The sequence below is a fragment of the Neospora caninum genome, chromosome V, assembly GCF_000208865.1.
Source record: "Neospora caninum Liverpool complete genome, chromosome V".
In the NCBI taxonomy this organism is placed as follows: Eukaryota; Apicomplexa; class Conoidasida; order Eucoccidiorida; family Sarcocystidae; genus Neospora; species Neospora caninum.
The window spans coordinates 1,041,508-1,110,322 of NC_018391.1; the positions used below are offsets into that span (position 1 = coordinate 1,041,508).

The 68,815-nt window shown below is 55.7% G+C and overlaps 7 protein-coding genes across 7 annotated transcripts in view; 5 read left to right on the forward strand and 2 right to left on the reverse strand.

Annotated features, from left to right (window-relative positions):
* NCLIV_013340 (conserved hypothetical protein) overlaps window positions 1-341 on the reverse strand; it is a gene marked incomplete at both ends in the record, with an annotated part of 9,393 nt that extends 9,052 nt beyond the window's left edge. The window contains one exon of the mRNA XM_003881525.1: window positions 1-341. This exon is cut by the window's left edge and continues 9,052 nt beyond it. Coding sequence (XP_003881574.1) covers window positions 1-341 — 341 coding nt within the window.
* Window positions 342-2,948: 2,607 nt separating this feature from the next.
* Window positions 2,949-7,587, forward strand: NCLIV_013350 (hypothetical protein; the record flags this gene model as incomplete). Its single annotated transcript, XM_003881526.1, has 2 exons — window positions 2,949-6,141; window positions 6,281-7,587. The coding sequence occupies 2 exons, from the start codon at window positions 2,949-2,951 to the stop codon at window positions 7,585-7,587; spliced, it is 4,500 nt and encodes a 1,499-aa protein (XP_003881575.1).
* Window positions 7,588-10,782: 3,195 nt separating this feature from the next.
* NCLIV_013360 (putative plectin) lies at window positions 10,783-23,322 on the forward strand (the record flags this gene model as incomplete). Its single annotated transcript, XM_003881527.1, has 12 exons — window positions 10,783-10,792; window positions 11,193-11,263; window positions 11,482-11,636; window positions 12,102-15,258; window positions 16,315-17,385; window positions 17,899-18,019; window positions 18,506-19,977; window positions 20,298-20,663; window positions 21,302-21,418; window positions 21,874-21,966; window positions 22,425-22,493; window positions 22,888-23,322. 12 exons carry the CDS (start codon window positions 10,783-10,785, stop codon window positions 23,320-23,322), a joined length of 7,137 nt encoding a protein of 2,378 aa, XP_003881576.1.
* Window positions 23,323-27,099: 3,777 nt separating this feature from the next.
* On the forward strand, window positions 27,100-30,641 carry NCLIV_013370 (hypothetical protein; the record flags this gene model as incomplete). The annotated part of the gene is made up of 5 exons (XM_003881528.1): window positions 27,100-27,973; window positions 28,499-28,726; window positions 29,327-29,446; window positions 29,842-29,916; window positions 30,457-30,641. The coding sequence occupies 5 exons, from the start codon at window positions 27,100-27,102 to the stop codon at window positions 30,639-30,641; spliced, it is 1,482 nt and encodes a 493-aa protein (XP_003881577.1).
* Window positions 30,642-34,768: 4,127 nt separating this feature from the next.
* Window positions 34,769-36,534, forward strand: NCLIV_013380 (hypothetical protein; the record flags this gene model as incomplete). Its single annotated transcript, XM_003881529.1, has 3 exons — window positions 34,769-34,777; window positions 35,912-35,999; window positions 36,368-36,534. 3 exons carry the CDS (start codon window positions 34,769-34,771, stop codon window positions 36,532-36,534), a joined length of 264 nt encoding a protein of 87 aa, XP_003881578.1.
* Window positions 36,535-38,584: 2,050 nt separating this feature from the next.
* On the reverse strand, window positions 38,585-46,689 carry NCLIV_013390 (conserved hypothetical protein; the record flags this gene model as incomplete). The annotated part of the gene is made up of 12 exons (XM_003881530.1): window positions 38,585-38,708; window positions 39,461-39,523; window positions 40,151-40,229; window positions 40,939-41,042; window positions 41,701-41,753; window positions 42,184-42,266; window positions 42,699-42,766; window positions 43,549-43,617; window positions 44,308-44,824; window positions 45,230-45,332; window positions 45,910-46,016; window positions 46,632-46,689. The coding sequence occupies 12 exons, from the start codon at window positions 46,687-46,689 to the stop codon at window positions 38,585-38,587; spliced, it is 1,428 nt and encodes a 475-aa protein (XP_003881579.1).
* A 7,576-nt stretch (window positions 46,690-54,265) lies between these two features.
* On the forward strand, window positions 54,266-60,634 carry NCLIV_013400 (conserved hypothetical protein; the record flags this gene model as incomplete). Its single annotated transcript, XM_003881531.1, has 9 exons — window positions 54,266-54,299; window positions 54,606-54,686; window positions 55,209-55,271; window positions 56,148-56,276; window positions 57,363-57,429; window positions 57,532-57,926; window positions 58,472-58,552; window positions 59,151-59,204; window positions 60,222-60,634. 9 exons carry the CDS (start codon window positions 54,266-54,268, stop codon window positions 60,632-60,634), a joined length of 1,317 nt encoding a protein of 438 aa, XP_003881580.1.
* Window positions 60,635-68,815: the final 8,181 nt, after the last annotated feature.

The window sequence follows — 68,815 nt, forward strand, 5'->3', positions numbered from 1 at the left end:
GTCTCCGTTTCTGCTCGCGCGGAGTCGTCATTGTCTCTGCGCGTAGTCCTGCGCTTCTCGGGCGTCTTCGCCCGCCGCAGCCCCTCCCCGCTGGCCTTCCACAGCCCCTTAGCTTGCCTCGCGCGCTCTTTGGCCGCGTTCCTGAGGCAGCGCTCCGCGCTCTCTGCCTCCTGGTCCTCGCCCCGGACGCGGGACAGCTCGAGGCGGCTGCTCTGGCTAGCCACTCGGCAGATGGGGGCAAGCGCTGGAGACGAGAGCTGGAGAGCGTCCGGAGACTGGAGACCCGAAGGAGAAAGAGACCGCGAAACGTTTTGCACTTCGGACAGAGTGCCTGGCATCATTCGCCGTCAGGCCCGAGAGCGGCCTCTCTCTTGGCGCGGAGCGCCGCAGCCGAGAAGCAGGCGCTTCACCTTTCCCCCTGGTCAACGGAGGCGAAGAGAGAGCAAAGACAGAGGCAGGGGAAGTCTCCAGCGACAACCGATGAGAGGAGACGACTAAAAAGGCGAGCGGCAACAAATCTCACCTTTGCAATTGCATGCTAGCGAAAGACAGAAACCCAGAGGGTTCGCGAGAAAGAGAGCCCCGGGAAGCGATGAGGAAGACGGGAGAGAGACAGGCGAGAAGAGAGGAGACAATCGAAGCAGAAGGCACGAGATATATACGAGAAGTGACCACCACGCTAGCTACTCCGAGCCGCCGGTGCCCAGGTCTGTGTCGCGCGAACAAGATAGCGCGCTGAAGCGAGCTAGTAGATCTTAGCCTTTTCCGTAGAATGTGTTTCAGCACCTCAGCACAGAGACGGGGGGGAGACAAGGGCCAAGGAAGAAGACCACGAGACAAAAGCCGGGCCGCGCTTTCATCCAGCGCCAAAGTGGAGAGTAACCCGGTCCCGGGTGCGAAACTCGGCGGCAGCTCACGTCTTCTCTCGAGGGAACAGAAAAGAGGAAAGCGGCGACAGGAAGGAAGCGAGAGAAAGCGTCCGCGATCTTTGCTTGTCGGCATGTACGATCCCTACCCGCCGTGAGAGACGCGGGATGGAGGCGTTAGGGAGCGAACTCTTCAAGGGGAATGGGTTGGGAACAGGTAAGAAGAGCGATGAAGAGGCAAAAAGAAAGGACAGACGAGAGAAACAAAGTGGGCTTGGAACAAAAGAGAGGAACAGCAAGGAAGACGGCGGGGACGCGTCACGCGTTTCCGGTCCCGGGAGAGGAGCGGACGGGCGAAAGCGCTCGCTAAATCCGCAGTGTCAACCCTGGGACAGAAGCAGCAGACAGAGAAAATGCCTTTTCGCTCGGAGTTTCCTTTCGGAGCGTGAAACCGAGACCCGAGAAGCGAAGAAACGGGGGCGAACCGCAAGACAAGGATTCAGTGCAAAGCTGCAACACAGCCGGAGCGTTCCTCGTTTAGCGGAGAATGCGTGATTCAGTGGAGTTTGGCGTTTGGAGGTCGAGACGGGCTTTCTTAACTGACAGAAAACGCAGAGAAGACAGAATGGAAAACGGCAAGACCGGACGCATCGAGCGGTAAGCCAGCAGCGAGGGACGCGGCCGGTCTCCCCGGTGTGTAGTCCTGAGGTACTTTGCTGGAAAAGAGGGAACAGGAATGCAAAACTGGGAAGGAAGTCGGAGAAGAGCGCGAAAAGACGAATCCATATTCCCGCGGCCGAGCTCCCCGGCCTCGCAAAAATATGCGATTTCCGGAGCAAACACCGCTTGCTCTATTCACTACTCAGACAAGGATCCCTGCAACTTTTCGACGTAGCTCTTGCCCGCTTGTGGTACCAAGCGCCTTCGACCGCTCTTGGTTTCTCCTGTGCTTGCCTCTGCTTTGTTTGGACTCTGATTTCCCGCTTTTTATCCCCCGAAAGCCGAAAAAGCTGGGCAGCGACTCCGTTCCTTTCCCGAGCGACAAACAGAGGCGGGATCGTCAGCGGCCTCGTAGCGCGAAAAAGCGAACGCGCTCCCGGTGTCTTCCCGAAACCGCTGGCAGAGAGAGGTAGCGAGAGAGGGGTGGGAAGCTTTGTACCCGCTCCGTACTCTTTCCCGTCATTTGAACACGCACTCAACACACAAGTACGATCGCGTTCGCGTTCGTTTCCGTGTCGTTTCCGCGTTGTTTTCATCCTCCAACTCCCCTTTTGCTCCAAAATAGCCGCCGCCTCGTCCGCTCTGTCTTCTTCCGGCGTTGTTAGGCGCTCCGAACCGGCCGGATGGCGACGTGCCGCTGACCTCCTCGGGACATCAGACGACAGAGAAAACATTCTTCGCCCAGACGCTTTCTCACGCACCGAAATGTCTTTCTGGCCTCTGTGATCCGTGTCCTCGAGTTGTCGCTGCGGTGTGTACCTGTGTAAACCGGCGGGAACCGGAGAGGGAGAGGACCTGATCCGTCGAGAAGTTCACGCGCCGCAAAGAAAATCAACCTGAACGGGCGAGAACAGAGGAAGAAACGACGAGGAATCTGGAGTGCCTTCCACGTGGCACGAGCGAGAAGGTGATGTAGGACTGAACAGGCACCCCCCCGGAGAAGCCGAGAGGAGATGGACAGTCTCGACAGAGGCTCGCGATCTCCCGTCTTTTTCTGTGTAACCGGACACCCGCCAGTGAGGTCGAACCGGTAGAACCCCGTCGGTTCCTCTCTCTTGCGTCTCCTCGCTCGCGGCCGACCACCGCACTGCACGAGTGCATGTGTGTGGGCGCCGGCAGTCTAGTTCTCCGGCCTCGCGCCACGGGTTCGTTCCCCTACTCCGTTCCGGGTTTCTCCCTCTTTTCCTGGTATCTCCGCCTCGACGTTCTCTCCTGCGCTGAGGACACGAACACGCGTTCGTCTCCGGCCTGCCGAACGGGCTGCTCTGCGAGGTTCCCGGAGAAAACCGCAGAAGTCTGTGCCGCCTCCCCAGGAATTTCTTCTTAGCTCTCTCGCGCTCGCCACCGCTCGCCACTCTTGCAATGCCTCGTCCCACACCTTGCCGCGCAGATTTTCTGCCGCAAGAACTTTCAGAGGGCGGCCTTTCTCCGCGGGAATGCGCCGCTACACACCCAGCTGAGGTGGATGTACACCCGGCGAGCTGCGCCATGGAGGCGGCGCCTCGGAGGACGAGCAGCCACGAAGAGGGCCCGTTGCGTGTCGGACCTCGCCCGCGGGCAGGCTCTGGAAGTTCCGGTTGCTCTTTTGCGAGTTCCTTCTCTTTGAGGATTCCCAGAGGAGCTGCGGGTGGATTGGAGGACCGGGAAGAACCGGCGGGAAGCGCGATGCAGAGAGGACAGCTTGAACACGGGACCGTCGTTCACCAGGAACAAACGGTGTTTCCGGAGGTGCGACGAGAACGAGAGGAAGTCGCCTTCCGGAGCGAGCAGACGTACGAGGACAGCGACACTATCAGTCCGTCTGTGTCGCCCCACACGGATCAGCAGATGTACAGAGAAACCGATGCAGGCGAAAGGCGAGGCCCTGTCGATGAGACGCCGTTCTGCCACGAGTGCTCTTGTGAGCCGAACGAGGCTGAAGAGCCGCTGCATGCAGACAGATGTGATCTGTGCGAGGGAACGCAGGATGAGTTGGAGGCGTCTTTGTGTCCCCCCCGAGGCGTTTGTCTCTCTCCGGACGATGCGTACGTCTCGCCCGATCTGTCTTCTGTGCGTGTCTCGCACGACCCTGACCGGGTCGTTTCTGCCCCTGTTCCACAAGAAGAGTTCCGATCTCCCCGTCCCGACTTAACATATGGAGCCGCCCCTTTGTACGCTTCGCCCTCTACGTACCAATCCGACGCTGTTCTCGACGCGCTTCGCCCGGTCGGTGCGAGCCTCGACGCACCCTCGGAAAATGGCGCGCGTTTCTTGGAGCGCGACGCGAGTGTCCCCGGCGAATTTGTACCCGAAGCCGATCTTTTTCCGTCTCCCGCCGACTTGCCTGTCTCACCACACATGCACGATCCCGACGGCCGGGGCTTCCCGCCTCAGCCCCGCTGGGGCCCGCTGTGTCCCGGGTCAGCTGTGTCGTCCACGCGCGTCTCGGGTGTCTCTTCCTCGTCGCTGGCCGCCCGCGCCGCCGCTCGCAGGCGCGAACAGCAGCTGCAACTTTGGCAGCGACTGCAAGAAGTAAGGCGCGAGAAGAAGGAAGTCTTTCATTTGCTTCGACAGCTGGACGGGAAAGCCGGCGGGGCGGGGCTCGCCGGCCTACGGCGGGGCGATCGGCGCGGGCGCTCGAGCCCTCAGGCGCCAGCAGGCGCTTCGGGCAGTTTGGGGGGTTTCCGAGGCCAGAGCCGAAGCGTTCCAGCTACCGAGGACCGATGGCGGGAGAAGCGGGAGGAGCAATCTGTTTGGAAGGACGCCTGCCTTCCTGTTCAGGAGCCTCACCCGTTTGTCAGGAGAGCGAGCGCGAGTTTCCTGGAGTCCCGAGGCAGCTGGGGCGCGACCCTGTCGGGGACGCCGCCTGCAGAGCGGCGCTGCGCTCGCTATGACTCGGTGAGAGGCGCTCGAGTGGAGACGCGTCGAGAAGGCGCGTCTGCCGTTTCCACGCCTTCCGCCGCAGCGGTGCGAGACTTGAAGGAACTCTTGTTCCCCCGCAAGACGAAAAAGAAGCCGTGGGACGACTCCATGAGTGACCTGTCGCGGTACCGTGCGACGCCCTCCGAACTGCTTTCGCGCCGACTGAGGAGCACCTCGCCGCACGCAGCCGTTGCGGCCGCGGAGTATCGAATGAAGCTCTACTTGATGGAGCGAGACGCTCGGCCGTTCATCGAAGACTTCAAGCAGGACTGCCCAGGGGCGCTGAAGGAGGAAGAAGCCCGCCGCATCCGACAAGAGAAACTCGAGCGGTTCCGGCAACAAAGGGCCTCCGTCGCGGCCTCGATCTGTTCGTCCCTCTGCCCCCGGACGGGAAAGGATCGAAGCGGACGCTATCGAGGCACTCCGGGGGGCCGGACTGTCCGGCGCGCGACCAGCTGTGCCGCTGTCGGGAACCTTCACGGGGCGGACCAGGGGCCTAAAACTCGGCCCCACACAGCCTGCAGTCTCTTGTGTCGAGGCGAGGGACACTGGGGCGAAAAACCCAGAGACCACTGCCCCCGAGGCGCGGGCGGCTGTCCCGGGTGCCAGGAGAGCCAGGAAGACGAGCTGCGGGACGCCGTCCCCGGCGTTCTGAGCGTTTTCCCGCCTGTTTCCCCAAGAAGTCTCCTGTACAGGGCGCCTAGGAACTCGCCGAAAAGGGACGCCCCACAGTCGCGAGTTGGGCGCCAGGGGCCCGAGGGGTCCGCGGCGTCGCCGAAACGGAGACAGGGGACTCGGGCGAGTGAGGAGACGCCGGCCGCCCTGCGAGGAGACCTCACTCAAGGCAACGTCGCAAACATCGACGTCGAGGTCAGGCGAACTCCACAAGGCCCGGTGTGCACCGCGGTGTGGACCAACCCTCCGCCCCGTTCTTCGGCACGGCCGTTTAGCGAGGAGTGTGGCAAATCGGCGAGGCATTCAGGGTTTCCGGTCTCTCCGCACCGTCCTCCGGGAACCCCCGGGGTCTGCGTGGGTGAGGGGAGAGAGTGCGAGGCAGGCCCGAAGGGAGAAGCGGGTCGAGCCAGTGGCGGGTTGGGTGTCCGGGCGGAAGCGCAGAGTTCCCCCCGAGACCGGGGAGGGCAAGGCGAGTTCCAAGATTTCTATTCGTGCTCGCGTGCCGTTCCAGAAAGCAACAGGCCGAGTGTGAGGACGCAGACGAGGCGACTCGGACCCCCTCCTTCAGGCACGCCCAGTCCCGTTGACGTCCAGGCAGAGCTCAAGCTCTTGGACGATATCGCGGCCCAACTCGACTGTCTTGATGCGACTTTCCCGTGGTCTCTCCCTGTCGACACTTCCAGCTTTCCTTCTCCGCAGTACACGCCTGTGCCGAGGACGAGGAGCCCTTCCCTCAGACAGTCTCCGAATGCTTTCCCGTCAGGAGCTTTTCGCTTTGCGGACGGGAGAGAGGCTGGCGAGGCCCCACGCAGTGGAGACTGTACAGTCCTTGCCCGTTCGCCGCCTTCTGATGGCGAAGCTGTCGCAAGCAGCCTCGCTTCCTCTGTGGAGGAGGCAGGGTGTCCTCCGCCTCAACCGGCTTTGCCTCCGGATGCTTCCCCGGCACGGACCTCGCGGGCGGTGGAGAACGAAGAGACAGGTGAGCGTCTCCTCCTGACTGTGGGGGGAGGAGCGCGTGAATGTTTCCTTACCCGTGTCCACCTTTCCGGAGCTCTTCGTGGTTCGTCAAAAAGTGCCCAATCTCTTCAGTTGCGACTGTATCTTTGGTTCGTTTGCAGGTCTGTCTTCACTGCTGCAGTTCCCCCACTTCCGCGGCGAAGGCGGTCGGGGAACGGCGGTGCTGTCATGGGCAGCAAGAGAGAACGGAGAAACGGGGACTCGAGTCCCCGCGAAAGGCCGGCAAAGACAGCTGGAACTGATCCAAGGTCAACTGCAAGAGATGCAGTGGGAACTGGACAACCACCGGCGGCTCTGCCAGCCTCCGGTCTTCTCCTCCAGCGCGTGTCCGTCATCCTGTCAGTCTGCCTCAGATCTTCCACAGCCGGCTTCGTCGGAGAGAGGGTCCGTGGTGCCTGGAGGACTGGGCGATGGGACTGCGCCGACCGTTCCGGGCTTTTCGGCGTCGCGCCCTGGTTCTGGAGACAGGCCGGACCGCGTCGGCCATACACTCTCTTCGTCTTCCAGTTTGAGTTCGCTCATCAGAGAGCAGTCGGAAGCCCTGTTGGGGGACTGCGCAGATGTCGTCGAGAAGCTGAGGCAGCAGCAAGCGCGCATGCAACAAGCATTGCGAGTGCAGTCTTCTGCCGCTTGGCGCCAGCCAGCAACGAGGGGTTCGCATGCTTTGTACGAGCGGAGCACTGAGTTCTCCCGGCCGGACAAGGAAAACGTGCATCCGCAAGGTCCAGAGTCCCCCGTTCCTGGGGAAGTGCCGGGCGGCAGAGTGGGAAGAGACCGCACCGCGGGGGCGGAAAAAGATCGAGACGAAGCAGGGAGACGCCGGACAGGGCCGCCGCGATCTTTGTTCAGGCGAGAAGACCGAGAGCGACTACCGGGCCTTTCGTACACCCGACCTCGATTTGCTGCCACTGCAGTGAGTGGCGAACCGAAGCGAAAATCAGGAAAGGAAACGCTGTCCCAAGGGCCCACGGAAAAGAGAGGAAACGTAGGCGTTCACTGCTTGCAAAGAGGCTCTCCGAGTCCCAAGAGCGCCAGTGGGAGGACCGCGCAGACCGCAGGGAAGAGAGGAGACGGAAACAAAACAAGGGGACGTGTTTCCCAGGAAGTCGCGGCGGCGACAGTTCCTCTGTTGGACACCGAACCTGGCCCAACTACGTTCACGAAAAAGGTGGGAGGCGTGCAAGTGTGCGTGACAGGCTGCGAGGCAAGGGAGACAGGAGAGAAGGGTCGGGTCGTCGCGATCGACGTTCAGGTTCGGAGGCCAGGGAAGAACGCAGACTGTGTGTTTGAAGACGCGCAGGAGGAGAACATAAATCCGCACAGATCGCTGCCGCTCGTGGTGCTGACGGCTCAGGGTGAAGATCGAAAGAGAGAAGGGATGAGGCGCCCCAGCGCGCGCCTCTCGTGAGGTAGTTGCCTCGTGTCGAGTAGAAACGAACGCGAAGCGACGATGCTCACGAGAGCGGTGGGAATGCCGCATCCGATGAGCCCTCTTTTCGGCAAAGAGACAGTGCAAGCTGTTCTCTCGAGCACTTCGGTACGTGCCGAACTCCGAGTAAAGGACTTGGTTGAACTAGAGACGAGTTCCCGCCTTCACTGCGCGCTTTTCTTTTTCCTGGTGCTCATTTCAAAGACGGCAGTTTGGTAGTGCTACGGTTGTTTTTGTACTGAAAGCATACGCGCAAGAGGGGAGGCGGATCGTAGTCGTCCAGGCGAGAGAATGTCGGGGCAGCACAGGGGAGAGGCAGATGAGTCGGGCGGTTTTAAAGTTGCAGCCTCCAGTCGTTCGCAGCGAGTCTGTGTGCCCTGCTGTCACGTGGAAGTTTGTGGCACCAGGATACGGTGGATTTCGAAAGAGTTCAACGCAATCCTTCTGTAGAACGTCGGTTACTGCTCTTCAACGTAGCTTTTCGTGAGGAGAGAAAGTCTTCTCTCTGTGTCCTTTTTTGCGCTGGTCTTCCCTTGGAGCTCCAGGACTCTCCTGCCTTGAGCATGTCCCGAGTGTAGCTCTTTCTGGCATCTTGCCGAACATTTTGACGTCCCCTTCATGAGCACCGTCGAAACGAGGTTCCACCGCCGCCAGTCTCCGCCGCATCTCTTGCGGCCCTCCATTTTTCTTCACTTGTATCACACTTGCTGTGTGTCTCTCTACTTGTCACTCTCCTTCCCTGTTTTTTCGGAGCCCCCTCAGTCTCCCTCTGCCCGTTCTTCTCTGTTCTTTTCTCCTCGTTCTCTTCCATTTGTTCCGAGTCTCTCGAGCTCTCGGTGCGCCATCTGACTGCCGGGTTGAGTGCGTCTTTCGCTGCAGCCACCGTTTTGACTGCTTAAACAGGGACAAACGGCGATGCCTTAGTTTTTGATTGGTGAAGAGGCTCTGCTGCCTCATGTCCTGATCTAGAGCACTTCCATTCACCCGATACGAAATCGCTTCCGCATTTTCCACCGTGACGACGAGGTTTTCGTACTTCAATAAGCGTACCGGAACTCTATAGCTGCGAAAAGGCAGCTCTGAAGTTCATCCCGTATCCCCCGAGAGGAGACACTCTGGACACTCTGTACGAGCTCTGTTGTCCTTCATGGTGGGTGGAGCACCATCCTGCAGAGGCCAACGTCGTGTCGCACCCGTCGCTTCTGGGTTCGCATGCACCACAGATGCTTCTGAAGAAAAAAATCGAAACGCGAGAGTGGTCCAAGTTAGTGTTTGGAATGCAAGGGGGACTGCGCGTCACAAACCAGAGTTGTAGGATGAATTTAGATTAGACCAGTTCACGTGAGTCCTGTAGTCGCGGGGCGTCTTTGTCGACAGAAACTGCGTTTTACTGCGCTAGGTCGTTTCGGAAACTCCCAGGATATAGTCGTGAGGGTTCCCCAGCATCACATTTGCAAGCTTTTCAATAGCCCGTCTGTAACTGCGGGCGGTATTGCCATCGTAAGAGAAAAGCTACAGCGAACCGCAGGTGAAACTGGCGTCTCTCCCGTTTGTCAACCGGCCTCGGGAGGAACCACGGTGCGGATTGGATTTTTTGGTCTGCACTCGCTTCAGGTGTTAGATCCACACTGGGACAACGTAACGCAGGACTCTAGCGCTCCAGATGGGCCTCAGCTTCGCCAGTTTTGGCCGAATCAAGTGGAGATTTATTCTTGCACGAAGTTCGTTTCCTCTCTGTCGACGCTGAGAAGGCGCCAACACGTGGAAGATCTGCCGGTGGGCTTTTCCGGGATGTCACTTCCTCGCGAGCGTACCCCCCACCGAAAGAACTCGGATGAGAAGCTCCGAAAAAGTTTTCGTCTCTTGAGTGGCGCAAGACTGCGAAGCTTGCGAGTGCCGAGCGTCTCTGTGTGAAGCCTCAAAACTCGAGCTGTAAAGCGGATGGCCGGCAGGGAAGGGAGGCCATTTCGCGGGAACAGTCGTGTCTCGCTGTCGGTCTCAGAAACATCGACAGTTTCTGCTTTCTGTCCGGCGGGTCTTGCGCCTGTCTCGATGAAAACGCTCGCCCTCTCCCCAGGCTGGGATCGGGCGAAATCGACGATACTGCATACTGGCTTTCACTCTCGGATGTCACTCACTGATGCCGCTATCCTGCCTGCGTGGTTCGGAACTGCTGAAAGGCGCAAAAAGCGCAAAGAAAAGACGGGGGGGTTGTTGCTCGTCTAGCCTCAATGCCTTGGGGGGCTGTCACTCATCGTTGGAACGCCGTTTGTCTTTCTCCGCCTTTTGTTGTCGGGCTGTCTCCCCTTTACCTCTTTTTCCCGTGTGCAGGATTTGCTAGACTGGAAACCGCGCTAACCTCTCTCGGTGGGAAACCGGGCCAGCGGTAAGGGAACGGGTTATGTAAGGTTCGCCGCAGCTGTATGCGTACACACATGCACTCGGAGCGAAAAACACGGCAGCGCCTGGTGTGTTTCCTTTTCGACTCGTGTCGCTGCTCTGTCTTTGCGAAGACTGAACAGATATCCGTTTTTCGTCACTTGCCATATGCGTTTTTGCCGTTCCGTCCCCTGGACCCCCCGTTTTCTCTTGTAGCCAAGCGCGTGCGTAGCCATGGTCACTCGCGTTTCTCCCGTCCTTCCTGCTGGTCTGCTCCCGTGCGTTGGTCCGGAAGAGCCCGAACTCGCAGGCGTCAGAGCTGCTCCCTTCCTTTGCCTGTCCACTTTTGTGTTTGCTTGTGCATGAAGTCGTCATCTTGGGTCCAGTGACATTCCGTCTCTCGGCTTTTTCCTCCTGGCCGAACCGGCACCCGGGCAATCTCCGGATGCTTTCGACCGGGAACGGCACCAGGCCGTGCTTTTTCCCGTGCTGTCCTTGTGAGCATCGCGACCGGGCGCGCGGGTCAGCGAGAGAAAGATCTGCGTTCTTTCTGTTCCGGCCCTTTCCCTCCGTCACAGCGCTCGGACGGGTTCGAGTCGCAGCGAAAGGCCGCAGGGGAGGCAGGAAGCTGGCGTCACTTTCTCCCCGTCTCTCCAATCCTCCTCTGCTACAGAAAGACCGCCGGGCTGCATTTTAGGAGATCGCTTTCAAAGGGAGGAAGGCGTCTGCACGGGTGTATCTCACGGGGTCTGCACTTGTCTCTTCTTCCGCCTTGTTCCGTTGTCGTCCTTCAACATGTCATCAGGTAAGGAGCAGTTGCCCGCGACAACTTCGGCGGACTCCGACGCATCTTTGGTCTTTTTTTTTAGGCCTCGGCTTTCTTTTCCAGAGCCTTGTGTGAGAAATGGGGGTTCTTTCCTCGCCTACTCTATGCAACCTGGCTCGGTCACTCCGCGGCGTCACGGGAGACAGTCGCCGTCTTCCTGTCTTTCCGCCTCTTTTTGCTCTCGCTGGCGTGTCCGTTCGCCTCTCAGTCCTGTGCAGCTGACTGAGAACCGACGGGCTGTCTCCGGCGAGGACCTTTCTCGCTGGTTTCTCTAGACGAGTTCTCCGCTCCCTCCTGCGTCCCTCCAAGTCGCAGATGCGCGCGAATCCGAGTCCGTTGTGCCACGTGCGTGGAGCTCTGCTGTCTGTGCCTCCGCCAGGTTTGTGGAAGATCTTCAAAAGGAAGGGCAAAGATGACGACGAGGCGGAAACGAAAGCCACGAAGGCCCACGTAAGCTGCGATCCTCGGTTCTGCGTCTTCACGCCTTATCTTTTCTCTGGTTTTTTCTCCCTCCTTCGCTCTTCACGTGCGGGCTTTTTTTTGCTCCCCGGGGCCTCGGCGCTGATGGTCCCGGTCCTCTGTCTCCTCTTGCGCTCTGCCTCTCCTTTGGCCGCTCCCCTCAAACATCCGTTTTCTCCTCACTCCGCTCCCTCTGCCTTGTTCGCTAGATGGGCGAGGAAAACAAGATGTACTACAATGAGCAGCTCAAGCGCTGGGTCGTGAGAGGAGAGGAACATCTGGTCGAGCAGGAGCAACTGCCGCCGCCTCCTCCCACGTCCGTCGGCGCTGCGCCGCCCTCAGCAGGCCCTCGCGGCTTTGCCAGGTGAGGAAGGCGCCTGTGCACATTCGCGTCTCCCCCTGCATCTTCCTGTCCTCCGAACGGCCTCGCAACCCATGGGGGAGAACGCCTCCTTTCGTGTGTGCCTTTCCTCGCTCACCCACCGACCTCGATATCTGTGAAACTGGGAGAAACGCCGCGCGCTCGTTTCGTCCATCGTAGCACGAATGAACACCCGTGAATTTCGACCTTAAAGGGTTGGGCACCTCAGGACGGATTTGGAGGTTCCGCGACCGGGGTGACCACCTGAGTTGCAGCTCATACACTGCAAAAGCAGGCATGCAAGCATATATATATATATATATATATATGTAGCAGAAGTGGGTTGTGAGCGTCTTGCTGTTACAGGTCCAGAGAGCGTGTGTGTGAACGTGAATGTGGCTGTCAGTCGCATTTTTTCACGGGTTCCCTTCCGTTTCTCTCGTCTTTCTTTCTTTGCGTCCGCGACAGGGGCAGAACGTCAAGAAGTCTGTACACTGCAACTCCAGGTTTGAACGTCCGGCCGGCAACGGCGTCGGCGTCGGCTGCGGCTTCGCTGCCCAAACCGGCTTTCGTTCTCCCTCCCTTTGCTGCCTCGAAGCCGGCGGTTTCTTCGCCTCCGCCTAGCGGTGAGACGCAGTCTTCCTCGTTTCCCCCGCCCTCTGCGTCTGTGGAGGAAACTGCGGGCCAGTCCCCGCCGCTTTCGAATGGATTCGTGAAAGGCGCGGGCGAGGCAGAGACCAGCAGGGAGAGCGCTGAAGCTGTCTCGGCGGACTTGTTGAAAACTGCAGACGGGGCAGGAGCGTCGGGAGAGCTGCGACCCGACGAGCCCGTGCCGAAAGGCGAGAAACCTCCAGAGGAGCATCGTCCTCATCCGTCGCTTCCCGTCTTCTCCTCCTCTCCCGTCTCGGCGTGTGGCGGCTTCGCTGACGAGGCAGTTTCTGGAGGCGTCGTGAGATCGAACATTTCTTCCGGCTCTGAAAACGGTCTTGTGAACGGAATTCATCCAGTAGGCTCGCCTGTACCGCCCCGCGCGGATGCTGACGCCGACTGGGTCGCGGCTCCTTGCCCCGACACCCCGTTTCCCCCTGCTGCGAGTCCGCCTTCTCGTTGCGAGGAGCAGGCTGAGGCACCAAACGGCGTCCCTTCAATGGAGGCGCGTGGCCGTACGGAAGGTGTGAACCTCGCAGGAAGTCATCAGGGGCCGTCGCCGTCTTCTGCTCCTGCACTCTCGGCGGGTCCTTTCGGCTTGTCTGCGGCCCCGGCGACTCTCTCTGGTCCACCTCGCCCCGCGTCGCCTCAGCCTGCGGCGATGGGTCAGCCGCCGCGCCCGGCGCAGTCTCTTCCCCGGGACCTGACGGCGTCTTCTGCTCCCTCGCCGTCCACGGGCGCTCTCGGAGCAGGCGGGTCGGCACCGAGAGAGGACACTCCGGCTTTGCATGCCCTTGGGCTCCCGCGGGGCGGCCTGTCTGTCGCCCTGGACAGCAGTAGTGAGGACGAAGTGGAGACGGACAGCGTGACCGTTGGAGACGAGTCGAGCGACGGGTCCGTCAGCTGCCGAGACTTTTGGCACCGAGCGGGGGGAAAGCATGGGACGCGCCTCGCCAGTCGAGGAATCGGTGGTGGAGACGCCGCAGACGCAGAATCTCCACGCATGCTCGGGCGCGATCTCGTCAGAGACCGCCAGCAGCGAAGCCGCGGCGGACAAGACCGAGAAGTGCGGGAATGGGAGCGAGGCCGCCAACCAGGTTTCCGAGAGAGCGCAGACAGCCTGCAGGCTCCAGCTTACGCTGCCGCTTTGAAGGAGTGGATGGACGAACCCACGTACCCGGGAGAAGACCTTGGGCGCATGCAGGAAACCAGCCGGACCCGAAACGGCGAAGGCCAGCCTGAAGAACTCCCGAGCGCCGACGCGGGAGTCGCCGGCCAAGGGATGGCGGCGCAGGTGCATGGACACCAGGACGCGGTGTCCGTACACCAGGGTGGTGAGGTTGTGCAGCGGAGTGAGTCCCCTCAGGAGGCGGAAACGGTTCCGATCGCGTCGTCTTTGCATGCGACACTGCCAGCAGAGAGGGACGGTCGCCAGGCAGGATTCGAGGAAGCGCCCCGTGCAATACCTCGTCTCGACGCCCAGGAAGCCGAGGCGGAAGGCCTCGTTCTCCATGACCCTTGGAGCCCCGGTCACTTCGACGCGCGTCAGGGGGAAAGCGAGAAACTCTATTCTGACTCCTGCGAGGCATCGTCTGGGGTTGTTCCTGACCCTTTCAGCGCGCCGAGTGTCCAGGCCAGCCCGTCTGTGGGCGACGCTCGTCCAGGGAGTCACAACTTTCCTGTCGCCTCGCATGCATCCGTGGGCTCTATGGCGCGTTCGGTTTCGCCCGCCACTTTGCCAGTCCCCGTGCCCGAAAGCGCGGCACCCCAGTGGGGACCCGTCCGCGGAGGAGCTCTTCAGGCAGATGCACCGTTAGGCGACTGTGCGTTTCGGGTGGAAAACAGCGGTCCTGCCGGCGTGACGCCTCCGGGTTCTCGCCCGCGTGTGCCGAATCTCAGGCGAGTAGAAGGGGAGCGATGGGTGGAAGACCGAAGCCCAGGGAGCACTCACCGCACGCAGGTGTTCCATCTTGCAGACTCGGAGGACGCAGGCGTCGGGGCGCTGAGCGGCTCACCGCTAGGGGGCCGGGAGTCCTGTCCCGGACTGGGGTCTCCAGTTGAAACGGGAGAGAAGAGAACAGGGGAGACGCAGGCCGCGGCGGACACGTTTCCGGTTCTTCACGGCTCTTCCCGAATAGACGAAAGCCGACAAGGGGTTTCGGGAGGCGAAGAGGACGCAGCAAGGCAGCAAGACCTGGACGCGGTCGATCTGTTTTACCAAAGCGACGAAGCAGGCGGGAAGCACATCCAAGAACAGGCCGTCGCTCAGGCGCAGAAGGAAGGGTTTCCCGAAGCGTATGGCGAAGCGCAGCCGAACGCCTTGAGTTCCTTTTTCGTGGCGGCTCCCTTCCAGACCGCAGGTGAGGAGACGCATCGGCGGGAGGGTATCATCGCGGCCTTTTCCGCCTCCGTCGAAGATCTCGAGCGAACCAGCGGAGCTGCGCTGGAACAGCTGCAGGAGCAGCGGAGAGCGCGACTGGAACTGGAGCGGAGAAACGCGCTTCTCCAGCGGCAATTGCATGCAGTCTTGGTTCTCCTTTCCCGGTTTTCTCTCTCCGGCCAAGACCGCAGTCGCCTCGCCCGGCTCCTGCAGCCGGCCGCGTCGCCCAAGAGCGAGTTGCTGCTGCATGCGACTTTAAATCCGAGCAAGCACCGAGAGACTCGAGACCAGGGATTCGAAGAGGGGAGCGACCTGGGAACACCGGAGGTGGACGACTGGACGGAAGAAGGCAGAGGCGGGCAGAAGGGCGGCGGCGAGGCCGAGCAGGGCGTCGGGGCGTGGCCGAACGGGACAGGCGAGGAGACCGACTGGCTAGGGACGGGGAAGGACGCGCTGAACGACACGCGAGGCCACGGCGCCGAACGGAGCCTGTCGCAGCACACCCTCGACGACGGACACTTCTCGGGGGAGGAAGACGACGTAGATTTCGATGCAGACTTCGTCGAGGCAGACGAAGTCCGGGAGGCCTTCAACACGGTGAGCAAAGGCACACTGAGGAAATGGGGGAGGCAGCGACCACCGGAGGCCGTGCGCTGCCCCGGAACTGCGAGAGCCCGCAATAGCCTGAAAAAGAGAGGAAGCGGGGCAGCCTGACAAAGGTGACCCCGCATGTCCCCGTTGTCTCCCGACGCGCCGTTCTGCATGTTCGTGAAAAGCCCGAACGCAAAAGAGACACCGGTGGCAAGGGACGGGCGCTATTTTTGGGTTCCACGAGGATTCGCGCAGTTTCAGTTTTCGTAGGAGACACTGCCCGTCTTGAGAGACGGTCACGAGCCCAGAACCATGCCGTCGTAGTCTCAGTGGTTTGCGATAGAACTGTACCGCACTATTTACAAAGACCGTGCAACTGAGTGTTGTGGGGAGCTGCACACAAGCCCTGTCTCGGGGATTCCACGCATGCGTCTGTGGTTTTTCCGCTTCGATGCTTGCCTTCTGCTACGTTGGCGGGTCTTCTTGCTGCAAGAGAGGTGTGTTTTTCTCTCTGTCGCGTGTGTGTGTGCGAGCGGTGACCGCCGCTCTGCAGTTCCGTTTCCGTCGATCCCCCATTGCCATCATCGCTCTTCTCGGTTGCCTCGAGCGCCCTGCGCCTGCAGTATTGCCCCAACCGTTATCTATCACTTTCTATACATATATGCATATATATATATATACATATATATATATATATATACATATATATATACACATACATATGTCTATATACATATATATATATATATATATATATATATACATATACATACATATGTCTATATACATATACATATATATATATATACATATACATACATATGTCTATATACATATACACATATACATATATATATATATATATATACATATATATACATACATATACATATATATACATATATATATGTGTATATATGCACACATCTTTGTAGGTGCGTGCGTGTGGTCGTCTTGCTCTCAAATTTGGCCGTAGGTTTCCCCTTTTGCGTGTGTCGGACCCTGCATCGCTTGGTCTCTGGACGTTTTTCGTTTGAGTGTCGGTGTCTCCAATGTGCTCAGCTCACGCAGCTTTTGGCGGGGCAGCTGGAGCTTCAGAGCTCCAGTCGCGCAGAGTTGGAAGTGTGTCAGGCCGAGGCGGAAGGGTATCTTTTGCTTGTGGAGGAACAGCAGAAGCACGTGATCGAGCCTTTGTGCCGCCACGTGGAGCGTCTCCAGCGCGAGCAGGCCGAAGAGCGGAGTCAGGCCACCCATCTCCGACTTGCGCAGGCTGAGCTCCTGCGTCTCTACGAAGGCGCAGCCGTCGTGACGGAGGATCTGTGCATGCAGATGGAGCGCGCGCGCGAGGAGGCGACTGCGAAGGGCGCCCGGATGACTGGCCTCGAGACCGAGCTGCAGCTGGAGCGAGAGAAGGCGGAAGCCCTGAGAAGCGAGCTGGTCGCCCGACAGCGCGAACTGGAGTCGGCCGCTGGAGACTGCGCAGCTCTGCGCGCGCAGCTGGAGAGCGAGCGACGTCGATGGACCACCAGCCAGGCCGAGCACGCAAAGAGAGAGCGAGAACTGAAGGAGCAGCGCGACGAAGAAATACGCGTGTTGCTGCAGGAGAAGGAGGAGGCAATTCGCGCGGGGGCCGACCAGGTCGCCCTTCTCCACGCCAGACAGAGGGAGAAGGAAGAAGAAACACTGACGAGGGAAGTTGAGACTCGGCAGCTGCGCGAAGAGCTCCACGCCCTGCAGGCAAGACTGGAGAGCGTGCAGGCCGAGCTCGCGAGCGCGCGAGAAAGTGTGAGGCGCGCGGGCGAGGACGCGCACCGAACCGCCGAGAGCCTGCGTCTGGAGGTAGAAGCGCGCATGCAGCAGGAATGTCAACGGGCTGTCGCGACACTGCGAGACGAGCTGGCGCAGCTCCAGGCCGAGCGCGAAGCAGCGCGCGCGGCGCATGCGTCGGAAAAAGCTCAGCTTGTCGAGGCCCAGCAGCAAGCAGAAAACGCGTTCACACTCTTCAGACACGACGCCGCGAAACGCGACGGCGCGCGCGAGGAGGAAATCCGCCAGCTACGGGAAATGGTGAAGACAGCGGAGGACGCGCAAAGCGCGCTCCATGCGGAGGAAACCAAAAAGCTCGAGCAAGAGGTGAGATCGCGCCGTCACCAGACGAAGGTCGCCGTCGTTTCGTTTTGGGCGCACTCACTCGCGGAGAGAAGAAGTAGACGAGTCTCGGCAAAAAAGGACAAAGGGGTCTGCCAGAAGATGTGTGTCGTTTTTAGCTTAGACCCGCTCCCTCTCGGTCGATCTTCTCTCGTTAGTCGCTTGGATCGCCGTCTGCTGTGGCGTTTCCGCGGGTGCGGGACCTCGTCCCTGCACGTTTCACCTGTCTTTCGGTGGGGCTGAGCAGACTGGCGGCCTCCGTGCGTTTTCTCCCTTTTCTTTGACAGGATCTGTTCATGGTTTTTCTTGTGCAGGGGAGTCGCCCCGCCCGTTCTGTCTGGTCCGCTGTTTCCTTGGTTCGTGAATCCTTTTCTCTCCCCGTCTCGTGGTTCTCTCCGTCTGCTTCCGTTTTGGGTGTCGATGGGGTGCTCTGCGCGTTCCCCGCCGCGGAGATTTTGCCTAAACCGGAAAGCAGCTCTCGCGCTGTGTCTCCTGCAGCTGGATGGGGCGAGGGAAGAGACCGAGAAGCTGCGAAGGGAAACGCAGGAGCTCGTGGGCGCATCTGAGGAGCTACGAAGGCAGCTGGAGGCAGCGAGGGCTGATCAGCAACACGCAGCAGGTTAGCGGCCGTCTCGGGCAACGTGCATGCGCACAGGTCAAACTCCGCAAGTCACGCAGGAGTGGGGAAACCGCGGATCTACGCATCTACAGATGTATATAGATGTGCTTTCGATATATGCGTAGATCGCTTCTACACATCGAGGGACTCGGTTCGGCGTAGACTCGATACACCGATGTGTAAGTATCGGTACAGATCGTCTGTGTGTGGTCGGCCCATCCGGTGCTTCCCATTTCTTCCTGTTCTCTAGGTCCCGCAGACCCTCTCTCCATATATTCATGCATACATTATTATGTGAGTATCTGTATGCCGATGCCAAATTGTATGCGGGTTGGAGTGATCGTCTAGGCCGTCGGTCTTCGAAATGCGTGTTCCCGCGTCCACTCACCTTCGCCTTGTCGGGCGGTGCGTGCATAGGCTTCTTCGCTTCGCATCTCTGCGCCGTCCCTGTCGACTCTTCTCTGGGGTGTGTTTGCGCCTTTCCAGCCGCGTTTGAGGAGCGTCTCCGAAGAGCCGTCGAGGGCGAAAAGGAGGCGTTTTCCGCTGAACGCCGCAGGGTCGAGGAGGCGCATGCAGTGGCGCTGGAGAGCCTGCGAACGGAGCTCACTCGCGACTTGCAAGGACAGACTGCGGCCCAACGATCGCGAGCCGCGGAGCTGGAGCAGCAGCTGAAGGAGGCAGAGCGGCAGCTGCAGCGCGAGCGCGCGGAGAAGGCAGACGCCGCGAAGGCGTGGCAAGAGGACTTGGCGCAGGCGAAGAGGCGACACGAAGCGCGCGAGGAAGAAATGAAGAACAAGGAAGCAGAGATCGACGTCTTGAACTCGGTCCAGGACGAGCTTCAGCAGCAGCTGGCGGAGCTGAGAGAGCAGTGTGCGGAGTTGACCTCAAAGAGGGCTCTGGAAGAGGAAGAGAGAAGGAGGCAGGGAGAGGAGGAAGAGAGAAGGAGGCAGGGAGAGGAGGAGCGACTTCGTCAGGAGCTGACAAACGTGAAGCACCAGTTGGTGGAGGAGGAGCAGGAGAAAGGTCGGTTGACTGCAGAGCTGGCGAGGTTGACAGGGCTCTTCGAGCAACAGGGCGCGGAGAAGAAGCTTCTCGAAGACCAGACCCTCGCTCTCCAGGCACGCGAGAGAGAGGTCGGGGATCTCCAGCGCAGACTCGACGGCGTCAGTCTGGAGATGGAGCGCCACCGCCAGGAGGCCCAAGCGCAGTTCGAGCGCATGCTGGAAGAGAGACAGTGCGAATGGATGCGCCAGAAAGCCGTTCAGGCAGAGGAAGCAGCGAGGACGGCGGAGGAGAGTCGCCGCCTCCTCGAGGCCGTTCAGGCGCAGCTAGACGCGAAAGAAGCCGCTCACAACGCGCTGGGTCAGGAGCTGGAGGCTCTGCGCGCGGCACTCCAGGAGAAAGAGAACGCGCTGGCGAGTCTTCCGAGAAAAGAAGACGTCGAATCCGTCACTTCCCGGCTGGCTGCGCAGGAAGAAAGCATCGCTCTCCTCCGCCAGCAGCTGGAAGACAAAACGCAAGAGTTTGTTGCGGCCGAGGCAACGTGGCAGGCAGCCCTCGAGGAGACAGAGAGCAAGGGTCTTGCATGCGAAGCGAGAGTGAGGGAAGAGCTGGAGGCCGCGCACGCGACTGTCGTGCGCCAAATGGAAGAGGAAGAAAGGCGCCTGCGGTTGGTCGTCGATCAGGAGAAGAAGAAAGCGGCAGCGGAGGAAGCGGAGAAGCTCCGGCAGAAATTTGAACGGCTCTGGGATGAAGAAAGCCAGAAGATGCTCAAGGCGTACGAAGGAGTTGCGCGGCGTCTGGAGGAGGTGCAATACGCCATGCATGCCAAGGACAGGGAGCTTGAGGAAGCGAAGGAGAGAGAAGAAGACAGCCGACGTCAAGCGGCCGAGCGCGCTCACGGCGCCGAGGAAACAACCCGAGAACTGCGACAGAAACTCGACGAGCGAGATGCAGAGGTAATCGCGAGAGAGAGTGAGGAGAGGCGCACGGGGGGCGGGGGGGGAGGGGGGAAGACGAGGACGAGGACGCGAGGAGGAAGCGACAGCACGTGCCGGCGGCTGAAGACGGCGAAGTGGGGGGAAGACAAGGAAGAAGTTGGGGGGGAATGGAAACAGATTGAACACTGCAGACGAGAGATTGGCCAGGACGAAAAGGGACGGCGGACCTTGACATACTTCCGGGGATTCAGAGTATTCCGACGCTTTGAGTCTCGGAGAGGAAGCGTTCCCGTCTCTGCACTGTCCGAGTCTTTGTCGCTGTGTCATGTTCGTTCCAGATCGCTGATCTCCGAAAAAAGGCCAACGAGGAGCAGAGTGCAAAGCTAGCTGTCTTGGCAGATCAGAAAAGAGTCTGCGAGGAAGTGGGCAAGAAGCGAGAAGCTCTGGAGAAGGAGGTCGAGGAACTCCGCGGCCAAGTCGAAGAGGCGAAGCGTCGCGAGCGGGAACGAGAGAGACAGACCGAGGAGGCAGAGGCGAGTCTGAGGCGCACCCTTCAAGAGCGCGACGAAGAACAGCGAGAGAAGGATTTCCGTCTTCAGGTTCTCGAGGAGCGGCTCGAGGCCGAGAGACGGAAGAACGCGTCGGAGGAGAACAGGCGAGGGGAGGAAATCCGGAAACTGGAGAAAGCGTTGGACGCAATGAAGGTGAGCTCACCAAGAGAGGCAAGGCAGGAGAGGAAGGAACGCCGCGCGAGGAGAAGGGATGGACGTGGCCTGCGTTAGCCCGGAACCGATGGCGACACGGAGTTCCAGGTCTCGAGACCCTGTGTTTCCGCCGTGACGAGATGCATCTGCAGAGAAAGTTCAGCACCAAACCTGCAGGCAATTCAGTTCGCAAAAAGGTGAACAAGATTGCGTCGGGTTCTCCAAGGGGGAATCCGACGCCCCCTGGGCCGAGGGGACGAACCGCGTGCTTGTCTGTTCGCGCCCGAGGGCCTTTACCTGGTCCAGCTGGCATGTGCAGAGACACCGCGAGACACATCAGCCGGTTTTGCCGGCCGTGCGAGAAAGCCAAGCGGGGCAGAGAGTGCTCGGGGCTGATGCGCTGTTTTCTCTGCGGTAGTGTGGATCTTGGGCCGCGGACCCGGCAGAGCGCGGGGGTAGCGCGCTGGTACGGGTTTTTGTGTTGACCTGGACAAAAAAGCGAGGCTTCAGCGGGGAGAATGGAGGAGGGAAGAAGCGAGTGCAGAGGAGACAAAAAACGCACAGAGGCGGGGGAACAAGCAGCAGAGAATAAGGCGCCGGAATTTGCCGCCCGTTTCACCACTGTCTGTCCTTTATAGGAAGCAGAGCAGGAGAAGAGGCGAGCAGAGGCGGCGACCGCCGAGCTTGCATCAAGGATGGAGGCTCTGGAAGAGGAGGCTCGACGGAGACAGAAACGCGTTGAGGAGTTGGCCGCAGTAGGTGGTTCTCGCACGGTTGTTCGCTTGCCTTGATTTTCCCGCGCATAGGCGTCAGGACTGTGCTTTCCACGGTTGCTCACAGGAGTCCGGGAGACGCAAGTCGAAGTGTGGAGCGTTAACGCAGCGTCTCGAACTTACTCCTGCATGCACAAGAAAGCGGCCACCATACATCGACATAGTGCACATGCGCATCTGCATCTCAAAGAGGAGGGTGGCGTGGTGCCGACGTCAGCCTTTGGGAACCTTTTTTTAATGCCCCAGAAAGGATCTGCACAGGGTTTGTGATGAGAAGGCAACTCTCAGCAGGCAAAACAAACGACATGTGAAGAGTGAACGCGCCGTAGACTGCGAAACGCAGAAGGGAAGTCGCTTGGGTTGCTCCGCCAGCAGGTCCGCAGTCCCTTCAGCGAGCAAAGGCCCGAGCCGAGTGTGATTTCTGCGTGGGGTGTTAGGAACTGGAAGAGACCCGGCGCGTCCCTCCCACCGTTGAGGGGGTGAAGAAGGAAGCGCTGCTCGTGGCGAAACAGAACGAAGAACTTCGAATGGTAAGGGCACGGGAAAAGCGTGGGTGCGCCGCAGCCTTCGCAAAGCATTGATGCTTGTGGTTGAACCTTTCTCGTGGCATTCGCTAGCACCTGGAGCCTCTCTGCTCACGCCTCTCCCGATAGGCACCTGCAGGGGGATATCCGTGTGACTGCAGTTTTTCATAAAATGTGTTTGGCTCTGCACCAACCGTCGACCTTGTCGCTCTCAACCCGTGTGTCTGTCTCTGTTCGCCGCTGGCGCTTTTCGGCGCCGCACCTCTGCAGCGATCCTGCACGGTGCGTCTGAATCGGCCTTCCGCTGACTGCGTCGAAATCTGTACCAGCGGAAAGGGTTAAGCTCCCTAGACTGTCGCTTCGCTATCGAGGAAAGGCAGAACAGGAAACAGTCATGGGAGAGGGGATGCTTGCGGGCTTCACACGAACGAATCGCTGCCTGGTCTGTCGCGTGTGCGCTGCAGCGTACAGCCACCCTGTCGACGACAAGCGACTTCCTTTCCCGCCGTCTGCAGTTCTTCGAAGACGCTCTGGTGGGTTTTTTCGTAGACTGGAAGTCTACCACATCAACACGGACGTTGGTGCACCAGGCAGAGCAGCCACATAATCTCTAGGGATAGATCGAAAGATAGATAGACGACAGATCTGTGTGTGTGATACGAAGGTCTTGTATGCGTGTGTGTGTGTGTCTAAAAAGAAGGGATTGTATCGAGTGGATCCAGGCGCCACACATGTATGTGGGGACTTTTCGTGGTCTGTTGTTCAGTTGCGTGGCGACCCTGGAAGGCGTGCGATTCGTTGCTCTTCCCTGTCGTTCGCAGCAGAGGGAGAGATTTTTTCGGCGCCCCACTCTCGTGTCGGTGGCGCTGTGCACGTTGATGCTTTTGATCAAGTGTTCTCTGTCCTTTCCGTTCGCTCCTTCTGTAGGACAGTTTGGGTCCCTCAGGGAGAGCGATCGTGTTGGAGGCGGACCGGACGGTGCAGCCTCCGGAGCCCGTGGATACAGACACCGCAGCGGTCGCAGACGCAGCCCTCTCGCCTTCGCTTCCTGCTCTGAATCTCCAACGGAGAGGAAGCTTTTCTGCTGTCGCGTCGTCCTCGGCTGTCCGTGTGCCGCGAGGTGGACCAGGCGCGGAGTCTCTGGACGCCTCGACAAACGCAGCTGTCTCAGGGGGCCACTTCGCAGGTCCCCCGTTCTCCCTTCCTCTCGGGAATCTGCAAGTCTCTCCGTTGACAGTCGACGGGCCAGGGCAGATGCCCGCTGGAGCGCGAGCGCCGCCAAAACCGCCCGCTTTCATGCAAGCATTCCTCCCCGCTGGGCGCGGAAGCACGCGCGCGCCTGCGGGAACTGTGCAGGAGTGAAGCAGAAAGAAGACTTGGAATAAAACCCGAAAAACACGTCCAGTGGAGGTGTGGGAGGCGACACGGACCCGCACGTACATATATTTGAGTGTATTCATGCAGTGTGACCGCGTTTGTGAACAGGGAGGTCCGTATCTACACTGAACACAGTGACCCCTTCAACTTTTTAGAACGGTCTTCCCGCGAGTTTTCTTCCGTCTTCCGCGTCTCGCTCCCGGTGGCGGGGACGAGTCTCTGGACCTCAAAACACCACCACTGACGACTCCGGCGGGGCGCACCGGGAAAAGCAAAGCACCAGCTCCACTTCCGCACGTGCCTGTGCGGGTGGCGAGAGACCTCCGTGTCTTGGGTTGTCAGCACTTTGCGTTGCTTAACTTCCAGAACAGGCTGGAGTATCTCCTCTGTCCGGAGGTCCCCGTGCGCTTCTTCACCTGTTGTCCACGCGTTAGCCGCACAGGTTTTCATTCGGATACGTATTCGCATGCATCCACTTTCCATGCAGGGCGAAAACCTGGGGGTTCTCTGGATGCAAGAGTAACGCCAAAGGCGGCCTCCCCGCGGTCAGAGATTTCTGAGCGCCGAGTCGAAACCGCGTTAGTTTTCCACAGTGTCGCAAACATTTTGCTTTCACTCTGCAAACAAGACAGAAGCACCGGTGGGGTGTCCTGCAGAGAGTACTTTTGCCACCGGGTTTGCCCCTCCAGTCATCGTTTGCGTGTCGCCACGGGCGCCGCCGTATTTTCCAAGACAAAAAAAAGGAATGAGACACCGAGTCTCAGTTGGCAAGTCGGTGACTACACGCGAACGAGTCAGGAACTCCTGCGCGGTCCAAGAGCGGATTGGACTTTCTTTGCGCCTTAGAGGAGTGGAAGGGGTGTATGCTTGTCGACTGGAGCGGTCTTTACACCCACGCTCATCTGCGAAATTGACTCGTGGAGTGCTGGGTTGAGACTCGAGATGAGACTCCCTCACACACTGAAGCTTTTGTTGAAAGTACGGGATTCTGCGGTTGAAGACTAATTCGGATAGTGCCACGGCGCACCAGCAGCCCCGGTGACCTCAGATTCAGTTGTCGTTTACGTGACTGCCCGCAAGCTGGATTGCAAAACGGGTAGAGCGTTTGTAGCAGCTGTAAGTTCGTATACAGCCACAAATATACAAATGTACAGGTGCATTCATACGCATGCGGGGATCGCCGTTGCAGGCTTCGAGGCCACAGTAGCACAAGGACTGTAACTGCGTATTTCCGTTACAGTGTATGCAGTGAACAGGGAACTAGGACTACAACTGACAGGGGGAGATATCTTTTTCTTCATAGCTATCTGTATCGTTAAAGCGGCAGACGTCGGCGTCGGACTTTTAAGTTTCCCAAATGTATGTCCCAGCGAATTCCCGACGACCCTGCGCAGAACCCTCCCAAGGAATTTTCTAGCATATTGTGCGGTGCTAAAAATATTACCATCCAAAACCGGAAGCTGCATTACGTTCAAGCTTTACACTGGACACGTTTTAATGTGAGCTTACTACAGACCATGGGAGAGCCAGGGGGGCGAGGATAAACAAAACGGTATTCGCCAAGCGTTGGTGAATGGAACACCACAGCTTCAGGGAGTGCGCCGGCGTACCCGAATGCGGCCAACTCACGCTTCAAGCGTTCCTACAACAGACCAAAGGAGGGACGGTCTCGATTCTCTCAGAAAATGTCGTCGTGTGACGGCGAACCGACACGGTGGGAATCCTCGACCCGTTTAGCAAAGAAAGCGTAGCGGTTGTTGGCATGTAGAAAAGTGATAACAGATGTCCACCGGTGCGCGGCTACCTTTCCGACTCGAGCAAATCCATGTTTTTTATCTTCTCGCGATCCCCATGTTTCGGACGGTTTAGTTAGCTTTCCTCCCCCCTCGCCTGTCTGGGGTACAGCTCGCGCTCGCGAAAAAGCTGGCGGCGAGGAAACCCCGAGGTCCCCCGCCAAGAGGAAGGGTGTAAAACAAAATGTGCACAGATTAACTCGTCAGAGTAATCCGTTTGGCAACTGCCGTTTAAACAGACAAAGTTCCATCTGCCGCAAGTGCCCGGTTCTCTCAGCCGGCGGACGGCTTTCTACCGACACACGCTTCTTTTCTTGGCATGCGTGTTTTTGACTCTCTTGCGGTTCCCGTGGTAAGCCGGAGCTTCTGTCCAAGTCTAAAACGGAAAACGCAGCAACCAGAGGATTAGAAACGCCTCAATAAAGCTTCTCCCATCCATGGTTTGTCTGTTCCTTTCAGCGCCGTTCGTCCGTTGTCTTCACACTTTCGGCATATGCGTCGTCTCGGTTATCTTTACTGGTGTATGTTGACAAGGCTGACAAGTATACCTGCGGTGCCGGTTGCGCCGCGGTAATTATTATTCCGTTCGTCCATTTGCTAGTCTCCCTCCTACAGAAGAGAGCTTTCTTTGTTTCTTCTTCTCCGTCGTCCGGGTGCCGCCAGACTGTCTCGTGCGGGCAGCGTATCTTCGCGCTCACGAGTACAAGAAATCGCGAGTTCCGAGCGTTTCTCGGTTGCTGAAACGAGGAAACCATTCTTCGTCTCGAGACAGCCGATCTTTTTCTGCAATGTCCTCCCTTTCTCTGACCCATGCCTCGTCCTGCCACTCCCTTTCCCCTTGTTTGAGGAAATGAGGCGGCTGTGCGTCGGCTGGCGAGCACAATCCCTGTGGCCCACTGTGTAGATGACACCGTTTCTGCTGGCCGCTCGCCTTGCCTCTACCCTTGCCAACTCCGCGTGCTCGTCTGCACGCTCTCGTGCAGATCCTACCGTTAATTTCCTTCGTCCACAGCTTAGTTGACCTCGCCTGGTCCCTCAAGACTGCACACTCCACATGAGTCCCTTCGTTCGTCCAGGACGTCCGCCCGCTTCCTGCTTTGACGCTTTGCTTGCTGCGTGTCTGTCCGCGCATGACACATCCGCTTACGCTTCACCCGACCCGCATTCGTGTACGTGTTTTTTCCACACATGCCTGTTTCTGTCTTCGCGACCTGTGGACATCCATCCGGACATGCAGGCATCCGTGGACACCTGCGTGTTCACACAGTTACATGATTCGCATGCACGCGCACAGGCTGCGTCTGTAAGCGAATGGGTATTTGCAGGTCGCCACGCGCTCGGCTGGTTTGTGGAAGGGGATCTGCGTGATACACTGGCCGTCCTGTTGCAAGAGGGGGAAACCCGACACACACGCACAGAACGAACTGTGTTGCCTCGGAGCTTGGCAGGCCGTTCTTGCGAGGCTGCGTAGGAGCCAGGCGGGTCCGCGTTCGGTGTCTCAACACACGGAGACAGGCAGCGTCCATCTCTCGGCTGGAGGGCTTTCCAGACTCGCTTTTCTCCTTCGTCTGGCGACCGCGAGGGACGCGAGAGCTTGTTTTCGGTCTGCGTCGAGAATCAGTTGAGGCAGGGGCGAGAGAGCTTTCGGGCACTCCAGTCCCCTCGACCTTCCCCCCCCCCTCTCTCGTGTTCGGCCTGTAATGGGCAGGGAAAACGCGGACAGGGAAACCGACGTTTTCCCTTCTTGTGTGGGGCGGCGTTTGTAATTCTGCCGGATCTTGCCGCCGTGTTCTGGTCCAGTCGATCCGAAAAAACGTCTCTCTGCACCGAGAGGGCCTTCCTCCTCCTGGCGCGTTCGGTCTCACCTTGTGCGTTGCCCCGGCGGGGGCCTGCCTAGTTTGCCTGCCCTGATCCTCGATTTGCCTCCTCTTCGCCGCCCTCGCCTCGTCCACTCTCGAGTGTCTCCACGATGCGGCCACGAGGGTCGGGCTGTCTCTCGGCCGCGCCCGCCGCGCCCTCGTCGCCGGGTGGAACTTTTCCAGCTGACTCAGCCTCAATCCAGCGCAAAAGCTTTTCGCGTTCCTTGTCTTCTGCGCGTCAGGGCTCTCTCTCGGCAACAGCTGACCAGCTGCGTGCTCAGGTGGCGGCTCTGGCGAAGGCGCTGCACGAGGATCGGCGGCGCCGTGCTTCTTCGGGGCAACCCTCGCGGGTCTCTCGCCCCTCGCCTTCCCTCCCCGTCTTCTACAACGTTCCGAGGTCTTCACGCACTCTCACTGTCTTCCCTTCTTCGTCTTCGTCTCCTGGTTACCACCCTGTCGGCAGAGACACGTCCCGACCGTCGGGGCCTTCCCCGTCCACCGCCGCCGCAGCTGCTGCAGGCGTCTCGGTGCCGAGCAAAAGACAGGTTCCTCCGCCCCGTCCAGATGCATCGCCGACGCCCAGCGCGTCTCTCGCCAGTGCCTCCTTGGCCCCCGCAGCTGGCGGGCGAAGCGGGGGTTTGGCGCCCAAAGCGGAGCATCTCTCGGCGGGGCCCAGCGGGTCCGACAGGCTGCGAATCCTGAAGGAGCAAGTCGCCCACATGCAGATGCTGGTGGCCAAGAAGAAAGAGCAGGAAAGGCGAGCAGAAGAGAGGTGGGAAACTCGAAAGCGCCAAAGAGCCCTATGGAGACAGAACATCCACTGGAACAGGCTCGTCAACACGCCCGCAGCCGAAGAGACCCCTGGCGGAGACGGCCGATCTCAAATATCCCGCCAGGAACTGTTCGACGGGGCGACTTTCCCGGCCTTCTCCGCCAGCGACGGAACGCCCTTCGCGTCGTGGGCGGCAGCCAAGGCTGGCACAGGTGAGCAGCTTGCCGAATCAGGCATTGGTGCACCGTTTGGAAACGCCTCGCGACGACGAAAGGGAACCCTCACGACGCCTGAGTTGCCATCTTCTCACGGAGGTGGATCGCAGCAAACGCAACAGGCGGTTGTTTTCGCCTGCAAGTGTCGCGCGTACACACATTTGCAGGCTGGGAGACAAACGAGTACACAGAAAAGTTGACACAAACAGTATATAGGTTACGGTGTCTCTCCAGGCTCAACGGAATTCAGGCTTCTGCGTAGCGCCTTCTCAAACGACAGATAGCGAGCGAAGGCAAAGCTCTTCTCACGAGAGGGAGTGGCAGCTACCGTCCTGCTCAGCCCTCACATGTACATGCGTGATGCACGTGCACATCTGCCTCTGTACCACTATACAGGACATATATGTATATGAATACATGCGTATGCATAAATATATATGTGTAGATATATCTGTGCCCGTACAGGTTTGCATGCATGCGTGATGGGGTCCCTCGTCCCGTGATGGTGTTTCTGCGGTGCAGTGCGGAAGGAGGCAGCTCACCCCTCTGTGGGAGAGGGAGGCATCCCAGGCGGCGTTTCTTGTTCCTGTTTTCGGGTAGCGGCCGATTCGTTCTCGTCGTTGCCCATGCGATCGACGCCGTGGACGACGTCGGAAGAGAGCGTCCGGCCGTCGCTTGAATCCGGCAAATCGGCGGCTCCGAAATTCCGAAACCGATCGCTCACTTTCTGCAAATTCTACAACGGTTTCGGTACGTTTCCGATTCCGAGCAGCACTGCACACGCAAAGATGTAAATCGCTCCCGGCGTGCTTCCTGCCGTTCTTGCCGTCTGTCCCTGTTTTGTCTTTTTGCACATCCTACGTCGCGCGACCTGCCGATGCCTCACGCACTTTGCGCGACCGAGGCGTCGTGCCCTCGTGTGTAGAAAACGTGGAGCAGCAGTGGGAGGTTTGGATTGTAGCTTGCCGTCTGCGTTGGCTACGGCTTTGCCGACCTAGCGTCTGGAGAGACAGGCGGGCGCAGTCTAGAGTCAACAGGGAGGGAGAATGAGCGGTGGGAGTTCTTCTGGATGCCGGGGAAAGGGCTGAACGCGCCGTTCTCGCAGCAAGTGTTGTGGGCTGAGTATGTAGCCAGCGCATGTGCTAGGTCGTTCTGACAATTTCCTCTCACGACGCAGGCTTATGCGCCTCATTTCCTGTATGCGCACATGCATGTGTCTAGATACACCGATGCGTTCTCATCGGTGCCTTCACGTGTAGATGTATCGATCATCTGTGCATGCAATGGAACGCCGTGGACCAACCTCTGTTGCGGGCTTTTGCTGCGTCCCCTGGGCAACTGACTGTCCAGGATACTGCAGAAACGGGGATTCGTGTCCCTTCTACCACGACCGCAGTCGCGAGACACAGCTCACGGAGCGTTGTGAGCATGTTAATGAAGAACCCGTTGTCTGTCGTCTCTACCTCAAAGGTCAGTTTTTCGCGATGACGTGCTGGCTCTCGCTCGGGTGTCCCGAGGAGGAAAAGCGAAACTGTCGCGTCAGCGCGCGCGTCCTGGACGGCTGCGCAAGAGGGGTGCACTGCACACGCAGGAAGGTGGTTCGGGCTTCTCCCGCACAACAGTTTAGAGTTGTCTCGTCGTTTTGCTCTCTGACGTCTGCCCCGTTCGCTGAGTGTCTTCGTTTTTCCCCTTCGCTCTTCCTTATCCTCGCTCAGGGAGGGCAGAACGTCCCCCCCGCTCCCTCGAATCTCTGGTAGCTGTCTCATTCGAACCCCGTGCGGTGTCTTGGCCGTTCGGTTTGCTGCTGGCGCTTCGTTTGTCTGCGAACACCGTTTTCGCGCCTTGTCTTCCTCTGTGAGGCGCAGGCCTGTGCGAGTCTGCCGACTGTTCCCTCGCCCACGAGGCTCCGGTCACGCCCGTCTGTGCTCGCTTTCTCCAGGGTGAGACTGCGAATGAGAGGCGGTCGCTCCACGGTCAGATAAGCGTCGTTTGTGTCCCCATTTTACGTAACAGCCTAGGGTGTAGTCGAGCAGTTCTCAAAGAGGACAGGAGCGCGATGCAGATGAACCGGGGTATGCTTCATCTTCTACTGTTCAGCGAGTCGTCCCATTGACAGCAGCGCTCCGATTCTTCACGTGACATCGCTAGGTGTACGTGATTTTTCTTGTGGGCGTGATCATTGTCCGGGTTTTAATCCGTAGGTGTCCTTGGTTCCAAAGTAAGGCAGGAGACCTTTGGAGATGGGACACAGAGGCGCTCCCTGTCGCAGCTGCAAGTTTGGTCTCTGTTTTCTCTGTTTTTCTTTGTCTTTTTATTTCTTTGTTTTCTTCATTGTTGCCGTGTGCCTGCGGGTTCTCTTTTGTTTCCACCTTCTGGGCAGTGGGGACAAAATCCGCGGGAAGCTTCGGTGTGCCTTCAGAGTCGCGACCGTGTGTGCCTTTCGCGCCATCCTCTGCGCCCTTCGCCTTTATTTTTTTCAGGGCTGTGCATTCGAGATGAATGCATGTACCGCCACGAATTCGGAGCTCAGACCCCGGTCGCTCTGGTGGAAGGGAATGCGGTGGTAGATTCGGTAGACGACGCTGGCGTAGACTCGACAGTCTCGGAGCAGTTGAGACTGTCAGAGAGGGGAGAAGCGAGAGAATCCGATAAAGTCGAAAAGTAAGCGTGAGAAGGGTGTGGTGTGTCTGCCTTCCAGCCTCAAAGGGGGCAAGACAGTAGAAGAGCCGGACAGCAGGGAAAGGAACGCAGGGACGGCTACACAGTGTCCCTTCTGGAAACCGAGGAGACAGGCGAACGCGGCACCGCCGCATCCGAACTCTCCAACTGCATGCAACAGTCTGCGATTGAAGCGGAGACGTGTCAACAGCTAGAAAGCACTGGCGGTCCACTACCTTCTCAGTAGGTGTTTGTTGAAACACTCCACCTGCGGTAGACTCAGCCGACAGAGGCGATGTGTTCGTTTCTCTCGCAAGCGACGCAGACGCAGATGGCCGTTCTTTCCCTCTCGAACTGTGCGCGACAGACAGCATCGTTACCTTGAGACGTACGACGCAGTCCCCGACGTTTTCTGAGAGCTCGTTCATGCACAGCATGATGTCTCCATCCTGGCCCATCCGCTTTTACCGCAGGCGTTCAGTCACGGCCGCTGAGGTAGCTTCGCGGATTTCCCCGTAAATGCGCTTGCTGTCTCATGAGGCGGCAAAGGGACGTAGCAGGGAGGGGCCCGCGTGGGGCTGCAGACTTTGTAGTCTTTTCAGCAGAGTCTTTGAGTGTAGTAGCTCTTTTTTGTCCGGGTTGCGCCGCGTTTGTCTTTTGCCGCTCGGAAGTCCCTCTCGTGTTCATTTAAACTCAGTCGAGCCGGAGAAGCAACGGCGTGGCCTTCCGAAGATGGCGGACGCTGCAGGTAAAGGAAACACGGAGGACGCGCCCGCGAATGTTTTGGAAAAATAACGTTTTTGGTCGTATGAACAGTGTGGTTGTAGCTTGTGAAGCACGGCTGTTCGCCTTGGGGCTTTCAAGGAGCTGTGGGTGAATATGTCTGTGGGCCGGGATAAACGGTCTGGAGTGCGCAGCAGGTAGCAGACTGAGATGGAAGTGAAGATCGATCGCGGAGCGGGTTGGGAGAAGTCTGTAGGCTGGGGATCTCGGAGTTATGAGTGCGTCGGGTGTATGCGCTGCGCTCGTTGACGCCTTGATTCCCGCGAAGCGCGATCCGGCTGACCCCGCCTGCTTGAGTTTGATCACGGGCGTCCGCCGAATCGGAGGACGAAAAAAGACACGGAAAAGCAAGAATGAAGAGAAAGGGTTCATTTGCCTCGGGCGTGAGGAGAGATCCGCCTGAAGTGTCCGCTCGCCAGCTGGATCGCCCTCTTTGGGTGAGGCCGGTCTTGGCGCCACGATGTTCCATTTTCTCGCGGGTCGCGGGGTGGGCGCGGGAATTGCCGTCCTGTTGGGTTAACGAATGCACCGTTTCTCGTATCCGGATGAGCCGGGAAACAAAGGAAACACTTTTCTGTAGAGAGCACTTGCCAGAGACGCAGACGCCTCGCTCGCGGGGGGAGGGCAGGGAAGCAAGAATAGCGGCAGACGGACGGAGTAGATCTCTGTAAGGAAGGTCGTGAAGCATGAGGTGCGCGTGTTCTTGTCTGGGAAAGTCGGGCCACGAAGGTCGTGCCGCGTGAGAACAAGCCAAGACGGGAACATGCGCAGGGAAGTCAAGGAAGAAACAGACCCGGTCCAGAAGTCCAGAACATCACAGGTGACGCAGAAGAGCGAAGACGCAACGCGGTATCAGGGACACGTCGAACAAAACGATGGTGCTTCTTCCTTTTTAAATTTCTTGTCACACTGCAGGGATGCGGGAGCCAACCGCTACATATATATATATATATATATATATAATTTGCATGTATATAATGCAATGCATGTGCGTAGTGGTGTGATGTAGTTCGTGTATGTACTCGCATATGCATGTACTTGTTAACATTTCTTGGTGCATTTGTAAAATAAGTCGATGAACTCTCTGGCGTTCGCGATCTGTGGTCTGCCGGCTGTTTTTCAACGGCGTCGAAGACAGCACAACAGTTTTCTGCTTCCCTCACCACTACGCAGACAATCCTCCAACAATCTAATTGCTAATAGGTTTTGTGTATGGGGGTCAGCTGAGCCTATTGCTTTCCGCTTGCCTCGCACACGTACCAGCGCCGTACATGATTGCATGGGCGACTGGAGAGGAAAAGGCCACGCCATTTCTCTAGGCAACGTCGCACTTGTGTGTCTACCTATTAGTCACACAACAACTCGCGCACTCTCGTGTACTTCCCGCGTGTTTCTTCCCTTTTTTGCCATCAAGTGTGAATCTGCACGCGTGGGCGCGGCGAGTGCCCATCAGTTATTTATACGTACATAGTCGTGGTAGGCATGAAACGAATCGGCAGGGGTGGTTTCTCTGTCACGCACTCAGACCGGTTGCAATTTGTAACCTCTCAGATGTGTGTGTACAGTACTCTGCGAGGTGACACGACGGGTATGGCATGCAAATGCGTTACTGTGTTCAGCTCTCTCGGTGTTTGTCTCGTGTGGAAAGAAGTGAAATCTTCCTGCCTCTGCATTTCCGGTAGAGACATGGGGCCATAGGGGAAGGGCGCGCGATGGAGATCCGATTGCATAGGCCCCACCGGAAGGCACTGGTTTTTCAAACGGGCTCTTTCACCGATCGCCACTGTGGCTCCACAGATTCCGTCAGCTTTCCTGGTGCCAGTATCGTATAACACTTTCATGATTGCGTACTCGGTTAGAAGGGACTCGAGGCGACAGCATCACGCCCTCTCAAGACGCTGAAAACGGACGCTTCTTTTCTCCGGAAAACGTAATCTAAGTGACCGGTTCTTCGCGCGGATCCGCCCGTTCTAGGATGATCCCCATCCGTCGAACCCCCCGCACACGATCGCCCCCCTCATTCCAGTTTTTGTCGCGTCGATGTTGTGGTGAGTGATTTGCAGGATCATCAGATAGGTTGCCGTAGGGTGTCCGACCAAATCACGGTTGGCCAGGATAACCTTTTCCCGGTTTCTCTGCTCCTCCACTCCAGAAGCGCTATGGAGAGAGCTGTGTATGCGAGTTGTGATCCGTGCATTCAGAAACAAACGGGAAATGTTTCGCGTTCGATGAAAAACAGTTCCTGAAACTCGACCCTTTGTTAACCGTGTGGAAAAAGGAATGGTTCGGGCCGTGGAAAAAGGAATGGTTCGGGCCGACACATTCAGATATGTATCGTACATGTGTCCATGTGGCGGTACACACACCCTTCATGTCTGAGGTGAGCGTGTAGATGCGTAAAGTGTGTACGGATGTGTGTACGCAAGTCGAAATGTTCAAATTCCGCCTTCAACAACTGGAGTCTTCTTTTTCACGCTGTGTGACCGCTTCAATATAAATCTGCTTTGTAAACGGCTGCATTTTCCCTTTCCAGGCCAAAAAAACCAGACGCGGTGCCGCTGACGTGTGTCTTCGTACGCACTGTCTTGCATGCACGTGACTATTTCTTATCCAACACTTTCCCATATAAGCCGCCACCCTCTCTCAGTAGGGTGGGCCAGCAGTAGTTCGCTGCCGCTCTCGCTCCTCTTCTGAGTCGCCGACGCTGGAGTACACACGTCGAGATTTGCACGTACAGAAATGCAAATGCCCTTTCTGTGTTCCGTCGCAATGTGCCGATGAAGACATTAGCCAAGGATAAGCCTTTTCTTTGTTTGCAAGATTTCCTGCGCCCAACACACCCCACAATACCGTCAACCCTTCTCGTCAAGGCTGTGCGACTTCCGTTATCTTCACCCTGCTGCGCTTCCCGCGAAAGGATTTTGTGTGGAGAGGGCGAAGAGGTCCTTTCTTCTGCGTCCTTTATTCCTTTTTTCTTCCGTTTGTTTCTACTTCTGACTGCTTCCTGGGTACCCTTCGCGTCTGTTGGCTCGTCGTTAGCCTCTCTCTGCGAAAGAAAACCTTCCAGGTTTCTCCACTCCCATTCCATTCAGAGATCCAACCCGTATCTCGCTTTGTTTCGTCCTTGTCTTGTTGTTCCTTTCTTCTCTTCTCTGGTTTTCTCGCGCCCCTCTCCATCCTCTACTCTATCCACTCTCCGAGAGCTGCGTTGAGAGAGGTCCTCCCGAACACAGTTACCGAGCAAAGAAGCAAACAACTTGGAGAAGAACGCGCATGCATTTCTCCTGACTGGCAGCGAACCTCTAAGGCCCGGTTCCCAATTCGTCTTTTCACACCGTTTTTTCAAAAAAGATGGCGACGGTACGCTGCAAGCCTAACCCGACTGTTCGCCGGGTGCCCTGTTCCTCTCCGTCCTGCTGTCGGTATCTCTGCCTCCATGCCCCTATTACTTTTCTAGCCGACCGGCTCTCTTTGATCTCTCCCCGTTTCTTCATCTTTTGTTCTTCAAGCCTCTCTGCTTCGTTTCATCACCCGCGCGTCTGTGCCTGTGTCTTCCTTGCCTCGCGTGCATGTTTTTTTATGTTCCTCTATGTCAAAGTACCCCCCGTCCCTGTCCCCGTCCCTGTTTGTCCGGCTCTCCTAGGCCTGCTGACGCTTCCCCTGGTCTTAGACTCCTGTCTCTTTCAGGTTTCCCTCACTCAATTCTCTTCATCTGCTTCGTGCTCCTCGCTTCAGTCACGCTTTCTAAGTCCGGGTTCTTTTCTTCGCGTCTGCGCCTCAGCCCTCCATCTCCACCTCTGTCGTGTGTGTCTTTTGCGGAACTCTTTCCCTGCCTCCTGGTCTTCGGTTTCGCTGTCTCCAGTCTCGCGCTTCGTCGTACCTCGTTGCACGATGGTTTCGACTCGCGTCCTCTGTCCTGTTCACTCTTTTTTTTCGCCCACTGCTCTCAACTTTTGTTTTGTCCCCTCTTTCTGGGGCACTTGCCTGGGGTCACACTTTTCTCTGCCTCTCTGCGCGCGAGTTTCCTCGTGGCATCGCCTCTCCTCGACTCTTCGCCGTCCCCTGTTCGTGGCCTGACCCGCTGGCGGTGGGCCGCTCTCGGGATCGTTTCTGAAGCTCGCGTCTGCTTCTCTCGTTTGCTCCAGGGCATGCAGTCCCCTTGTGCATATCTCGACGCGCGCACGCGTTCTTTGCCTCTACCGTTTGTTCTGTTTCCCGCGTCGCTGTCCTCTCTTCGCTGCTGCTCTTCTCTCCTCACTTGTCTGCCTACCCCAGTGAGTGCCGCGGAGGCGGCCTTCTCGGTGTCTGGCCGCTGTCTGGGGGGCCGTGTCTCCAAAGCGTATCTCCTCGTCGCGCAGAACATCCGCGTGAGAGCGCCAAGTGCGTGTGCAGCGTTTTTTGTGTCGACGTTACGTCTGCGCTTCTTGCGCTTGCGCCACGACACTCCCCGGCGTTCTCTCATGCGCGTCTCCCGTCCTTTTCTGCTTGGTGCAGGTCACCCCCGTGAATCCCAAGCCCTTCCTGACTTCGTTGACTGGTCGACAGGTCATGGTCAAGCTGAAGTGGGGCATCGAGTACAAAGGTGAGAAAAGGGAAAGTTGAGGGGAAACACGGACAAGGAGGCGGGGAAGAAGCCCACGGTGGAGCAGCAAAGGGCGTCGAGCGTCCCGGGAGAGATGGCGCGTGCCTGCCTCGCGAAACGACGCGACTCGGCTTGTTCGTGTTTCCAAGTCTCTCTGTGCATGCACACCTACCTCCATGTGGCGTTCACAGTCGATGTGGACCTGATAGGATATATTTCTAGCGTATTCTCCGGCGCTCAAGGCCGTGCCGTCCGTGCCCGGTGATTTCGTGCGTCTATGCCGTCCCTTCGTAATCGAGGTGATTGCGATTGGAGCTTTGCATTGCCGAACCGGCCTCCGTGTGTGCCTCTCGCGTGGGTTCTCGCAGGCTACCTCAAGTCCTTTGACGAGTACATGAACTTGCAGCTGCAAAACACCGAGGAATGGGTGGACGGCAACTTCAAAGGTCACTTGGGCGAAGTCCTCCTCCGCTGCAACAATGTTCTCTACCTACGTCAAGTCAAGGGAGAAGACGAAGATGACGAAGAAGCCTGAAACGGCCGAAAGGTGAGGCGGCGTGACGCGGGGGAGCGGCGGCTTTGCCTCCTCCCCTCGCTTCTCTCCGCACGCGCGGCTGTCTCTGGCGAGTCAGTGTGCAGACGTGGGGCAGGAAGCGAGAGACGCTCGAAGGCAGAAGAGCAGGGAATCTCGCGGCGCTGCTTACCTTTCCGCGAGTCACACTGCAAGCGTGAGGCCTCAAATCGCGTCGGCCCTTGCGAAGGCGTTCCCCCCGAGTCTCGTGCGGTCTGACTGGGCGACTCCCGCCGAGGCGTTCCTGGCTGTTTTCACCCGACCGAGCGCCGGCGGGCGTCTTTGTGCCTGTGTCGAGCAGACGGGGGAGTGAAGCGTGTGAAAAGCGTGGACAGAGAGACACATGAGAGTCTCAAAGTGGAGAAACTGGAAAAACTGCGGTTTAAAAGCGTCAATCAGATTTCCGGTCTCCAAGGAGAGACCGCTTTTGCGTCGAACGGGCCACATGAGCCTCGCTGGCCGTTCTTTTGCCCTGAACCTGGTTTTCGCAGCTGCGTTTTCTCGCGCGCGGCTCTGCGAAGCAGACGTGACCATCTGAGTTTCGGCTTTTTCTCGCGTTTTTGCGTAGTTCGCCTCGCAGGGAGACGGCAACACAGACGGAAAAACCAAGAACATGGCCGTTTCTGTGAAATAGGGAAACGCCCTCCCGTCAGCGGAGGAGGCTTCTGACCCTTTTATCTCTCGCGCTCGCTCTTCCTTCCCTCCACCTCGTTCGCGGCTTCTCCCTCATCCACATGCTCGTTGCAGTTTTTCCCGCTTTCCCTACTGCAGCACTTGTTCGGCTTCCGTTTCTTCTCGCCCGGCGCCGGCGTATATGTGTCGAGGTTCGTGGGGAGGGACAGGAGACAGCCTCGGGGGAAGCATGTCTGTGGCTGAGGCGACGATCCGTGCTAACATCATACGGATTCTAGAAAGCAGCGAGGGGCTACAAAAGAAGGCCGCGCTGACAGAAAACGAACGCTGAATCTGGTTTTAACCTAAAACAGTGTGCGGCCGCGCCGGCGCCAACCGCAGGAAGCGCATAGGAAAGATAGGAAAGCTTAGCGAGGGCGCGGCGTCCGTTTTTCGGGGTGAAAGACTCGAGTCAGGAGAGTCGAGTTTTGCATCAAGAGCAGTTCGCATCGCAGTTGACCCAAGCGCCGCGAAGTGCCGTTTGTATCAAGTGACACACCGCACGCATGTGCGTCGGCGTAGACACGCAATGCGTTTATGTACCTGCGCGTGTGGGTGCTCAGCTGTCTGGAGCGATCCGGCAACCAGTGGCAGCGAACCTGCCGCAGAGCGGCGTCTCCTGGTTCGCTTCCCCTCTTTCTTAGGCATTCTTCACGACGGGAAAAAAAAGCGCCGGCACAGGGAAACCTCATTCCCCCGCTGTTCTCTCGCAGAGAAAAAGACGGTTCGATCGGGACCTCTTCCTGTCGACATCTGTAGCGCACCTGACAACCAAAGGGGCTGGAGGGTTCGCCGAGAATCGCGGAAACGGCCGAGGCGATCCCTGCTCTTTCATCGCCCCATTCTTACTTTCGCATTCCTTCCTTGATCGTCCGATTCGGTTTGCCGTCTTCATGTTTTTTCGCCTTTGCCCAAACACGACAGGGCGCTGAGGAAGGCAAAAGTCTCTCGCCTTCTTTCTCGGTTCACCAACGCAGTCTCCGCTAGCGGACGACCAGGGAGAGTGGAGGGCCCTAGGGTATCTTCGATTAAAACTCCACGCAAAACAGTCTTCTTTTCGGCCACCCCGACACGCGAAAGAAAGCCACGCGACAAAAAACCACTCCATTTAACCCCTGGCAGGTCGCGTTGCCAGCGCAGCAGACAAGAAGACTGGGACTCGACGTGCACCTCTCTCTCGATGTAAAAAGATATAGAGGAAGAGACAGACCTTTCCTCTCTGTCTGCCTACCGTAGAGATCCACGCACATACACAAGCGTAGTTTCATACCCATACACCGCTTTTTTTCTGCATATCTGCGCGCTTCTGCCTGTGCAGTGGACACGCTTGAACGGCTTCTGTTCAGTATTCGACTCGAGAAAGCGGGGTATAGTTCGGGAAGTAGTAGTCGTAGTGGAGGCGGTTCCGGCGGTGCATGTGGTGCACAAGCGGCAGAGTCCACCCCTCAAAGTCCGGGTCGTGCTGTCTGAAAAAATCAGGGAGGAAACAACAAACTGCAGCATGACCCGGCTCGTCATTCGTAAGCTTCTGAAGTAAAAAGGGTTGGCCTCTGCGCCTGCGTGTCCCCCGTTCACTTCGACGGACGCTCACGCTCGTCTCTTTCGGTTACGATTCAAAGTTGGCATGCCAGGCGCCTGCTTGGATATCTACATAAGCTGGTCGCCACTCGGCTGTATCGGTTGGGCCCCAAGCGGATCGGATGGAGACAGACGGTGGACCAGATATCGGAGGAGATCCGACATAATCGACCGGAGGAGACGAGACCGGAAAACGAACAAGAGGCTGCCACGAGGGCCTCTACCCCAGTTCCAGTGCAACGGCAGAAAGCAGCCAGTGCGAATGGAAGAGAGAAAGGAGAGAGGCGAGGAAACCACAGAATAGATCCCATTTTGTGGCGGAAAACAGTAACGCTATACGCGGACTCGAGAAAAGGTCGCGGCCGGATAAGAGACAGCGAGTGACAGGACGTCCAGCTGGCATATACAGGAGCACCCCGCTGCTGGGCCACGTCCACCGCAACGAAAGTATGGAGACGCAGGGAGGGCGGCGAGATCTGCTCGTTCACGTGCTGAGGAGAGAGAGAATGGCGACTGGCGGCAAGAAGACCCAAGCGGAGCACATGCATGCAAATCCCGCTCGTGGTCACGCAGCAGGAAACTGGACGGCTCCACGAAGGCGAGAAGAACCACATCAACGGGATGAGGACGCATCTCTTACCTTCGGTCCTTTAACGTGTAGTATCTTTGCATGCGAATGTATTCCAGACGGGTACGCTTTCGCCTGCAAGGAAGGCGCCAAGTAAAGGCGAAAAAACGGAAAACGTGAATCCGCAAATCGGTGCAGGAGCGACGGGGCGTGCTGAGGAAAGCAAGATGCGAGCAGGGACGTATCCCCGCGAGAACGCCAAAGACTCAAAACGCACGCAGAAGCGAACGCTTCTGAGCTAGGTTGGTGCCGCGCATATTGAAATTCTTCTGCGACCGATTTTGCGCCTCCCTGGCGTCTCCGAGTGCGTCTGCATTGGGCCGTTCCGGTAAGCAAGCGTGTGCCATCTTCTCCGATTGCCCTCAGCCTCTCTGCGCTTCTCCCGACCCTCATAGGTTCCCTTTCCTTCATCATCATCTTCCTAGTTTTTACTCTGTTCGCACTTTCCCGTGTAACCTGTCCTGGTCTTCTCTTTGTGTCCACATGCGCCCCTCTCTAAAGCCTGGACCGTCTCGTCTCTCGCTTCATTCGCTGGCCTTCCGCCCGTTGCCGTTCTCTTGGTCGTTTGCAATCCCCGTTCCCTCTACTTTGATTTAGTCCCCCCACCGCTGCGTCTCCGGTTGGTTTCGTTTCCCTTCTTCTGCGGACCATTCCTCGCCTTGTTCCCTGTGGTCCCCCTCGCGTCGCCGCCTCTTGCCTCACTTCATCTTCATCCACTGCCAGTATTCGCAGTTGACCACCCGAAGGCCCATAGCCTGGGTAATGCGCTCCTGAAGTTTCACTGGCGCACAAAAAGCAGCAAACACACGGCAGCGTCGAGACACTCCAGGTCTCGCGTGTCGTTCTTCACCTTACTTAGGCATCTGGTCTGTTGTGTTCTTGGCTAGTGCTCTGCTAACACAATAGAACTTGGATCCGGTAACCAAAGACATTCAAGAACTAAACCAATCGAGTCGGCGCATGCACGGCCTCCGAACGAAGACGCGAACGGCCGCCGCAGAGAGACAGGCGGCGAAGCTGTCTCAAGGGAAATAGACAGACAGCGATCAAGTAGCTAAGGAAAGTCAGCGGATGCAGGGGAACTGGGAGGACCGTACCGCAAGTCTGGAAGAGAATGCGGAACGAGACACCCGGAGAGACGCACTCACGGAACACCGAGGAGGCAAGACAGAAAAGTGGAAACCACAGCGCCACACAGAGAAGGGTGAGCACATGAGGGTAGTGGCGAGGGGCTAAGAGACCGGAGGAAGAAGGAGGCGACGCCAGAAAAAGGCAAACACAGATGGAGAGGACTCCTCTGACACACAGGGTGACAGAATGCGAGGGAAGAAAACTGGCGGTGCCCACAGCGAAGCACCGGAGCGGGCGCAGACGTGGGCGATCAAGAAGCTGAGTGCGACACGAAGGTGGAGCAGGCACCGAAACGGGTGAAAACGAGAGGCACGACACAGGAGAAGGCGGGACGAAGAGACGCGAGCACCCTCTCTCACCGGCGGTTGTCTTCTCAGCACTATTGACGTAGAACCGATCCACTGTGTTGCACTGCCAGACAATAGGCCGGTCGCGCTCGAGAACGTCGAACACCAACGGGCCTCTGCACATGGAAAAAGGAGACAGGGTAGCAAACATGTGGGGCGGGAAGAGGCAAGCGAGCGAGGAGCGAAGAAGCCGAGAACCAGGGAAGCAGAAACCGAGAACGAACAGAACTCAGACGGCCGCTGGGGGAACGGCCGTCACACAAGCGGAGGCCGGTTAGGTAGAAGCGACCACCAGCCGCGACGAAGAGAAGAGAAACCAAAGCCAAGGAAAGGTATGCAGACCCGAGGGAGAAGAGCACGCAACAGAATCCAACAGAACAGCTGCGAGGGGAAACGGTAAATCACGCAGGCGGGGGGGGGGGGGAGTGACGGCCAAAGTGACCTGGGATCGCCTCCTCACAGAACCGGAGGCAAAAAAAGCAAAGCGAAGGCGCCGCCTTTTCCGTCGCTGCTGGGCACCACCATTCGCTGGATCCGCTCCATTAGGCGAGAAGTGGTGCTTCCATACTCCCTTGTTCTCGCGTCGGTGTGAAAGGTGTGAGGCCACAGCCGAAGACGTATCTCAGAGCCCCAGGAAAAGGAATCCCGACCATAAGCCGCGTAGCCTGAGCTGGCAGCTGTGTGGCAGTTGATCCCTGAGACGCGCGAGTCCAGGAGCCCCGACAGAATCCTTCAAGAAAACACAGATCCGAATGCGTTTTTGGTCCGACCTACCGGGTGGCGTAACAGAAGTGTGCAATCCGGAGGCGCGTCAACAACGCGCTCATCTGGACAAAAAACGGCAAAGTGACCCGACAAAGGAAACCTCCTTCTGCGAAGCATTCGCGTTGCACAGACACCCATGCAGCAAAGCAACTAGGCACCGGCATTGCCATCGAGGAACTTCAGAAAAATGCACAGTGCGAGATATATCCACGTGTATCCAAAGACCCGTTGACAAAGACATGCAGAGTGCAGTGCTCGGACACGACTATACATTACCCAGGAGCGACCAGGAATCCTGCCATGCCAGTGTGTGTGTGTATGCATGTGTATCTCCCTGCATATATATATATATATATATATATATATATATATGGCGGCAAAGGAAGAGAGGCCAGATACACGGATGCATCTAGTAAGACCGATGTTTTCGTGGAAAAGGAAGGAAACATGGGGGTGAGCAGAGGCGTGGACGAGCGAACGCGGTTAGCTTACACGGGTCACAAAGTACGTGGGAGACCGCGGAGGCGACGCGATTTCAATCCTGTGAAGCCGTCGGAAAGCCTGCCGGACGATAGCTGGAGCCGATACACAAGACAACAGCGGGGGGGATTGCGCACGACGGAGGGATCCATCGAGAGGGGCCAAACGACGGGCACAGAGCAAACCACAGCCGAAGAGAGGCAGACCACCGAGGAGACATGCCAAACACAAAGACCGTCCAGGGAAGGGCCAGGAAAAGATGGCCGAGGGACCAGAGTAGTTGAGCGCTTGGGAGAGAGAACACCCACAGAACGGACGCGCCACTGAGACCCGCATACGCTCGGGAGAACGAGACCTCGGGGAAGACGCGGAGAAAAGAGAATGCGGGAGAAAAGTGGAGGAAAGAAAAAGTCGAAGAAAGGCGCAATCAAGCTCAGACCGACTGGAACGAAACAACACGGGCGACACACGCGACCAACAGGGAGCAGCAAAACAGGACGGAAACGGAGGCCCCAAAAAGTCCGTACGTGGGAGAGAGTTGTAGATCGTGTCTCGGTGTAGGTGGCGGAGCGCAGTCCGAAGGAGCAGCAGCCGCCTGAGCACCAAAGCCGCCGAAAGCACGTGACGAAATGCAAGGCCAAGGCTGCACTCTCTCTCGCGCTTTCGCCCTTGACGGAGGAGCGCCTGAATTGCCCCCGCTGGGAGACTGGAGATGCATCCTGCCTGGACTTGGTTCGTCTGTGTTCGCATAACCGTTTCTCGTGACTCGGTTCCTCGCGTCTTCGATGACAGCCAGAGGTGGTGCCGCGGTTTAAGGCAAAATCGAATACACCCCCTGCATCCCACCCGAACACTACTTGTCGCGGTTCTCACTCCTTCCAGGCGTTCCATACATCTCCAATCCCCCGCGGGTGTTTTGCTCAGTGCCGGTGCCTGCACGACTGCGAGAGGCGTCTAGACAGGGCGCTTTGATTAGTGCACCGAAGCGCGATGTCGCAGCGACAGGTTCCGTGCCTTTTGCGCGACAAGTTTCGCTTTTTAGCCACTCGCAAAAAACGCGCCGCCACAACTTTCCCTGAGGTGTCTCTTGCCCCTCCGATGGTGCGGCAACGACGGCTAAGGCCGTTTCGATTCGCGCCTTGGGGAAAAAACCCGTTTCGCTCCATGCGTGGCACGTGTACGATAGTGTGCCCCGACGACTGCTTGTTTCCTCCACCGGTAGAGGTTCTCCGGAAGACAGTGGCTGCAGAGGGCTAGCTCTTTTATTCAGCCGCTGTCTCGCCCGAAGTGGCCTTTTCTTCGTTCTTCACTTCCTCTCGATTTTTGGTCAGCAAATGTCTTCCGCCTCTGTTGCGGTCCGTCGCTCGCCCTCCTTACTTGTGAAGAGAAGCCGCCGCAGTGCGCGACCAGAAGTCGACGGGGCGCTCAAAGATTTCCGGCGCCATCCTGCGGGACACACAACCGCCCGTTGTCTACTGCATGTGACAATCTCAAGCGCGAAACGTCGAGTGCGAATCGGCCTGCGCGTTGCCCTCCCAGGAGACAGCGGCTTCGATGCACCCTGCCGCGCACGCACGGCGACGTGGGCAGTGGAGCAGCGAGTCTGTGTGCATGCGTGCCACGAGATACACACGCGGGGGCGCGTATCTGTGCACGAGCTCAAAGAGGCAGGGAGAGGACATGGCGATCGGCTGGGCGAGAACGGTTTTCACAAAGCCGCGATTCTCAGAACGGATGGCCAGCATAGTGGTGCCTGTACAAGGGCGTTTGAACTCGGGCAATCACGCGGAAGTGTCAGCAGAAGCGTTAGGAGAAAAGGCGAGAGGAAGAAGAGCGAGAACCCAGATTGGCACAGAGACGACGGGGTGAAAAAAGAGCGTGTGGGAAGCGCAATCAGAAGGCGAGAGACCGACAGGGTGACACGTTGCAGCAAAGACCTTCCGCCGGTAGCAGGGAGAGAGAGTGGGGACGAGGAGGAGAGAAAAGAGGGGGGACAGTCTGCGCGGCACAGAGAAACGTTGACACCCAAAGTATCGTGGGACCCGAGCGAGCTCGAAGTAGCGCGACATTCCAAACGAGGAAGGGTGCAGAGGCGAAAACGCGACCGGCAGCCGTCGAGGCAGCCCAGAGTCTTACGCGGTCACGAGGCTTTCAAGGAAAGGTTTCTGCTCGACTTCCATTTCCAGGAGAAGCAGCGCGTGTGCAGCTTTGGCCAAATCCGGCAACGTCATTTGCGGCCGCTGCCCCTGTGTTCCTGTCTCCTCCACGTCGCGCGCGTTGCCCTCGCAGCTCGTGCCGTCGGTGCCTTTTAGGCCGCTGCCAATGCGACTGAGGAGAACCTGCAATGTTTCAGCAGGCGCCGCGGTTTTCCCCAAACCAGCGAGGGCGTAGAACAGACGAGAGGCGAGGCGAGGAGACAGTGACGAGAGCGAGGGCGACAACGACGACAGCAGACGCGGAAGCACGTCTGGATGGCGAATATGCTGGCGGCTGAACGCCTCGATCAGGCGGATAGCTTGATTAGGAGACAAGGGAGCTGATACCGGCGGAGAAGGCTCGGAGACAGACAGTGGAAGGACAAGGAGGCGGGATGCAATAGCGGTGAACAGCTTAGGGCGCAGCAGAGAGAGCTCGGTGCAGGAGCTAGCAATATCTGCAGCCACAGAGCAGGGAATCACAAACGCAAATGAAGATCGAGTTCTCGAAGTCACGTTCATGTGGAGGGTGCGAACAAGTCGCCTTTGGTTGCACGAATACGAAACACATGGGAAAAGGGAGAGTAAACAGGGTACAACACGGAGGATCAAGCCGCCACAGAAGAGCATCCCGCAAGAAAAGTTGACCAAGAGGAATTACGATAGGAAGGAAGACGCCACACATGCGTACGTCGAGCAGAACACACACGCAGGTTGACGAGGAAAAACACGCCGGCACGCATCGCCAAACGCCTCTCTTTCTCTCTCGAGTTCTCCATCACTTGCTCTTTCTCTTTGTTTCCCCCTCATTCCGTCTTCCGCTTTCAAGGCGACAAAAGACGAGAAGCGTGCCAGCTTCTTACCAACCAGGAGCGGCGCATCCGCGGAACCAATCACGAGGGAGCCGAGGACATCAGCAACAACGTCGAGGACATCGACATCTCGATATCTGGATGCAACGCAGTTCTGAGAAAACGAGAGACAAGAGGAAAGCGAGGAGAGACACCCATAGACTGGCGAGACTGTGGAAGGGCGGAGCAATGGTCTCGCTTCGATGAAAACCGTTTCGCAACCCCGAAGGGGAAGCGAAGCGATCAGTGTCACGTGCATGTCTACCTTCTTCTCTGCGTCGTCTTGCCGAAACGCGGATTCAAAGATCCCGACGTAAAGCTAAGTCCCCGATGGCGAGAGGGGTACAGCTGTCGCTGTCCTCTGCATGCGCAGAAGGGCCCAAAGCGGGGAGCTCTAACCCGTGTGCCGCCTGCCAAAAGTCGAGCTAGCCAGTTGCGTGGCCAGCGTGCATGAAATGAAAACCCGAGGACATAGGGTGTTCGACATTTCCCTTCCCCCCTTTTCTGACTGAGCACATATAAAGGAGAGGAGGAACAGAGAGAGACTTCACCCTGGAGGTTTCTCTCGAGATGTCCAAGTCTTCGCGGTCTGTCCCGCCTCCCTTTCCCTGGTGGGTTTTTCGTCCTCTGCGAAACACCTTCTTCTACGTTTCCGTCCTTGGGCTCAGGCTGTTTTTCCTGTGCGTTCGTACCTTCATGAAATCTGACAGGTCTTGTGCAGTCACCCGCTGTTCGCCTGGTGTCCCAGCGCCCTCTTTTCTTTCCTGTCTCTCGTCTTGACTCTCTTCTCCCTCGTTCTCTGCGATCGTGGGACGTGCAGAAGGCCGAACGAAGTCACAGAGGAGGTCAAAAACGGAAGCTGGCGCCGCTGAGGAATCTTCGAACAGAGCTCGGAAATAGCCGAGGCCGACAGCGTGAGACAGATACAGTGACAATTGGTGTTTGTACACCCAACGCGATCCATTTTGGCGTTCGTACACGACTAGTTCGGAGGGACCCGATGCAGCAGACGAGGGAGGGGAAGGAGACGTGGGAGGCACCGAAGCGGGCGAAGACAGAGAAGAAGAGGAAGGGAACGGCCGAGCTAGCTTTATCAGTGTTCGCGGCAATGTCTGTTTGATTCCAAGAGGAAATGAGGGAGGGGATGAAGACGAAGGGACAGAATCAGCGGACGCAGACGTGGCTGAACAGGTGGAAGATTCGGAAGAGGAGTTCCGTGCAGGCGGCACAGAAGCGGGCGACAAAGACGAGAAACCTGCTGACAAGGACGGCGACGGAGAGGAGGAAGGTGAGGTGGGAGGGCGAAGACGTGAGGATGGAGCTGGACGGAAGACAGACGGCGACGCACGCCTCGAAGACAAAGCCGTCGAAGCAAGGCTCCCCATGTGAGAACACGACGAGGCAAATGACCCACCAATGCTAGCAAGCCGCGATAGCGGCCGCCCTGGCGCACTCAACATGAAGGCCGTCATGTTGGACGGAGAAAAGGGGGAACGAGAAGCAAGGGAACTCGCAGGGAAGGAAAACAGACACGTACCGCGGAAGTCAAGAAAAAAAACGGAACATAGTGCGATAAGGAGGAGTATAATAGATGACAGAAATAGAGAGATGCGTCAGTTTGTCAGAAAGAAGCATCGAGCTCTACGGTTGACACAACGACGACTCTCGCTGCAGCGTGAATGCAAGCAAAGGTAACACCATTTGAGAAAACTGGGACAAAAAAATGTGCCTCTGTGCCGTCAACCTCTCTCTGTTCTCTTCTGGAGAAGGAAACTGAGATGGAGCCCTTGCAGGACTGAGGCGAGAATCGAGGGGACGAAGTCATGGACACCGGCAGCTATGCACACGCTGGGGACACTGTGCTACACAGACTTTCAGCTGGGTACCAGCACGTGAGTACATCTAGTTAAGCATGCATTTTGTGGATTTTCCGGAGAGCAGAATAGGTCTAACTCCTCCGGCAACCTTTCCTTGGGTTTCATTCTTCGTCGGAAGTGTGCAGCATGGTGTCGGTACAACCAGTGGTGACCCCGAAGATCATCCAAAAATGGTGAAGAAAACTGGACGGCACATTCTTGGAGGTTCGAGTGAAAAAAAGAATCAAACAGAGACGTTGAAAAAACGATTTGTTGTTGTCAATTTTTCCCCCGTATCCGTCGGCACGACTGTACGAACCCGTATATCCGATTAGTGCGTGGACGAGTCGGAATGTAGGCTCAGCCTGCCGGTGGGTAAGCGCAAACGGACGGGATGGTTCCTCCAAAAAAGACAGGAAAAAAAAGAATTTTGTGCAGGGGAAACCAACAGGCGGCGCTGTATTGCGGCAGCGACGATTCGCGTATCGTGCGATTGCATGCCACACCGGAAACCGGCCTGTCGCAGAACGGTCGGTGCTCTGAGAAACCCGGTTCTGCTCCAAACCTGTTTCTTCTCCTCCCGTATCAGGCCACTGTTTTCGAAGAAGAAACCTATTCTGCTCGGCTGAGAGCCCGTTTTGTCTCTGCCTTTAATCTCGTCTCTCCCCTCCACAAGGACTGGAAAGTCATGCAGTGGAAACTACATGCAGCCACAGAGGGGGGTGAGATCCGAAATTCCTGTGATTTTCGAAACATGCAGCCATAGTGTGAGAGGTTTCCTGGGGTGGCAGCGACAGCCCCGAATGTCCTGGCATAACACGAAAATTAGACCTGTCGTCCCTCACAGTGACCAGCACACCACACGCAAGGAAATAGCTGGACATTTCCCGTTCAGTTACGACTGTGGTCTCTCCGTCACGATTCAAGGGCGCAGCCTGTTCAGAGGTTTTGCTGGTAAAGAAGTCCTACGCGTTTGACTCACAGACTTTTTTTCATGGCAAAGAAACCAGCCATCTCGTCTTCTTAGAACAACCTTCCTCGAGTGCACAGATCGCATGCTTTCTGATTGAAAAAGCAACTCCTAGATAACCACTGTCAATATTTGCGACTTCGTTCTGCGCTCGTGTTAGTAGCTAGGATGAAGAGTTTCTCTCTCGCCATATGACTGCTGATTTATTCCACGGTGGGAGATGCCTGCGTTCTACGCCTCGAGAGTCGACGCTTGGCGAGATGCTTGTTCTTCGGAAAAACGACTTGCTATTAGCCAAGCGTAATGGACGACATGCAAAACACACATTAAACGTTCCCTCAGTAGATGATCTCACGATCATACCTAAGACTTCTCGGCCACTGCTTGTGCACGCGATTCAAATGAAAACATACTGCCTACCTGATTGCGGATCCTTGACAAACACCTGCTTACATTCCGTAGAGTTCACCCCTACGGTGCTGTTAGTCGAAAACTCACTACACACACAAACAAGCGTCACTTTCCATTGTTGTATCGATGGTGAACATGGTAAATTTTCATCTGAATGCTGCCTGGCCTCCATCTAAGAAACCCGCCCGGGGTCCTTTCTGAATGGGTCAGAGACACTCAGCTCCTGACCCATGTCGCGGTCGATGAAACCTGCACACGCAATAGTTCCCGTGCTTCCTCAGCGAATGGTCGGTGACACTCACCCCCACTTAGGCTTACCAGATTGAGCACCACACCATACCTTTCCTTCCTTTGGCGACCTTCCAGGAGGTATTGTGTTTCCGGTAGTTCCGGATGTTGTCACCACGGGCGTCAATGAACGGCACGTCTGTACATCAGCCTCAACTGCTTTTCCCTCAGCGGAAAAACCAAACCAAGGGGCCTTCTCTTGCGGCCGCGTTTCTGGCGTGTAGTGCTTTTCGTGACACGTGCAACTGCCCCGTTGCTCTCTTCGCGATGAGGCACAACGCAGACGAAGACGCGACTGTTGCCTGTTGCTGCAGAATGTTGTTTAGTCTCAGTGTGACAATCGACCTTTTTTCGTGTCCCCGTTACTTCTCGTGTACCCCTGGAGATAGCGATGTTTTTTGCAGGCCAAGGGAAAAAAAGATATATTCGTCCGGATGGCTGCTGTGCAAGCGCCTATACGCGTGATTGACATTTCAACGGCTTGCAAATTTGCGAGTTTCCACGAAGCATGCAGCTTACTATTTGACGCAGTGGTCCTGAGAAGGGCGACTTTGACGTGAATTGATTCCTTTCCCCAGTGTCCTGGCACTGCCTCCCGGCAAGATCCTACCGCTACCGTGTGCTGCTACTACCACCACATCCCGGTTGTGGTGGGAGAAAAATGGATGTGTATTTTTTTTTGTAGAGGGATGCATATTTTTTTACCTCTTTCAGAACTTATGATACCAACACATGTTCTCGAGCAGTGGCAGTCTGTCTGGGTCTCTACACAGGTACATCGTACCAGGTCGATTTTAAAAAAGTACGCATGTTATGGGCCTGACTGGCTGAAGTTTAGTCGCATGAAGATTGGGTTATACATCCCTAAATTTAGGCATTTTTGTCAGTCTCGCTGTGGAGATACGTCTTGCTGTCCCGCAGACGTACACTATCGAAAGAATGCAGGAAGTGACACGAGATGATACACGCTCACTAAGAACTGCTGATTAGCTAGTTCATTTGAGTCATTGTAGTAAAAGATCCAGTGTTGACGATACGCCCGAGTCGTTGATCATCCTTGTGAATCGCGTGACACCTTGGATTCTGGCCCCATTGCAAGCGAAACTATGATCATCGTCACAAGGTGATTGAGAACTGTCGACAGTATATAAACAGCATCTGTGCAGCACTAGGCACTGAACATGCAGTGGTACTTCGAGTTCCCTGTGGCGACATTTGAAGCTTCCGGTGTTACGCGGATGGTATACGTCTTTCGAATCGGTTATTGACTTATTCCCTATGGCCAACCGGGCTGGTGTGACCTGTTGCTGCTCACGCTCTTTTCCCGGTCGCCACCGCTTCTCAGAGCTTGCCTCGCCAGGGACACTTCAAGATTTAAAGAGCTTCCTCTTTGTATGGCCAACCGGGCTGGTGTGACCTGTTGCTGCTCACGCTCTTTTCCCGGTCGCCACCGCTTCTCAGAGCTTGCCTCGCCCGGGACACTTCAAGACTTTAAGGAGCTTTCACTTTGCCCATGCCACTGTAGATCGCGCTATCAGATACAGTTCTGGCTTGCGCCTCCTGATGCTTTCTTTAACCGAAGGCTTTGAATGACGGTTGGACTTTTGTGTACCCGTTTCTCGGCATCAGGCAGCTACTTGACCAGTAGTATTTCTGGAGCATCATCTCCTTTGTGTGCAAGTGCGCCCGATGGCTATGGGGACAAGAGGATGCCGCGATGGCGTGCCGATTTGGCGCTTCGGCACTTTCATAAGTTGCGACTTGCTGCTCCTTGTGTGTTTTTACGTGAGTGCCGTCGCCCCATCCATGCGGTTTCCCTTTGGGTCGTGTCACTGCAGAACACTCTGCTGTTCTACGTACACTCTGATTATGGCTCGAGATGGGTCTGCAGTCACGATGATACGCACGTGTATATTAACTCCGGTGAGGAACGTCAGCCTTATTGGCACATTTTATCGGAATTGTCAATCTCACAGCTGAGGGATGAGAGACATTTGTAGGCTCGTCTCGTATCTTGCATCCGAGTTCTCGCATTCCAGTTTGGAGTTCTTCATCTAACGAAAACAGTGTACCTCATTTCACCTATCTGCCCTTTCATGTGCTGCTTGTGATTACTGGTTACCATATGCGACCGCGATCATCGACATGAATCCATACACAATGCTTTGGGATGCTTTCTTGCATTTGTTGATAAACTACGTTGATTCTTGAAAGCAAAGATAGCTCGAGCTTGGAAATTCACACGGAAATCTGAGGTTTCTCTTGTATGGAGCGCGGCGCTGACAGTACAGTTTCGATCCATTGCATCATTTTTCACAGTGGCGTTTTTCTAGGACCTGCACCCTTGGCGACAGGTGATCCACAGGAACTTCTGAAGAACACAGCTTTGCTGGAATTTCAGGAGACGTTCCAATCGCATCTCGAGTCTCTGTACTTTTCGTCAGGTAGGGCGGCTGCGGAGATGGTCCTGCTATTAAGGAAGTGTTCACCACTGAATGCATGCTTCCGACCACCCTTCAACCTGAAGGGAAGGCGGCTTTATCCATGGAAGAATTAAGAGGGAAACCGACGAAACGAGGAAAGAGAGAAAGAATAGGATAGCAAGCGAACGCAAACTGCGTGTGAACGTTCGCGTTCAGCACAGACGCACACACATCACGATTACGCCGTGTTCCACCACGGATTCGCTGCGGGTAAACGAAAAGCAGCCGGCTATCATAGTGATTGCTGTTGCATCTGCTCTGTCCACATAAGTTCTAAAATGCAGATAGGTGCTCCCTCGTGCAGTTTGGCTTGGAGTGTTTCAATGTGAACGACAGGCTTTATTAAGGCTTTCGTAGAAAGGCGACAAACGAGGTGTCTCACTTGCTTCAGGCCTCTGGATCCCTCTAATTTATTTATCAGTCGATGAAAAGTACAAGACCAATGAAATGCATGCCAATGGTAACAGGGAGAGCATGACGCGGCTCTGCCTGGATATCATCCTCGGCAATGGACGCACTGGCGCATTACCGTACTCTTCCCGGCACACAGTAGATATATGCATGCATCCGTACGGAAACAAATAACCTTATATATGCATATATTGTATATGCAGAAACCATAGTGATTTCAGAGCCTGCCATCGGGTCGCCAAAGATCGCGTACAGATCGGAATCTGCGTATGCATATACACGTTAGACACGACCGTAGGGCTTCGCAACAGAATCGCACTGGGGTGTACTGATAAGCAGTTGGCAAGCGATGCCTGCACCATGCTGACCAGTAACTGGAGGAACGCTAGAGTGGTTACAGCAGTCTAGACGCGTGTCGGCGGTCGTGTATGTGGTGCATGCGGCGAGTTTCGCGGCGGAGCTGTAGTTGCCACACTAGGACGATGCTACCAGGGTGAAGCGCGATGAAGCACTCCGTTTTCTGGTTGACCAGCATCGCTTGTTCAGCGTCCACTCCTGGCTTGGAGGCTGTCGCTCTCTGTATCACGGTACCCGAGTATTCCGTGTAGCTGGGACATTGCCCCTTTCGGCCCTTTTTCCAACTTTTCTTCTTGAACTCTGTGGAGTGAGGACTGCGGCTCACATCTGAAGTTCTGCCTGAAGACGTGTCAGACCCTGAGCAGTGTTGCTACGGCGTCTCTGCTCTTCTGCGAGAGGCACCGACAGACCCACCAGCCTTCTTTTATTTCGTTCCTGGTTCGTGTCTATCTCCTCTTGTTCTGTTTTCAGCTTTGGTGTTCCCAGTGTTGAGTCGATGAGTCTACTTTGCTCCCTCCTTCTAAGCTTGCAGCGCTGCCGTTGCAATGTGCTCTCGCGACTTCCTATTCGAGCCCCCACCGTTTCCCCCAAATTTTGCTACGATGTTCGTATCATGTGACTTCTGTTTTTCTCTACTTATACTCGCTTGATTTTGGAACGCTGCTGCACAGATGCAGAGCTCGAGAGAACACTGGATGAGATCCTTCACGAGGTGCACTTGGTCCGCAAGCAATTGGCATACACGGTTTCGAGGGCAGCGGAGCTACGAGCTCCTTCTCGAGTGGCCACGGCTATTCGACAGCTGGCGGTTCTGCAGTTTTTACTTTTACGCCTCGACTATATCATGCATAAGCGCGGACAGAAGGAAGGAAAAGGAGAAACAACAGCCGTGCAAACACTGGCAACCGCTCTACAGAAAGGTTGGAAAGAAAGAGTCCACGAAAGGAAGATACTAGTGTGCGAGCCTGTCCCCTAAGGGGATATTCCCCACTGTAACAGCCGGTGAAATCACCGACACAAGGGGAGAGGAACGAGAGTGAGAAAGGCTGCAGTATCTCATCGCGCGGCTCCTCACTTTTTTTTGTAATAGTACGCGAACTGCGGTGTGAAGACAAAGAGGAGCCAAACAACGATCAGGGGGACATGCGACGCAGCGGCCGATGCGTGTCCCGGCACCTTGGAGTGGTGACGTAAAGCGACACCGAAGGTGGTTTGGAACTAGCGTTGAGCTCGATGATTTCGTGTGCTCCTCGTTTTCGATACTCGCAACGGTCTGCTCCACGCCGGTTGTCAGGTCGACGCAAGTTCGCTTGATTATTGTGGCGGACCCGTGTAGAGCTTCGTGTTCCCTAAGACGCAGAGATGTGGTTTCGTTGTTTACCTGTGCCATTGTCTCTCAACGTACGCCAACACTGCTCGTAAGCGACTGAATTGTTTCACCATTGAGTTTCTTGCCTGTCCTGCCTTCAGGTTCTCAAGACCTTCACCCCTTGATTAATCAGAATGTTTCCCCGCGTGTTTATTCATTCTGGCACTCCACGGAGTTTGCTCGCGGAGCGCGCCTGGATACCCTTCGTACTCTGGGGGGTATCGCTGTACCGCGTGAGGGGCTAGTTGATGCTCTTAACTTCGTCGCCTGTCATACCTTGCGCAGTACCGCCCTGCAAGTTTATGCTGCGGAACCCGGTTTGTCCGGCCTCAAGGCAATTAAGGAGGTTTATTTGGGTAGGTGGATACGAATGAAGGTGCCCCAGAGTTACATGCGCACAGGCTCACTTGTGGGTTCATTTCTGAAGGACCCATACGAGACGCACGCATACCATGCATTTCATGAGCACTGCGGCGGTTGAGGATGCAGAACGAAAGCATGCGTATCGTTGCACCTAAATGTAAAAGATCCACTGTATTCTCCCGTTTACGTGACTATCATGTTTTCATACTCTCGCCCACACTGTCGGAAAGCCGGGGCGTCACGTACTACGATCACTGAAGGGTTCTGCGTATGCGGCGAAAATATCACATGCGTCCATGATCATGTACATACGCGTTTATATATATATATATATATATATATATATATACGTACGAAAATCGCCAAGACACATTTGGTTCAAGTGTTGGTTGAGTAAAGAGGCGATGCGCGTTGAACGCCAATAGCGTCATCGTGGGTGTTGGAATTTGAGCATATCCCTTCGTCAGGTGTACGGGCGTGTCGAGGTAGTGGAGACGTAGACAGACATGTGTGTACGGCACCTAGGGAGCAGGAAAACACATGCGTGGATGTCAACCATTGCAATCACCGACCGGTAGGCACGTAGGCCGGTACGGTGAAGCGCTTGTCAACAGACACTAGGAGAACCAGGCATTCAAGTGGCGTATAGGTAACTAGGGTCGTCTGCGTACACAACGACAAATTTTCAGGCCTACCCAAATGTGGATGTAGCTTCGAGCGGTGGTGTTGGCGCATGCGACAGTGTGACGAAATGGTGCCAGTCGTAAAATGTTGGTCTGCGTCGATCGTTTCAGGGCGTTGCTTACGAAAAATGTGTCCATCGGTGCCGTCACGTTATTGATAACGAACAGGGTTTCTGCTATCCCTTCTCTTCCTACAGCGCTGAGGGAAAATGAGGATGATGTGGCGGCGCTCACTGCTCTCCAACTCTGGTTTGAGCAGCGCCCCGAGAAACGCGAAGGTACGGCCCTAGAGGTTCGCATTCGAACATTATCCCAAGTTTTAATAGAAGTAGGTGTTTCCATCGCGTGGCTCAGCTGTTCGCTGTGTGAGCTGTTGAACCCGTCATAGCTCACGAGTGTTGCCAATTTGCTTGGTTATATGTTTTTTCGGTTGAACTTCAGCAAAGCACGCGTTTCGCTGCCGTGTTTCTGAGATCACAAACATTGTCGCCCTCGCCTCTCCGTGTCCCTGCTAATGGTATCGGTTGCTCCCCTCACCGTTCCGTTTTTTCTCGTCCATCCTTCTTTCAGTGCGTTTCACCTGCGAGTGCGCATCGCAATTTCGTGCTGCGCCCGACTTGTTTGTTTGCACCGCACCGTCCATATCGCTGGCGCTCTCAGTCATCCTCTGCACATCGCCATGGCGTTCGTCCTGAAGTCAATTTGTTGAGTGCTTGTGTTTGCCCTCTGCCACCGTGACTGGCGTTGTCTCACCGCCCACAAATGGGATTTTTCGCGAGTTTGGTCTCCTTTTTCCTCAGAACTGGTAATCCCAGGAAGCTGGCTCGACACCGCGCTTTTCGGCGATGACACCTCGCCATTGGGTAGGTTCCGGTTATTTCCGACTGGCATTCAAGGCAGCCGAAGGTTACGAGAGAGAATGCCATTAGTTTTCGTTGACCACGAGGCGCACGTGGCCATGCTTGTATGTAGAAAGCTGACGACGCGACAGTGACCTCGTGTCGGCAAATGTGCACCATGTCGATGTTGGTGAGTTAGCCGCAAGTAGCGCCGTGTATCCCTCTGCGCACACCGACCAATACAGAGAGGTAAGAAGGACACATGTGCTTGCATGCATGACCATGTCAACGGAGGTATACCCTTGGCCGGGTCACCTGCGCTACACATCGCCGGGCAGTGGTTGCTTTCCATTACGAGATATACAAAGAAACGCAAAGGTGCATACATACTTATACCGCTATAAAAGTCTCAGTGGCAGAGTACCGTCGCAACTTCGCCCAGGGCTGGCAGCTAACGGGACTCGTGACGACAGATGTCCAAGCGGGATTTGGCAATAAGTGGCTTCGGGCTGCTTCCTGCGACCGTTAGTCAACTCTTGGGGTGCTACGGATACTCGTGGAGCCCGGCAGGCGTCTGGGCAAGTAGCATGGCTTGAACCAGATACGCGTCCCTGCGGCTGGTAGTGGTGTCCAAGCCCGTTTTTTTTTGGTGCAGGATGGCGTTCTGGACGGGTCAGTGAATGGCAACTGTTTGGGAGCCCAAACGAGAACGCGAGGATAAGAGGAAATCCACGAGCCCCTCTACATAGTCCCTGTTTTATGGCCCACCTCGCTGCCGGTGTGGCCAACGTTCTGTAGGACAGGGCATACAGACGAGGTTGAGAGGAAACAGACACGCGGTTGGGTTACGGAATAGGACGCTCTGCGCCGTGTCGCCACTTCTTGACGTGGCTCCTCCAGGCGAAATGCAGCGCCACGAACGTGTCGGAGGCGAAGGTGCGAGATCGAAATTTGTTACCCCGGTTGTTGACTTCACTCCAATGTTTCCTGCGGTTAGCCCCTTCGTGAAGGGCGGTATGATCCCGACAGGTGAGGGCCTGAATGGCGTATAACAAACGACACGGAAAGGAGGAACGAAGATCGAACACAGTGACACGAAGCCGCCACAGTGGCAACGAGCGGAAGAGACATTCAGAAAAACAGCGTACGGGAGAGTAGGCAACAAGGAGGAAGAGCCCGACGGAACCAAAATAAGACAGGGAGGGTACATGATGCTGGACAGAAACGAAGTGATGAGTTACCTTTAGGCACATGGAGGAAGACAGACAAAAAACCTAAATCACAACTGCAAGTGAAGGAAAGTAGAAATGGGCCATTCGAATTTTCAGGGAGGGATTGCCTAATAGGGATTCCTTTCGCAAAAAAAAGTAACACCCATTATCGTGAGGCGACTGCAGTACAGCCTAATGGATATACGATGAAACAGTCGACATGTACCACCACTCACGTTTAATCCTGGTTTGCCGCGTTCATGCATTTGACTGTATAGCTTGTAGCAGTAAATGATTCGCGACACGACGAACCGTTTCCCGTGCGGGATGCTGTTGTGGGGGTTTGGCGTTGTATGCGTCGAACATGAGTTGCCTCACACATATCTACGTTTTTACAGAAAAAAATCTATATTTCTATCTTTATATCTATATACGTATCCAATTATCTCTATGTGCATATATATCCCTGTTTTTCCAGGCTGTGTCCGTCTATTCATGCGCCTATCTATCTATCTGTCGATCCATCTAGATATATTTATCTAACGATCGGTGCCACAACAATGAAGCTATTTTGCTTTCCAGCCTTCGGAGAGTCCCTGATGCTTGTTGATACCCCCTTCTCCGCTCTCGCGCATCATGTTGAGAAAACGATTGCTGCCGCAGCGTTTCTGCCTTGTCGCACACGCACTCCGCATTTGTCCCGCGATCGTCTGGAACGCCCTTTGCCAGTGTTCTGTGCTTTGGGTTTCCCGCGCTAGGAGATTCCTAACAATTGCACGCAGGAACCGTCCATACGCGTTCGGGCGCACTTGACAAAGGATTCCCATCAGGGCTTGCGGTTCTTTCGGGGTACCGATGCCTGTCGCTCTGTCCTGCCGTTCGACCCGGGTTTCGTTGTTTACAGGGGAAGATCTGGAGCAATGGAACGTTGCCCGTGACGCGGCTGCTAGGACCCTAACCGGCGCCTTGAAGTATGCGTCAGAATAGTACAAAGCCAGATAGCACGCATCTACGCCGGGAGAAGTTGCGCTTCGAACCTTAGTGCGAACAGATTTCTCCCTTGCTTACCACAGCTTCATTCTATCAAAATATGAGTCAGCACAAGGAGGTGCCGACCGAGACGGAAGGGCCGAGGCCCATACAGGGCCGCCCCACTCTGAAGAGGATGGAGGCGCAGAGGAAGACCACGGTGCAAGCGCATCGGGGATTGCCGATCAAAGCGAGGAGGCAGACGCGCCAGCCACAGCTGACGAGGAAACCAAAGAGCCGGTGCGCACGCCGACGCAGAACCTGGAATTAGCGAGCGCGCGCTTTTGGCAACGTTTGGGAGTGTACGGAGGCGGATCGGTCGAGCTTCGCTCTGCGCTTCTAGAGAAGGTTTTGCAAATCGTGGGACCCGACCTGCACGACGCACTTGCTGCCTTACATGGCACGAGCCCTGCCAAAATGTTAGCGGGCTTAGAGACCGGTGCGTTCATACAAAGCGGATGGAGTCGCTTGAAGGGCCTTGCAGAGTCAGCGATCGTAGACAGGTTCTGTCCTACGAGGTGCCGTAGAGCCGACGGTAGCGTTGGGATGCAGAGAAAGGCGTAGTAGAAGAATGGGAGGAAGCGCGTTTGATGGAAGACTCAATAAAGCCGAACGCAAGTCGTGCCGCGGCACACTCGCAATTCAGGAATACCTGAGGGAAGCGTCCTGAGGTGTGAGGTCTTGAAATGCCCTGCAGGAGGCGATAGAGGGAGCACAGAGGTACTGGGTACGGGGCAGTCATACCACAGAGAGCGGCAATAGTTGAGAAAGGAGGCGTTCTGACGCGAGTTCGATTTCGTCGTGACGGTGGTTCGTGCCTGTGGTACCGACCGACACTTTTGTTTTGTCTCTCTGCTGCGATGTGTCTATACAAATGTGGGCTATCCACGCTTCGTCCCCGATTCGACCGTGGTTTTCGCCGTTCCCATGTTCTTTTATCTCATCCCTTTCCCTCTGTCTTCCGTTGCTTCGCACCCGTCGCAGCTTTGCTACGGCTGATTCCACCGATTTCTCTCCTTAACGTGCTTGGCGGGTTGCTGAAGCAGCGTCCAGCCTTACTGAAGCGTAAGACAAACAGTGCCATACGCCGGGTGCCGGTATGTGTGCAGTACGCAGCATTGACGTACGCCAAACGAATGCGTCTAGTGTATCTCGGTTCCATGTGTCTGGCCTTTTGCATGCCGCATGACATATCACCAGATGCATCGCCCCTATTATTTTGTTTTAGTTTACGTGCCGCCGTGTTTGCACGTCCCTTGTCGGGTTCGTTGTCTTCATTTTGCCTTCCGTTTTCCTCCTGTCTCTTCGTGCTCTGCTACGTGGATGTGTACATCCATATATATATATACATGCATATGGCTTGTGGGTAGGTTGTGTTTCGTCCATTACGACATTTTGCGATTAGTTCGTTGGCGTATTGTGGTTGCCTCTTGCGACGTGTGCAGTCTATGCGGTTGTACCCAGAGGTGATTGTTCTTAAAACGGTTGTATCCACCGATTAGCTAGAGAACTCGGCGGATTCAGCGTCTGTCTATGCGTGCGCAACCGCACGCAACGCATGTGTATGGACGTGGGCACCGATGCTTTGGTTCCTGCATACTCGTATGAGGCATTCAAGAAAGACATGTGTCACCCCGGTTGCCTCCGGCTGCTGTTTTTGCAGACATTGCTGCCGACTCAGAGCTTCTCCTCATTATCTGCACCTACTTGACTGGAGGTACGTCCCACTTGTCTAGTGCCGTACACGGCTTCTGCATGTTCTCACAGAAGGCACATGGTTTCCATTCTGGTGAGTATGCTCGCAACTCGTCGGCTGCGTCGCCGACGTCCCTACGACAGGTGGTCCGTCGATTTCCGACCTTCCCCGTGTTGAAATACCGAACATTCCGATCTACTCACTTTTGCGATCCGCTGGTTTGGTTATCCGCTACGCCATAGAGCGACACACATATGGGAGGCAGGGGAACCTCTGGTGCATGTGTGGTCATGCAGAGTTACGCTCTACTTGTGTGCCTAGAATGGTGAATCTCTTTTTGGAGTGGTTGTCGCTGTACGTAGGGCTCCTTGCAAAAACATGGATCCGTGAGTATCGTGTCCCCTAGTCCTGTCTAGAGTCGTCGGTCGACGTGATACCTGCTGCATACGTTTGGCCTGTTCATTTCAATCGTGCCGCGTTAAGAGAAATGGCTGTTGCCGCAGGATAAAAAACTCTCGAGGGGATGCCTTCGCTGAGGGGCTCAACTGTAGGCAGACACACATCCCCGCAACCAGGTGTCCGCATGCATTCATATATACATATTTATTTACTTACGTAAGACAAACGCTCGATGCTGTCCCTACCGGGAACATAAGCCACTTGAATCTATTCGCTTTGTGATGCACGGTGACAAGTGCGATATGTTGCGTATGTGAGGCCGGAAGAGTGTGCCTCTACCTCCTCTACCCACGGAACGGGTAGATGTCAATAGTTTCTTCAGTTTGTGATTCTGTTAGGAGTAAAGAGGAACAAATGCGTTCTTGTTGTGAAGCATATGCGGCCAGTGGATCTCGTGGGCTAGGCCTCCACTCTTGGCCGTTATCGGATCATCGCCACTACGGGGTCTTGAACGCTCTGACCAGGCGTGTCTTCTAAGCGCGCGTGTTTGGCACTTATTCCTGTCTCGCCCAGACACCCCGGTGATGCGTATATGCGAGCTTCTTGAATGCTCTTCTCGCTCTCAATATTGCGATGTAGGAGAATCCCCTGGTTCAGGAGCCTCAACACAGCCCACGGAGGAGGCGGTGGAACACTCACAGAGCACCGCGCGCGCCACCGGCTTCGATGAACAGGATGGCAGCAGTGAGGCCTTACCGATACCAGCTATCGATATACCGGAGAAAGATGAAGAGGACGAGGGAAGTGTGTCGGAAGGCGATGCACCAGGCAAACTGACTACAAGTGGACAAACCGTTCTGAAGGCCCCGGAAGCGGCCGAGAAAACAGACATGGCAACACCGCTAGGACCAGTCGCAGAACATGACGGTGTCCCACCTCTTCACGATTCCGAACACGAGGGACACGCAATCGGGAGAAGTGAAGCCGAGCTGGATGCCGCCGAAGCCTTGTTGAGCATGAGTTCAGCCCATCCAGGCAGCCAGCGAAGGTGACGATGATCACGATGAGCGGGGTATCACAGGCGCGGCCGATCACCATCTGTGAAGCAAACGTAGCGAGGACTCTGCGAAGGATCAGCAGGCAACTGCCAGTGCCAGCGGTGACAACAACCTAGGCCCGTGGCATGAGGCCGCCCAAATTTCATATGAGGTCCTACCCCTCGATATTTCGCTCAAAACGGGACCCACGGTGCAGGCCGCCAGTACATCAGGTGCAGGTGAATATGCCTGCCATTTTGAAGAGGCCTCAAGCGATGAAGATGGTATATCAGATGGGGACCTGCCACTAGACCTATCAGTCAAAACTAGAGACCACCTAGGTGACACTTCGGACGAGGGACCAGTGGACCTAGGCCGATAATGCAGTGACCAGGGTAGTCGCTACTCCTCAGCATGGTGTCATCCCTTTGCTGGACGCTATACCGTTAAACGTAGTTCCACGCACAGAAACCCGGTTACGGTCGTCGCATTGAACAGTTAGACGGAACTCTCTGAAGGTTTGTCATGCTCGCGATGGTGTGCCATAACCTCGGGGGAAAAGGCGACGCGTTTTGTTCTGTTCCATACGAAAAGCGCGGATTAGTTGGCTTACTGGCGGCGGGTGCATGCCAGCCCCTCCGCAGAGCTGCTTAATGTGGAAATGCTTTTCTATGTGGACGTATGATGTCCACTTGCTTAATGGCAATCCGTGGGCATGGTGTGTATCTTGAGAGTCATCGAGCGCACAATGCATGATGGTGGTAAGCCCAACTAACGGCCACTGTCGGGTGGCAACGGCATTTTTGCAGCCATGGCACTGTCTCGCTTTCTCTTTTACACTGACAGAATGGCACAGAAGCAGGCTCTGTTCTTTTTTCTGTTGTTGAACAGTTGACGATTCGTTGGCCTGATCGGTGTCGCGCGAGTCCAATCTGAAGCAGAAGCGTTGCCCGGTTGATGTATGACGACGTTCATCTTAAGTTGTGAAATTCTTGCCGTTGTAACGGAGGATATTAATCTGTTCCCGAGTGTGTATGCCATGATGAGGGTACCTGGGGATACCGCAGCAGTTTGCGTGTGACGCGCCATGTGAAGCTCATTCGTCATTCGATGCCAACCGTTTGGGGACTTTAGTATTCATCGAGAAAAAGTTCATTCGTCCCTTGAGGGCAACTGATTTGCAGCATTAGCGTTCAACGAGAAAAACACATCGAGAGATCGACTGTTACATTTCTTGAATACGGTGTATGCATATATACAACGTATGGACTGTACATGGAGTTTTAGCTTTGCTGGGAAGGCGAGTCCTCTACCTGAATTTCGCAACTAGGTCAGTAAGCTGTCCCACTGATCTACTGGCTTCATCCCCTCGTCAGATACAGATATGCATTAATGCATGCTGATGTATGGCGCGACCTGTGGACGGACAGAAAGCAGAAGAAATGCCTCAAACGTAGCTTTGAAACAGTCGAGTACAGCACCCACAGGAGTAGTATCGTTCTGGCAGTCTTTGTATCTCAAATGGTGAATCGAAGGCCCGGTCATCCAGATTCTTCGCAGTGGGGTTCGTAAAACGTGTTTCCTATAAAGTTCAGAGAATGCTCCAGCTATGCGTTTCTTCCTTCGTCCTGCGTTTGAGTCTAAGCTGTGCGTCTTGTCGGACCTCATCGATCTTAACAGTCGCGCGGGATACAGTGCAGCTTGGTTTCTGAGAGAAACCGAGTGGTGCCACGAAGTTCGATGATAGCGATTCGTTAGGCATATTCCACTAGCGCCTCATTCAACGGTGGGAACCCGCACACTAAAGCATACTTTTCGAAGATACTCACTGTCCGTGTCGACTCCAATTCTGATGTGTTTCTTTCTGAGCGTCAGTTTGCTTCCTCGGAGTTGTAGCAATTACGGACATGCAGAGTTCTAGCTTTACAGTGCCGTGCGTGGTCTGCTGTTACGTGACACATGTTCGTGTGAAATAACGTAGCTAGGGTATTGGACATCACTTATAAAGAATTTTCAAGGCACCTTGTTCGGCATCAACTGTTTTCAGATGCACCTCTTTTCGTTCGCGTACCGCCGTGAGACTGCACACTCCCATTACCCACTCACCTCCTGCAGGCAACATATTCTCTGGTCCAACGGGAGACTCCTGTTCTCTATTGCATTCGCAGCAAGCCGGACGAAAGGGGGCGGTGGTCCGCGTCGCCTGAGAACATATGATTATGGCGCCAGTTCCGCAGTTCCCCACCATTCCTCAAGTCCTCCAGTATCCGTGGAAATTCCAGTCCTCTCTTCAAAAGGGGCACGATGCCGTGGCAATAGGTGGTGCAGCAAGCCCTTTCTGTACTCTTCTCGAAGCATGTCAGTTATAAATGCGAAAATATTCAGATCAAGAATGGCAGGAATTGTTTTCTAGCGAAAGCAAAGTCCGAACGTAGAAACGCTTGTCGCGGTCGGGAAGATTGTTGTGATTTTGACTCGGTATTGCCCGGCAATACACGCTACGCCCTTGTCTCGAGAAATCAGTTTATGCTGACTGTTCCCTCTCCTTTCTACCAGAGCGAATCTCATCTTTCTCACCTGCAGTCACACACGGACGGATCCAAAGTGATACACTGATGTGTCTGGCTCTTCGTGTCTCTCTCCTGGTTCTCATTGTCTCCCGCACCCCCACAACAAAGGAGCTACTCTATTACCTATTGAATTGAGGCTGCCTACGCCTCTGTCCCATGCCGAAGGCATGACGTCTCATTCTCCCCCATCCGGATGGCAAACTCCGTGGCAATACAGGAGGCCGTCTCGATCCATGAATTTCTCTGCGTCATGTCGTTGATCACTCAGACCTTTCGCCGTTCTGCATAACGTGAAGCTCCTAACGTGTGATACTTCGAGCTTGTGTTTTAACAAACTGCTGTATGCCGCACGTCCCTGCCTACCTATTCCGGAATAGCTATACCGATGCTGCTCCTTAATGTAAGCCAAGGACACGGCCCCTCTACATGCTTCGAAGGAGCTGATTTCTGGATCGCGGATTCTGACCAGTGGCGAACAGATTGTCATTGTGGACGCAGCCACTCCAATGGCGCTTCGATAGTGCGTCGTGCGTGCCCCTGCTGATCAAACTTTCACAGCGCTTTTGGCAGGAGATCTCACGTGGCCCTCTTTTCACGCTGTCTCGCTTCCATAGCAATAGCCACTGAATATTAGTGATTTATGGATCTTGTCGGTCGTAGTAAGCCGTCTGTATACGAAACGTTGCACCTTTCGACCTACCTCACCACTTCCAGACAAGTTCGCCTCTCCTCCGGTTGCTGCCGTCCTAGTATCGCTGATTGTCCTTTTCCCTGAACTGATAGAGATATAACTATGTCGGGTTCCTTTTCGTCGACTCAAATACCAATAGAGATACAGTGGGTTCAAGACACCGAAGCCAGCCAGTCGTGTGCTTGTCGTGCGAATAGTCGAGCATCAACGCCAGTCCAGGTCTGTTGATGTGGCAACTGGTAGCTGCCATTCCGAAAGTAGTACTGTAACGAGGCATGAGTATCTGTGTAGCATGTCCCATGTCAATTCGTAGGCCAGTCAAAATTAGAAAAGCAGATACAGATGGCCCCATTTTGACATATGCGGGGCCCTGGTTTGAGCTGGAGCGCACTAGGCCCCTTTGTAAGAGGTCAAGGTGGAAATAAACTGTTCGTAACAACTACTCGAAGCGAACTACACGCTTAGCCAATATAAGCAACACCGTGCTTTCTATATTTGTCACAGCGATCGGACTAACTTTCCGTTGCGTTTCTTCCCCGACTAACGAGTACTAAATCAGCAGGTTTGCCCCGACGCCTGGCGGCGCACGCTGTCAGGAGTGGCGACCACCATGAATCCGTCAAAAAACTGTTTTTCCTTCTAGGTCATCTATGTCTCTCGGTTTCAGTTTTACACGTTACCCGATTCTCTCATCCCATTCCTCACTTCTAATGTCCTTAGTCCCTGGCTGCAGTTCATGCTTCACTACTGAGTGTGTTTGTAACAGTCTGGTGCTCTGGGTACCACTTTATCAGGTCATTGTTCAAGTCCTTTAAGGTACGTCGGCAGAGAGTCCGAGTTGTTGTGTCTCCCGTCATATATATGTTGGTCAATATATGAATGGGAAAGACCGTGTAGTTCCATTATCTTACTTTTTCGTCGTCATGTGTGCAGCCAGGAGGGAGGACATCCCCATCTCAATGCGAAATAAGTAACGTGAAATTCATCTCGATTTCTTCATGCACAGCGGGCCACCTTCAAGTAAACGATAGGCGTCTTTGGTGGATGGCTTCTATTTATCAGTGCAGGTTTCTCCAACTGTTGAATGCCGCCAGCCTACGCTTCAGACTGGAATTCAGTCTTGCCCGCTTCCTGCCTCTGCTACACGAGTGTAAGACACCAAATTATTCCCCATGTTTGCATCTCCCTTTTCAGTTCGGAAACAACCTTCTTATGGAGATGTTTCGTTTATCAGGTGGCTGCTTCCCATGGAGATATTTCGTTTATCAGGTGGCTGCCTGAGCACTTGGGTACGCCTCTCATCCCTGAGGCTCGTTTTGTCAGCCTGCTAGCCTGTGAGAACCTGTGCTACCATTCAATTATCCAAGTTCCCCTGAGTGTTCCATCTTTAACCGTGAATGCAACAACATCTTTCTAGTCAGTCTCCAGACCTAAACAGACGCCGTTCACACGGGTGTTTCGAGCGCACTGTGGTGCTTCAAAACCATGTGCTGTCAGATTTACACAGCAGCTTCCCGTGGCAGACTGGGTAGTGGCCAACGACAGGGACCCCGCGACTACTAATGGGCGTTGTCGAGGGACTGGCTTGGGTTCACGGTGACTGCCGTGGAGAAAACTGTCCGTATGGGCAGCGTTTTTGGAATACCTTGCATTTTCCCGGATTGAACGCACTCGCATTACCGTGCGTGCCCACAGGTACATGCACTCACTCTCCCACCGTAGTCTGAAGATACAGTTGCGGCTTTCCTGTGCAGTTGCCCAAGTCCTGCTTTGTGGGCCAACGTCAAATATTACAACAGTGCCACTGCTTCGAAGAAGCAGCATACTGCGGCGTTACCGGGGTATGTGTCTCAGAAATTGCTCTCCCGCTCCACATCGTGTCAAGCCTCCGTATCGGGTTACTTACCCCGGGTTACTCTTGGCGTAGCTGGTTTTTTTGGATCCCTGGAAAATGGAAGTTTCGTGAGGTTTGAATGGCAACCCTGGAGCGGAGATACAGAAATGCGACATAATTTGGAACTTCATACCGAATTCAGAGCTTTGGATGCCCTTCCGCCCGAAACGAAAGTGACCGCCAGTCGAGAGTTGCAGGGGATGGATACTAGCCCCACTACAAGAGACCCATAGGGAAAAGAGCAGGACTTGACCTCCTGCACATCAGCAGGCAAGCGGCGTCGTTGAGTATAGCCCATATATGAGTAACGCTATCCGCTCTCCTCAGAAAAACAGGTAATGCATTCGGTGCTGGTCTGCAGGACTGCGTATGCATCAGGCACCGTGCGGCCAGCAAAAAAGTACGGGGGCACGCTGCGTTTTCCTCTAGTTTTCCATGTTGCCCTTTCCCAGACTAACGCGTGTGAGCATGGAGACGTTCTTTCATGCACGCTTCGGTGTTGCTGATGAGTTTCAGGGCACTCAGAACTTTGTGCTCCGTCCAGTGCAGGGATTCTCAAACGTTTACCAGTTTTGGAGTCGCGGCGACGTCCCACAATGTTGCCGACTCGGGAGGTCGTTCATAGCCTGCCTGTTGCCGAATTGTACGCGATACTCCAGGATGAAACCTAAATAGTATTGAGCTTTCTCTTCTGAGCAGAATGAAGGCGCCATTCCGTGCTCTCTTGTTTGGAAGTGCGTCTGCCTGCGACGGACTGGAGCTCCCTCCGTGTCGTTCTCATCCCGCAGGCACGTGCCCGGATAAGCCCCATCGGGTCCCCCGATTCATTCTACTATTGTTGAAGACTATGTCTGGAACAAGCTGCGCACTCACTGTGTCCCAACAGCCTTGTGTCGTTTTCATATTCATACCGCCAATGCAATACGTTTTTTGTTAGCCTTTTCTTTCGTCGCCGTTTGTAAGACCCAGAACATCGACTGAAGGCACCGCAGTTCTCGCGCTCCCACTCTCCTGCCCTCATCCGCTCGTACCCGCTGCGTGTGCCGCACGGGAGCCCGTGCGGTGAACAAAGTGGAAGAGCGAGTTTCCTCTGCAAGACGTATTTCCATACAATCTCTTCGTCGGCTCGGCTCCATCGTTAATAGAAGAGTATACTGCATCACACCATTTTTCGCCGCCGTCTTTCTTAAATTGTGAAACCAGCTCTACGGAAGTAAACCAGTTCCTAAGCGCGATCCTGTTGCGCTGCGGAAGCGGTGGTTTTACAGTTGCAGCGGCGAACTGCGTGCTTTGTCGCGGAAACTGTTCGTTTACCACATTTGCTGTACGTACGTGGGTTTCCACTCGGTTGTAAGTCATGGATGGAATACAAAATGGGATATTCGGCGGTGAACCCGGGCTGCAGCCTTCCACCTCCCGCAACTCCTCCCTGTCCACCGGCGAGGAGGCGGGTGAACCAGCAAGTAGACACGTCTCCTTTACACAGACCAGCACAGAACTGCTTCCAGAGCCGAAAAACGCGACCTCTGCCATTGAAGAGGAAAGTGGCCAGCCACGGGTTTCCAGAAGATTTTATCGGCGTCCGAAAAGTCAGTTCAGTCTACTGAAGGGTCCTTCCCATGGTTTGTCTTCTTCCAAAGTAGTAATGCTGATTGCCGCGTTTGCGGTCCTGTACTTCCTCAAACTATATCTTCAGCGTTGCCTTTTCCCTCAGCTTGCTCCTTCCTCGTCTGCTGGTTCAATCTCTCCATCTTCTCTCCAGACGAGTCGCGCTCTGCTTTCTCCCGCGTCAACTCAAAGTCCAGGACCTCACACTGTCGGGTCCACTAACAGCAGGCGACTATCACAGGGAGATGAGCCACCATCTGCACCGATTTGTGGAGACAATGACACAGGCGATGAGGCAGGAGTACAGGAAGGAGAAAAAAAGAATGGTCAGAAGAAGAAGCAGCGTGCCAAGGCCCCGCGCGCGAAAAGGGGACAACCCAAAGCCGAGGACCCAGAAGACGAGAGTGAAGGCGTGCCCAAGAAAAAGAGTCGGCGTGGCGCCCCCCGGGCAAAGCCACAAGCCGAACCTTCGGAAGAGGAACACGAACAAGAGGAAGAAATGCGTGGAGCATTAGGAGGGCTTGCAAAAGGTACGCAAAGCCCTGACCCAATAACAATATGCGTGCACGGGCATTTAGTTCACGGTGTCCGAATACACGCGAAAAAATCCAAAACCTGCACTTATTTGCACATGCATACACATTCTGGCCATGGCAGATAGCTTACGGAACGGCTTGATTCACTTGCGGTCATTGCTCATGCAGACGATGCCTGCAATTGCTTCGTTGCAGTTCACCTCATTTTTACCATTTTCCTTCTTCCGTTATTGGCGTTAGTTCTGCATTCTGCCTTGTTGGTCATCATAGCCATCGTCTGATTCTCCGTTTGACTGCCTGCTGCGCATGACTCGCATCGCTTCGCTTTGTAGGCGACACAATCCCGACTGAGAGTGATTTGGCCGCTCTCCTGGAAAATCAGCCGTTGCAGAATTTTGACTCGGTTTTTCATCAACATCTCGCGTCCTTGCACGCTTCATCGGGTAGGGTGTCGATGGAGATGGAATACAATTGCATTTGTTGTTACTCGGTTGCGTGGAGCTGCCTCTACGCGCTGCATTTGACTATCTCGGAACCTTGCATGTTCGGGTCTGACGCCCATTTTTTATGCTGCTATTCCTTTGCTCTGAACGTGAAGGATGCAACAACAGCGTTCCGTATTCACATTGCTAAACGAATCTTTCACGTTAGCCTATCCAATTGAGCATGTGTGCGTCCATATCTGCGGACTGATCCGTCAGAAACAGAAGCTGTGAGCGGAAAATCGAGTCTTTCGAACACACGGCGTCACGCCGTCGTCTCGGTTTCTGCTGCGCAGATTTTTTTCCTCCTTGGTTTCCCGTTTGTTTTCTCATGCTAGTACTCCATGTCTATCATCCCATCGCTGTCGCCTGTTTTCTTATCTCTTGCGACCTCGTTCGGCATCGGTGCTTTGTC